At 51.6% G+C, this 70,116-nt stretch overlaps 1 protein-coding gene across 6 annotated transcripts; it reads left to right on the plus strand.

Annotated features, from left to right (window-relative positions):
• Nucleotides 1-6,727: 6,727 nt before the first annotated feature.
• On the plus strand, nt 6,728-44,282 carry PDGFRB (platelet derived growth factor receptor beta). 6 transcript variants are annotated; one of them, XM_055429519.2, is made up of 24 exons: nt 6,728-7,195; nt 9,736-9,815; nt 22,968-23,013; nt 24,114-24,437; nt 24,963-25,229; nt 25,943-26,070; nt 26,186-26,357; nt 26,954-27,146; nt 27,835-27,950; nt 28,985-29,108; nt 29,527-29,738; nt 32,082-32,176; nt 33,085-33,217; nt 33,746-33,850; nt 34,188-34,298; nt 35,304-35,463; nt 36,505-36,665; nt 37,192-37,310; nt 37,550-37,672; nt 38,435-38,546; nt 38,966-39,065; nt 39,620-39,725; nt 40,586-40,818; nt 42,249-44,282. In XM_055429519.2, the coding sequence occupies exons 2-24, from the start codon at nt 9,813-9,815 to the stop codon at nt 42,424-42,426; spliced, it is 3,321 nt and encodes a 1,106-aa protein (XP_055285494.2). In that variant the 5' UTR covers nt 6,728-7,195; nt 9,736-9,812; the 3' UTR covers nt 42,427-44,282. The 6 variants fall into 6 exon arrangements, with proteins under 6 accessions (XP_055285494.2, XP_055285495.2, XP_055285496.2 ...); XM_055429520.2 differs by lacking the exon at nt 9,736-9,815 and having other exon boundaries at nt 6,729-7,195; XM_055429521.2 differs by lacking the exons at nt 6,728-7,195; nt 9,736-9,815 and adding an exon at nt 14,195-14,282.
• Nucleotides 44,283-70,116: the final 25,834 nt, after the last annotated feature.

Genomic DNA, 70,116 nt, shown 5'->3' on the forward strand with positions numbered 1-70,116 from the left:
ATAATCAGTAAATAATAATATAAAGCATCATTATTTACTGAGTGCCAGGCATCATGCCAAGTTGTTTGCATGTATTAATCTCATTTCATCCTCACACAACCCAGTAAGGTAGGGTCATTGTTAATCCCCAACTTGATTTGCAGATGAAGCAGCTAGAGCTCAGAGAAGTGAAGTTACCTGCCTGAGCCCACACAGCAGGTCAGGAGCTTGTCTGGAAGTTTTTCTTTCCTCTCCAGCTGAGCTGCCTGGAAGGATAGTGAGCCTGTATGAGCCTCTCCTTCCCACCCAGGGTTTTGCCTAAACAAATACCTAGTTCTTCTTCCTCCTCTGGCTTCCTCATGCAAAAGAGCCTCAGCCACCCCCCACCCTCACCCCTATGTGGACCCCTCAATCAGAGACCTAAACTACCCGTCATGTTACATGTTAAGAGGACACTAACATTGTTTAAAACTTTCAAGCTGGGCATCTGAAATCACAGGTCTTCCCCCTACCTTGGCCTCTGACTCATCATGTGACCTTGAACCCTTGCCTCCCTGGGCCTCAGTATCCCCAAGGTGCCCACTGGGGGCTGGTTGCTTTGGACAGCCATCTAGCTGTGGCCCTGAGACCCTGCGTAGCAGGAGAGCCCCCACCCCCACGTCGCAGCCTCTTCCTCTGTGACAGCCCCTTATCTCTGGGAGTGGCTGTTTACTGGGCCCCTCTTCCCTCTGGAAGCCCTCCCTCTGGGCTGCTCTCACACACCCAACCAGGGCCTTCTGGGGTGGGGTGCAGAGACAATGGCCTCATAAAGATCTTAGTGATAACTTGGTTTTTAAATCAGGTTTATGGCCCTGAAAGAGAAGAGGTTCTGGGCTCAGCTTCCTGTTGGAAGTGATTTGCCTAAAGAGAAACTGGTGGGCAGCAGGGCCAGCAGGAGGCTTACCTAGATTGCTCCCCAGTCCCAGCCCAGCCTCAACCTCACTCCGTGACCTTGGGCAAGGAACCCTCCCTCTCGGAGCTGTTCCTGAGGTGGAAGTGGGGATGGCGACCTCTGCCCACCTCCAGGGGACAGGTGTGAGGCTCATGGGTGTGTGCTGGGCTCCTGGGAGCCCCTTCCCACTCCTGTCTCCCCTCTCATCATGGTCCTCTCCACCTCCTGCCCCCTCCAGAGGCTGGGGGGTGCCACCTGCTGGCTCTGTGAGGTACTACAAAAAGGCTCACTGGGGGCTTAGTCTCAATGAGACTCAGGATGTGCTGATTCCCCTCCTCCCCTCAGCGCAGAGACAAGAGGCGTAGGGGAGGGAGGCAGTCTCCAGCACCAACTACTTTGGGAGCAGAGGGGACACTCGAGCCAGAGGTCCAGGGGCAGAATGTGCTCATCCGAAGGAGCACTGTGTTGACCCGTTGTTCAGAGGAGATACAGAGGCCGGGAAAGGAAGGTCACCCTGTGAGTAAGAGGTCAAGCACGGACTAGGGCCGAGAAGTTCCAGCTCCCAGTTGGAACATCCTCCAGCCTCTGGGATGGACAGAGTCAGGGCGGGGACAGTCAGACCTTAGTCGACTACCATAACCTCCACACCAGCCCCCTGCCTCGCCTCACCTCTTGCCCCTGTTAGCCCATCCTCCTCAATGTACCGCCATAATTCTATCGATCTCCTATTTATAATCCTGCACTAGCCCCCGCTGACCCTCAGGACGAAGGCCATACTTTACTACCTCTCCAGCCTTGAACCCCACTGTGTCCCCTCTCTGTCCCTCAACCACTCTTCTTCCTGTTCATACACACCAGGCTCTTTCTGGCCTCCAAGCTTTTGCACATGCTGTTTCTTTTGTGGAGAACACTGTTCCTGCCCCTGCGTTATAAGTAGCCCTTTAACCTCAGATGTCAGTTGAAATATGTCTTCCCCAGAGAAGTCAGCCTACCTAAACAAGAACCCCTATATCCAGCTTGTTTTTCTGTTTCTTTCATCACTTTTTTTTTTTTTTTTTTGGTGTGGCATGTGAGATCCTTGACATTAGTTGCTTGACCAGGGATCAAACCTATGCCCCCTGCAGTGGAAGCACGGAGTCTTAACAACTGGACTGCCAGGGAAGTCCTCGTCATAATTTTTATATTATTAATTTGCTGTTTCCTTAGTGTTTGTTTATGAGCTCTATGAAGGTAGGGCTCAGAGTAGGTGTTCCACTAACTTGCATCACATGAGAGAAACAGCCTGAGAGTCAGAGGTCCCACTCCAGACCTGCTGTGTGCCCTTAGGAGGGTTCTGGCCTTCTCTGGGCCTCAGTAGATCCAGTGAGAGGGAGGTATGTGGCCTCTGTGGGCCCTGTTGGTCTGATGATCTGTGTGCCATCTGTGTACCAGAAGGACACACCCTTGTTCCCAGGGGCCCTAAGACCAAGGCCAGCTGGAGGCTGGGGAGAGGCTGAGATGGGCAAGGTCTTGAAGCCCTTATCTCCAGGGACCCTGTCAAGCCTTGGTGGTGACAGCCTGGCCCAGCAAGAGCAGTTCTAGGAATCTAGGGTGGGAATGCGGCCCGAAGTCCCCACTGGCCCCTCTGCCCCACCAGATAGCCACTGTGCTGAGTGTCCAGGAGGGGGAGGGGCAGTGTTCTCTGTGTGCCTCTTTTGGTTCCCTCGGTTTTAGGTACAAGGATCTACCTGCTCAGGGTGTTCAGGATGGAAAGATAATGCACTGGGAGTCAGGAGTCCTGCCTTCCCGGCCCCTCCTGTCTCTGCTGACCTCAGGCGAGTCCCCTCCACTCTCTGGGCTTTAGTTTCTGTGCCTGTCCGATGGAGGTACTTTTAGGGCTCTTCAGGCCCTGACATCCAAGATGACTGTGCCAGTGTGTGGGACATGCATGCTGCATCTTGACCCCAGGCCTGCGGAGCCTGGAGGAGGGGCAGTGCTGGGAGCGTGGGAGAGCCAGATGTGGTGGCTGCTGGCGCTGCCTGAGTGAGTGCTGAACTGGCCTACTGGGAATTCTCCCACTCAGGCGCCCTTTCTGGCCCCCCTCCCTCCCCCTACAGAAAGCTTTGGCTTCCGGCTCTAAGGAGTGTGGGTGGGGGCTGAGGAAGGGGGTCGGTTCAGCCTGATTCCCTTCTTTAGAGAAGAACATGGTCCTGAGGGTCTAGACCAGAACCTGGGTGCCTGTCCTGGACTTGCATCATAGTCACTGTCCATCCCTGGGCCTCAGACATCCTGAGTGTCAAATTGGCGGTTGCATAGGCTTCCCTCCAGCCCTGGTGGTGGCCTTCTGGGAAAGCAGCTCCCGGTGACACTGGAGAATCAGGCATCTTTTGTGGAGTTTTCTCAGTCTGCCCTAGTCCTTGAACAAAATGCCTTTGGTGTATCACTTACTCAGGCCTCTCAACAACCCCATTTTACAACTCAAAACACTGAGGCTCTTTGAGCTCAGTTCATGTAATTTGTCCACAGTCACACAGCTAGGAAGTGGCAGAGTTGGATTGGAACTACCCGTATCAGAGCCTTGGTTCTTAATCCTTGAGCATGACACTGTGGAGTGCGAAGGGGAAGTACTGAGCCCCAAGGACTGCAGCTCCTCTTTCCCTCTGCACCCTCATGCTCTGCCCACTCACCCTTACCCTAGCCTCTCCCAAGACAGGATGGTCAGAGGACGGACCATAGCGTCTGGACAGGTGGGAGACTGCTTGTGGCTCATCCTGTCCACAGTGGGGCTGGGGCCATGCTGACCACCCCAGTGTGACGGCACTGCTCTGCCCACTGCTCACCCCTTCAGAGTAAGCAGGGGAAACTGAGGCCCAGGAAGTGGAGCACTCAGCCAAGGGCTACACAGTGGTGGGCTGCAGCTGGAATGAGGGAAAAACACTATTTCAAGAACAATTCAGACAGTGTACTAAGCCCTTAAGGTGCATTATAAATGACAACAGTCTTTTGAGTCATTCCTTGAATTATCTCTATTTTTTTCAGAGGAGGAAACTGAGGCTCAGGAGTTTAAATGACTTGCCCAAGATCCTGTAGCTTCGAACTGCTAAAGCTGGGATTGGAACCAAGCTCTGTCTCCATCTCTGAAACCGGCCCTGTCAATCATGACCCTTCTTCCTCAACTGTTCAGCCCTTGGTGAGTGCCCTGTGGTGTTCCATGTGATTCTGCATCCCCCAACCCCATCTCAGCTATGAGGAGGCGTAACAGCCCTGGTGCCTGCCAAGGGTTAATGGTGGTAGGGGCTAAGCGATTCCAGATGGGCCAGCCGGACGGCCGGGCTGGCCGGAAACCGGCGGCCGCCAGCTTCCCAGGGGAGCCACCAGCAGCCGCCCCCTCCCCTCTGTGCTGCATCTCTGGCCCCCAGCTGTCCCCTTGCCCTAGGGCCTACCCACCTCCTCTCCCTAGCTAGAGTCCAGATCTAAGAAACTTGTAGACAGAGCATCCCAAGGGCCCTCCAGTGCAGTGAGCCCATGCTTGCTATGAACAGATGGGGAAACCGAGGCTCAGAGAGGACAGGTACCTATCCAAGGCCACACAAGAAGTGCATAGCTGGGTCTCGTGACTCCCAGATTATCTGGTTTGGGTATTGGGATTTGAAATCCCTCCTTGTTCTCCCCCACCGGCCCCACTCACCTGGTCCCCAGCAGCTGGACCAAGGCTTCAGAGGTGAATGGCCAAGGCAGACACTAGGAGGGGAGTTGTAAAGACTGATGAAATCTTTGGACAGCAAGGCCTGACCCTGTGGTCTTTGGAGTCCCCAGACTTCCCCTATGATTCCCTTGCCACTGAGCTGGACCAAGCCCCTTCCCTTGGGAGACTCTCATAGCCCCCACCCCATCATGTGGACCTAGTCTGAAAAACCCTTCTCCCTCTGTGTGGTCTAACTGAAATGTCCTCCTGGGTAGTCCCCACTGGGCAAGACCAAGAAAAGAGCACAAGATTGGTAACTGTGGTTGGCATGAAATCCAAGCCTCTTTCCCCTATGAACAGACACCTGGGGTGAGGTGCTGGAGGAAAAGGTTGTAGACAGAGTGCAGGATGGAAGGAGCTCTGGGCAGAGGCAGGTAGGGCTCCACCTGGACACCTCTGTTTCCCTCACTGGGACTCCATGTCCCCGTGGGGTGACACAGCCCAGCTCTCGTTAAAAGTGATGCCCTTGGTCAGGAATCTGTGATTCGAGACTCGTTCTGATCTGAGGAAATGAGAGTTGAAGAAATGAAGGGATGGGACTTCCCTGGAAGTCCAATGGTTAAGACTCTATGCTTCCACTGCAGAGCACATGGGTTCAATCCCTGCTCGGGAAATTTCTGCATGCTGTGGTGTTGGAGAAGACTCTTGAGAGTCCCTTGGACTGCAAGGAGATCCAACTAGTCCATTTTAAGGGAGATCAATCCTGGGTGTTCATTGGAAGGACTGATGCTAAAGCTGAAACTGCAATACTTTGGCCACCTCATGCGACGAGTTGACTCACTGGAAAAGACTCTGATGCTGGGAAAGGTTGGGGGCGGGAGGAGAAGGGGATGACAGAGAATGAGATGGCTGGATGGCATCACCGACTCTGTGGACATGAGTTTGAGTGAACTCCGGGATTTGGTGATGGACAGGAAGGCCTGGCGTGCTGTGATTCATGGGGTCGCGGAGACTTGGACATGACTGAGCGACTGAACTGAACTGAACTGAACTGATGGGATGCAGGCAGAAAAAAAAAAAAGAGAAAGAAAGGAGAGGGTGAGAGGTCCAGGGGCTCCCAGAGAAGCCTTGGTGGACCTTGGTGCAGAGGTTGGAAATGGAACACAACAGTACTGGAAGATAAATGAGAGTTGGGGAGGGGATAACAAGGAAGAGGGTAGGACAGGAGGGCCGGTCAACACTGCAGTGTGGGTCTTCCGCTGGGGTCAGAGCCCCTGAATCTGTTCTGGTATGTACAGACCTCATCCTGCCCTAGCTCTCCTGTAGCTGTGTGAGCTTGTGAAGCTCATCTGACTCCTCTGGGCTTCAGTTTCTTGTCTATACAATAATGAAATAATTCTTTCCTGGTTCTCTGGGGATTTTGAGGTGATAGAGAAAGATGTCTGGAAATCTGAAGTTTGCTGGGTGACCTTGGGCATGTCTCTTTCCCTTTCTGTGCCAATTCACCCCTGGACCTTGATTTCTTCTTATGAGGAGTGATTGATACCCTCAGAAGGGCTTTTTCTCTCTTCTGAGTCACCTTTTTTCAGCAGCCCTTTCTGATTCCCTCAAGCCACAGGGAGTGCCCCTCTCTTCGGGCACTGTATCTCCCACTAGCTGGGTACCCTGAAGTCGGAGACTGTAACTTACCACTGCAACCCCAACGCCTGGCACAGTGTCGGCACATAGTAGGTGCTCAGCAAGCTTGTTTAATGGATGAGTGTCGACTCAGTCACCGGAGGGGTTATCAGAGCTGCCTCCGCAGACGGGAAAACTGAGGCCCAGAGAGGGGACCCACCCCCAGGTGCCACAGTCAGGGGAGGCTACCACCCGAGACAGGCATCAGGCTAGTGGGCCAGGCCACTCTTTAATAAAAGTGACTCAGCGGCTGGCTGGCGTGGGCTGTGGAATTTCTAAACATCCCCTCACATCCTGAGTGAGCAGGCCACGGGAGGGAGCAAGCAGAGGGAAACGAGGAAGAAAAACAAGAAACTTGGGGGAAAAGAAAGAGGGAGGGGGAAACTAAAATTGAAAACAGACACACGCGTCCACCCTCCCCGCCCCCAGCCCCCCTTCTTCCAGCTGAGCCAATCAGAGGCTGCTCTACAGCCTTTCCCCCAAAGTAGGGGGGTGGGGGCAGGGAAGCCCACAGTGGTGTGAGCTCCTGGGGCCGCCAGCGGCCCCGCAGTCCCTGCCCGCCCTGTCTGGAGCCAGAGAGAAGGAGGGACTGGGAGGAGAGAGCCAGGGCCCCTCTGACCAGCGCCACCAGGCAGCAGCCTGCGCTTAGCGACCCGGGCAGCCAGACCCAGGGCGGCCCCTCCTGGCAGCCCTTCTCCTCCACAAGGATGCTTTGGGAGTGAGGCCACTCCTCACCCTGTAGTCCTTCACTCCCTCCATTCTCCTGAGGCTCTGGGAGCCTACAACGCTTCTCACTGTCCTCCCGCTCTGCCACTGCCCCACTTCAGGTCCAGCAGGGTCCTTCTGATGACAGGGGAGAGTAGGCAGTGAGGAGGCCTTCCTGTAGGGGGTGACAGCCCAGAACCCAGGACTTTGCCCACACTTCAGAAGGCATCAGCAGCAAGGTAAGTGCTGGGAAGAGGAGGGAACCCCAGCCTCTTGTTCTGTCCCCTTGTCCCAGAATGCGCCTTCTTGGGTAGGTCAAAAAATGGAAAATATTTTTAACAAAACCAGATGGGAGGAGGCTCCGAGATTGTGGGCGACATCTGGGCTGGAGGAGCCAGCTCTCTCCTGCTCAGGCTGCTTCTGGGGTGGGTGCCCCTTGCCCTCATCAAACAAATCCCAGGGGTTTCTGGCAGTGAGGGGGGAGGGGGGACTTCCAAAGCAAAGCACTGCCTGTAGGGGGCCGCGAGGAGAGTTGGAAGGAATATGAGAGGGGAATTGGGAGATGGATCTGGAGATGTATCCATGTATCCGGCCGGATACATAGAAAGGGAACCTAGCAGGGGACTGGGGACCTCAGACGCAGAGCCTCTGTCCCTGGGCCCAAGCCTTGTCCCTAAGAATCTGTCTGGCTCTAGGCCAGTCGGCCGCCAGGCAACCTCTCGGGATTTAAATGGATTTGCAAATTTTCCGGATTCCTAAGATGTCCTTCCAAACCCCCAGCGGCTGGGAAAGTCTGGGAAAGTGCGAAGGCGAGGAGGCAGAGGCAGGCCCGTCCTCACGTAGGCTGGGCTGGGGGTCTGGGATTCAGCCGTCAAATCTGGGGGCCCCTCTGCGAAGAAGGGGGGTTGGCTGTTGGGCCCTTTCCTCTGGTCACAGGCAGCTTCTCAGGCCTCTTTCTCTGCGCCATTCTAAAACATGCATCAGATCACTATCCCTTCCATGAGTCTCCCCAGTAGAAGGTACCTGTGGAAAGCCCAAACTCCTAACAGCTGCTGCCATTCATTGACACATTGCATGATGCTAGGACCATTTGGGGTGTTTTCTGTGCTTAATTTCATGTAGTGTTCACCATCAAATCCAAAGGAAGGGACTGATTTTATACCAAATTCATGGGTAAGGAAACAGAGGCTCAGGATAGCCACACAGCTGGTAGGTGGCAGAGCTCAGGACATAGTAAGCTTCTTGGGCTTTGTGTTCCAGCCAGTCAGATCCCAGGATTCCCAGAGAAATTTTCATGATCCTGCCTGTAGGCATGCCCTTCCTCACTACCTTCCCTTTTCCTTTAAGGACCCTCCCTAGTCTACCTCCTCCAGGCAACCTTCCTTGGTTCCTCCAGTCTTCCAAGAGCTTGCCATGCCCATCATCCTGGAGTCTTGTTGCTTGACCCTCTGTTTGTGTTCTGTTTACATATCAGAGATTGTTTGGGTCCCAGGCTTCCCCATCCTGTGTTCTGACCCTAGTTCCCCTGGGAAGACAGTGGGACTGAGCAAATGTGGTTGTGAAGGGAAGGAGGGACCTACTGAAGACCTTGTGTTCTCAAGGGTGAGCCCAGAACCCAGGCCTCTTTTCCTTTCTCCCTTATCACCCTCTGGATGCCTTTCCAGAACCTTACGTGGTCCTCCCGACATTTTTCTATGTCAAGGGGGGAGTGTTCCTACCTCTGTGGTCCCCAAGTACACAGAAGCCTCTAGTGAGGTCTTCTGAAGTCAGACCATCTTCCCTTGCCTCCAAACAGCAGGGCCTTGAATCCACAGCACTTGGGAACATGCAGACTATGCTGGTCACCATCCTGGAGTGCTAAGTCTGTGTTAGAACCTCTCAGACCTTATAATCCCCGTTGCAGGTCTTTATAATCAGTATTATAATTCCCCTTGTTTTGAAGACAATGAAAACAAAGCTCAGAGAAGCTAAGTGACTTTCCCAGTGTCACACAGTTGGTAGAGTTGGTATGTAGGCTGAGGTCTGCCTGAAACCAAAGACTTAACCTCCTTGCTCCCAGGGAGGCTCTGGTCAGAGGGGAGAGTCTCCATCTTCCCGCAGAGCCTGCTCCTGGGTCCAGCACCTTCTCCAGCAGGAAAGTTTAGCTCCCGGGTCCACCCGGCCCCGGCTTGGTCCTGAGTGAGGAGGGAGACCATCTGGTGAGCCCCCTCCCTTCAGTGGTGATCAGGCAGCCCTCCCTCCTCTGTGGGAAGAAGAGCTGAGACTTCTAATTGCCCACAGATGTGGGGCCGCGGAAAGCACCGTGGATTCAGAGTCAGGAGACTCAGTGCTTGTCCTGGCTCAACTCAAATCCTCTGTGTGGCCAGCCTCAGGCCCCCACGTCCTCCTTTTTGCTGCATCTGCATCTGGAAGGCAGTGGGCACGGTGGGTAAACAACACCAGTTTCCGGCATCCGATGATGCCCCTTTGGCTCTAGCTAACTGTGACCCTGGACCAATGCTCTGCCTCTCCAGGCAACAGGCCCCTCCTCTGGGAGCAGCAGGGTGGGACACAGGGTTGGCAAGGTAATCATATAGATAAGGCACTTAGCATGGTTCCTGGATCTCGTGTGGCTGGACCTGACGCCTAAGAGAGCAAAAAGAGTGCCTCTGCTCTCCCCGCCTCCTGTACCAGACGACATGGTTGTGAAATTGGTCTGCACATCGTGAAGGGCTATAGCCATGGAAGGGAAGGGACCTGGGTATCATGGCTGTGCTGAAGTCTCCCTTCCATCCTCCAGGCGCAGTCTGGCTCCGAGACCAGCTGCCTTCCGGGCTGGAGGGAATTCTGGGCCTTTTGCTCGGGCTGGGCTACTGAATGGTAAGGAGGGAGAAAGGAATGAGAGGGCCCCAGGCACTCCTGAAACACCCCCATGCCCTATTTCTGGCAGATGGTTCAGAACCAACAGACAGTGGACCCTTGGAAGGGGGAGATCTTCTTCCCTATTTTCCACATCTCCCCCCTGCCCATTGGATGTGTCTTCCCAGCATCAGAGCTTGAAACACCTCAACTGGGAAGCCATGTGTGAGAGAGGGCAGAACTGGGAGCAGCCTTCTCTGAGCACTTTCACTGTGCTTTTTACATCCATTACCATCAAGTTCATGGCTATATTCCTCAGCACTTAGAACAGGCCTGGCCTTCAGTGACTGCTTAATAAATATTTGCGGAACTAATTTAATCGTCGGAAACTACCTCAAGGAGTGGACATAAACTCTCCATTTTATAGATAAAGAAATGCCCAGAGAGGTTAAGAGGTTAAGTCAGTTGCTGTAAGTCCCACAGCTAGGGTATGATGGAGTCGGGACTTAAATCTGGTGTTTTTGACTCCAGAGCCCATGACTGAGAGACTGGGTGGGGCCTGGGCTTCAGCTGTGGGGGCCCCTCAGAGCTCGAGAGGTGGTCATCAGACCCTGGAACCCATCCTGTATGACTGTGGGTAAGTCAGTCCCTCTCTGGAACTCAGTTTTCGCATCAGTAAAATAAGGATTTTTGAACGAGATGATCTCTGAGTTCCTTCCAGCCGTAAAACAATTCCAGGATTCCAAGCCACGCCAGCCCCGATTGGCAGCCACACAAGCCCTGTTGTGTACTCAGGGATCATGCATATTTAACTTCACAATGAAAGGGTTTTTTCTTACCCCTTTTCTGCACGATACAGAAAGCGGTCAGGATCGATGACCACTAATGGAAAATGGTGCCCTATGATCAAGAGGAAGAACTTTCTGACAATCAGAGCAGCCTGGAAATGCACTCTGTTTCTTGGGGGGGGGGGCTCTGAGTGTGTGTTTCCCCAGCACCCACAGGCCCATTTTTCTTGGATACTGAGGAAGGAGGGCCAGGAGGACTGCCTGTGAAGGGGTGTGTGTGGATGCTGTGACCCTTTGCTGATTTTTGAACTTCATATGCTCTGATTTCAAAGCAAAGCTTTGGCCCGTGGTAGATGGACAAATGGTGGGGTCCAGAGGCAAGGGAATGGATGCAGAGACCCACCTCTAAAGGGAGGAGTGTGGAATTCACACGCTGTTGCTCCCAGTGTAGAAGCCAAACTTAAGCCCCTCCCAAGACTTCAGGCCCAGAACCCTCAGGCCAAAGAGCTTCCTGAACCCCCAGGCCGTGGCCCCAGAACCCCTCTTCCTAACCCCAGCCTAGTGCTGCTGCTGCTGCTGCTAAGTCACTTCAGTCGTGTCCGACTCTGTGTGACCCCATAGACGGAAGCCCACCAGGCTTCCCTGTCCCTGGGATTCTCCAGGCAAGAACACTGGAGTGGGTTGCCATTTCCTTCTCCAATGTGTGAAAGTGAAAAGTGAAAGTGAAGTTGTTCAATCGTGTCTGGCCCTTAGCGACCCCACAGACTGCAGCCTACCAGGCTCCTCCATCCATGGGATTTTCCAGGCAAGAGCAGGAAGTTGAAAATCAAAGTGTATCGTTTTAGCTGCATTAGCACCCTCTCTTCTCCTCACTTCAGATCAGAGCTCTTTAATGTCTCAAGTGCACAAAACCTTTCATCTGCCAGAGGTACCAGCTTCTCTGCCCTGTGATGGAAATGGTTGTCACTTAGGAGGTGGGGGCAGCAGGGCCAGGGGATCAGACAGTTCCTGAAGGTCAGAGATGAAAAGGACTATGGGGATCACGGTGTTCATCTTCCTTATTGTATGCAGGGGACACTGAGGTCCAGAGAAGAGGAGGGATGTGCCTCAGCCCTAGCACTGAGCCCAGGACCCAGCCTGCGGGCCTGGACTTTCCTCTGTGCCAGCGCATGTGTTGGATCTTCTCCACCCGTCTCTGTGGCCCAGGGCTCAGGCTCCAGCTCTCACTAGGTTGAGGTCACAGGGCAGAGTTTGGGATAGAATGGAGCAGCGCCACCACAGTGAGAGATGGGAGCCCCTCTGGGTAGGTTTGTGGACCATGGAGCCTTTGATTATATCACTTCTCCATCCTGGCCATAATTTCCTTTCATGTAAAACGAGGGGTAAGGGGACAGTTCAGTGACCCCATAGGTTACATCCAGCTACATCTTTGGCCCCTGAGAGCTCCTGTCAGGCTCTGTGTGGCTGTGTCACCTCTTATTGCTGTCCTGGTTACCTTCTGTCTTGGAAGTGGAGACATAAGGGCTGTGACACCCTCCTTTTCCTCCTCTCTTAGCTTCTCTACTCCTGAGGCTGAGCCTAAGTGGTGGATAGTGGGAGGAGGTTCCAGAATCAGCCCCAGAGGGCAGGGCTCAGATTTACAAACCTGTCACTGAAGCCCCGGCTTCTCCTAGCCCAGGGCTTTGGGCATGAAGGTAAAGGCTCAGGGGTGACTCAATGGACTGTGGGCTATTCCACTCTTACCTATATTTCTGTTCTTATCATAATAATCTTATCTTATTATGTTCTTATCAGGCTGGGGCCTTTCTGTTGAATGGATAGTAAAAGTGATAAGTATACGGAGAGATGGATAAACAGGTTGGTGGATGGATGGATGGACGAATAGATGGCCTCCCCTTTAGTCCAGCATTCAACATGTGCAGGCACAGAGGACTTCATGCTTAGAAGGGCCTTGCCTTGAAATACTTAATAGTATTTTTGAACAAGGGTCCCGACATTTGCATTTTGCCCTCAGCCCAGCAAATTATATAGTTGATCCTGCCAGGGAATTCAAGCTGGGTTTGAGATGGCTTCATCCCCAAAGCTGGTCTCGCTGCCTCTACTGTCCCCATCCTAATCCACACTCTCCCACAAAATGCCAGGCTACTCCTGTCACTTCCCCTTGTGGAGGCCCTCCCCGTAAGTGCTTAGAGTTGCCCCGTTGTCCCCCTAGGCAGCAGCCAGTCCCCGACCCTCACTGTCAATACCCTGACAAGTTGGCTCCCCAGTGCCTCCAGAGCAGAGCCCAAGTCCTTACTCAGCACCCCAGTCTTTTCCCAAGGTGACCTCTGCCCTCCTTCTCTGCCCATCACCAGTTTCTAGCCTCACAGTCCTCTCTTTGCCATCACCCAGTGCCTCACGATCTCCCACTTCCTTGACTGCTCATACAGAGCTTCTGTGGAATAGCCTTCCCTGGCGTCATCCCCCAGAGAGCCCAACTCACGGCCACTCCGCCCCCTCAAACTATCCTGTAATCATAACAGTTACCGCTGACTGAGCGGCTGTCATACGTCAGGAGCCTTTCATCATCATCTCTAACCCTCATAACAATGGAAAAGGGTGTCTCTTTTGCTGTTTTCCAGGAAAATGGGACTCAGGGAAGTTAAACTCAGAGAAGTCACGTGGTTATGAGGCAGTGGATTAAGTGGCTGGGATTGCTGCTCCTGGGCGGGCCGAGACCCTCCGGGTGCTTTCACTTCCCTGGGAGGCATCAGGCACCAGCCCCTGGCATCAGAGTCCCATATGTCTGTTCACCCCCCTCATCACCCCGAACCATCACCTCCCTAGATAGAAAGGGTCACCATTGCCTTCTATCCCAGTTTCCCAGCCCAGGGAGTCCTGAGTTATTACAGGGCAGCTGAGGACCAGAGAGTTGACCTTCCACAGACATTTGAGCTCTCAAGCTGAGTAAGCATCTATTGAGCACCTGTGTGCATGCTAAGTCACTTCAGTCGTGTCTGACTCTTTGTGACCCTGTGGACCATAGCCCGCCGGGCTCCTCTGTCCATGGGATTCTCCAGGCCAGAATGCCAGAGTGGGTTGCCATGCCCTCCTCCAGGGGATCTTCCCGACTCAGGGATCGAACCCGCATCTCTATGTCTCCTGCATCAACAGGCGGGTCCTTTATCACTAGCGCCACCTGGGGAATCCATATTGGGCACCTACTGTAAGCCTAATCCTATATGAGGAACTTGAAGATATCCCCCAGATTGTCAGGTGGGCTTTCTCATTTGTGAAAAGTCAAACGAAGGGACTAAGACAAAAAGGAGGTTGGCAAACGGTGGAGTGGGAGTCGTTAGCCTTGGGTTCTGGTCCTGGAGGGGGAGACCCCACCCCGCCCAAGCAGAGCCTGCTGACACCGCCAGTAACAACAGCAGCGACCCTTCTTGGCTTTCTCACCACCCCGTTTCCCACACGGACCCCTTTGCTGACAAGCCTCGCCTAGCCGTGTCTCAAGGCCAAGTGAGTGAATGAGTGAGTGACTTATTCTCCCGTGAGTGAATGAAGAAGAGTCACGTGGCCACTGACTTGGCCGAGGGCTGTGCGCCAGGCCCTGCTCTGTGCATTTTACTTGTATTAACTCATTGGAAGGCCTCGACAACTCAATGACGAGCCCGGACTTACAGAGCGCAGACCCGAGGTGCAGGGAGGCTGAGTAACAGTGAGTGGGAAACAGGGCGAGCTCCTGGAGGAAGGGGTGAGAGAACAGACGTGGGGAAAATAAGGGGACTGAAACGTGGGAGTTTCCCCCCTGCTGGCTCTGCCGCGCAGGAGGGCTATGAGGGGAATCTCAATGCTCTGTAATTGGCATCAATTAATGGCAGATTCTTGTTAGCTAGCTGCCTCACCCGATGCGCGGACTCTGGGCTGCTGGGGGAAGGCCGCGTGCTGGTGGGTCAGTCCACACGGCCGAGGCCCGCCTGCCCCCTGCCCACTTGGCTCTGAGAACCCATTCTGTGTGCGGCCCCCACCCCAGCCCGGGGCTGATCCCGGGCTGGCAGCAGCCAGGGGAACAGAAGGTTTGCTTGTCTGCGCCTGCCGCACCCCCCTCCCCAGTCTGAGCCCGGGACCCCTCTCGGGGGCTCCTTTGGCTGCCAGGGCCTGGCGCTCTCTGTTGCCATGGCACCGGCCGGAGATGAGGCTCTGGGGGGCGGTGGGGGGCGGGGTTGCAGGGAGGACAGCCGAAGGATGGTGGAGGCCTAGAACTCTGCAGCTGCAGGGGCCCCTGGGCCCTCTGAACAGCGGAACGGGGGTGCTGGGGCCCCAGCAGGGGTAGGCCTGGACCCTGAGTGCAGCATAGCATTGCACCTAGCCTGACTGCCGGGATGCTCCGTCTGAGGCCAGGGACAGGGCTTGTGGTAGACCAGAGCCCTGCTGTCCTCAGCAAAGACTCCTCTCCTCAGTCTAGATGCTGACCCCCAGGTTCTGCAGTGATGTCCCAGAAAGGTTCTGAGATCCTGCCTTGCTTAACTTCCAAATTCCTGGGTGAGCTGGGGTAGATCCCTGCTCAGGACTCTGACCTCTGAGGACCCTGGATACCTGGAAGCTTGGCCCTGTTAGGGTGAGCCCATGTGGAAGTGCTTCTCTGCGAACAGACCTGTTTCTGGGCAGAAGCTAGGCAGTCCAACATAGCGGTTAAGAATACGTGTTTGGAGTCAGTCAGACGGGCCTGAGTTTGAATCCCAGCTTATCACTGGCTTTTATTAATTTGCTGTGTGACCTTAAGCAAGTTGCCACACCTCTCTGAGACTTAGTTTCTTCCTCTGTGAATAGGAATAATGATTGTACCCTCCTCACAGGATGAAACCAAATTCCCAGGTGATGTCATTTAGCAGAGCGCTTGGCTCTGAATTAGTAAGGGCTTTTGTTTATTTTCACATTGTGGAGCATCAGAAAAATGAACGGGAAGAAAGGTGCCCTGCTTATGGGGACAGGGGGTCATTGACAGTGGTGAATGGAAGCAGAACTAATGGGTAGAGGAGATAAAGAGATTGAGGAAATGTAATAAAAGTTTTCAAACAGCCTGCCCCTGAGGAGCCTGAGCTGTCCCAGAATGGAATGGGCCATGGTGAGGTGGTGAGATCCCCGTCATGGGAGGTGTGCAGTTGGGAGGCTCGACACCCTCTTTGTTTGCAGAGAGGCTGGGGGAGAGGTGAAGTAGGAGCACTGCTGGCCCATCTCACACCTAAGAATACAGAGTTCTGTGAGAGACGATGTGACTGTCTGCCTCTTTGTTCTGCCAACTTCAGTTTCACCCGGCTAAAGAGTGGAGAGGTTGGAAAATAGAGGGTGAACAAACAAGCCTGTTGACTCCTTTATTGAACTCATACTGTGTGTCAGGCACAAGCTTGACGTCTTTGCCTCCTGCCTTAGAAAAGCCGTCACACGGGTGTTGAGCCTGTGTGCTCTGGGATCAGTCCACCCGGGATCAGGCACAGGCTCCACCGCGGGGGAGCTCTGTGACCTTGGGCAAAGGGTCTGCCCTCTCTGTGCCTTGTTCTCCTTGTCCATAAAATGCAGAAGCAACATCGATGTCATGGATTGTTCTGAGACCATTCACATTAAGGGCTTGGCCCAGGCATTGAGTGATAGGAACTACATCAGAATTAGCTATTCTTCATATTTTCAAGGGCTTCTAAGTCCTTGCTCCTTTTCAAAGGGGGCATTGAGGCCCAGCTGGGATCCAGAGGACTCTGGTTCAGGGATGCACTGGGCCTGGGCAGAGCCAGGCCACAACGGCCCAGGGGGTGGCCATGGGGACAAGCAGGGAGGCCAGTGAGGCGCCGGAGGAGGCAGGAAGCGTTTGCTTGGCGGGCGGGTGGACAGGGGTATGTGGCGGGCCTCCCTCCCTCTCTGACCTCCTTCTCAGGCCGGTTCCCAGCCTGTGTGGGGACCCAGACCCCCTCCCCTGGGCCCCCAGTGGCCGCGAGGCACACACTGAGCGCTTTCCCACGAACTGTTCCAAGTAACTAGGGCTGCTCCCCCTACCTCCAAGCGCCTGCTGCTTCTCTGTGGCGGGTGAGGGGTGTGTGGCGGGAGAGGGGGCTCGGACTGGGAGGGATCAGTCCATGTTTTATCAGCCTGGCTCCGATCCAGACAGATGTTTCTTTTTATTTTGAACTTCCAGAAAAGAGGTCATTTCTTTCCATTGTGTCTCTGGGGAGGCCTCCTGGGGAGAGAAGAACGGAGTGAGTGACAAGAGCGTGGGGGCCTCGCTTGGGCCCCCAGGGAGCTGGAAGGACAGCATCCTGCCCCCTCTTTGGTGATGAGCTGTCTGTCAGCAGGGCAGGGCGTGAAGGTTCTTACAGGCTGGGGTAAGAAGCCAGCCTTTATGGGGTAGATGGAGAGCCGTGGAGGCACCAGGGAAGGACATGGTTGGGTGGGGATTTAAGGAAAGTTCCTCTGGTCAGGGGATGAGAACAGGCAGGAAGGCTCAAACTAGAGGCGATATGCGAGCGTGTGGTACCATGGGGTAGCCAGAGGTCACCAAGCTTGTGCTGGAGGGGGTGGGGTAGGGCCATCAGAGTGATGTTCCATGGAACTGGCACTGTCCTTTCACCCCATGTGGACTTCCAGAACAGCTGGATCCCATTCCAGGCGCCAACTTAGCTGACTTCTGCTGCTTTGTTTGGAGGACCTCATAGATGCCTGGAAAACAGAAATGTCCTCTGGGTCTAGAAGCAGCATGGCAGAGAGCTGGGCCTGGGTGATTGTGTGGCATCACTGTGTGACTCAGGTCAGGTTGCTCACCCTCTCTGGTCTCCACGTGACCCTGAGGTTTGTGGGGAGGTTCAGTGTGTCGGGTGGAATACTGACCTTCAGCAGCAGAAGGGGCACTGGATTGAGGGGGGCAGCTGAAAGCGCCACAACCTCAGCCATGTTCTAGCTTTCTACCTGCTGCCCATAACTATCTCCCAACCCAGTGGACCCTGCTCTCCTTCCTGGCTCCCAGGATGGGGTTTCCTACCCATGCTTAAAGATCACACCTACAGCTCAGCCCACTTGGGGTGAGCCCACAGAGCCACACCCTCTGCCATCACTCTCATACTGCCCCCAGCTGCTGGCGGGAGGACTCAGGCTTTGGCTTCAGATCCCTCTTGCCCCCACACACTCCCAGGCCTGGAGCTGGCTGCCTTGTTTGAGCTGAGTCATAACATCCTGGCCAGGGCCCCTCCCTAACACCCCACCCCCATCCCAGCATTTCAACTCAGCACAGCTACTTCCAGAGTAGGGTCCTGAGAGTCACCCATGTCAGCCCCAGCAGTGTTCTCAGGACAGCCCTGCCCACCCCATGTACAGATGGGGAAACTGAGACTCAGAGAGGGGCAGGACTGTATAAGCAGGTGACAGAGCTGGGCTAGGACCCATATCCCTTCCTCTCAGCCGGGGTTCTGCCCCTGAAGTTTGTGTCTGGGGCTGTGAAGTGTCCGTGGTGTGCAGGAGGGAGGACCAGACCACCAGGCAGGAGACTCTAGTCTGCATCCCACTTCTGACAGCAACTTAGCGAGTCGCCTCCTCTGAGTCTGTTTCTAATCCCTGTCTGGTTAGAACAAGGCCGGGAAAGTGATATAAAGGTCTGTGTGTGGTGGGCGGGGTCAGTATCCTGTCGGGAGGGAGTGGATAGCAACTGTTGTTCAAACCCTGGGCCTTGAACCACCAGCCTCACATCAAAGCCAGGGCTGGAGGCAGGGGCTGCCCAGTCAGATGAACTACAACACCCCATTGGCCCCCTGAACCTGGCCTGCTAGGTCCAAACCCTGACACTGGTCCCTGGCCTTCCCCAAGCCTCAGTTTTCCCCGTCTGCACAGTGGTGCACAGGAAGAGGGTTGGATCAGATAGATGGTCCCTGAGGGCCTCAGAGCTCTGACATTCCAAGACTCTAACCCCGTGACCCCAAGGCCAGGCCTCCCCCTCCCTCTGGCATCTTGTTTATTCAGAGCATCCCTGGCCCGAGACTGCGGGCCTCGAGCACCCCTCCTCTGTGAAGCAGGGCTTCCTCCCTTCCCCATCTCACTGCTGTTTCTGCCCAGCCTGATCCTTGCCTCCAGACTGAGTGTCCCCCTGTCCCCTCAGGTACCCACATCCCCTCCAAATCCTAAAACCAGCTCAGGGCCACCTCCCACTCCTTCTCCTCTGCCTCATTCTCATCGCAGAAAAAGACACTGTGCCTCCAGCACAGACACATTCCTGCCCTCTAAGTACTTCAAGCCAGAAATAGGAGTGGGGCTCATTTAGGATTCCTCTTTCTCCAGCCCCTCCACATCCAGTCACCACGTCCTGTCACCCTGGGCTGGATAAATCTCAGTCCTGTCTGTCTCCATCAGTCCCCGCTGACGTGGGAACAGCCAAACCTAGTAAACACAGTAGTTGTGGCAGAGCCACATGCCTTCACTCAGTGTCTGCCCTGTGCTCTTAGGCAAGTAAATGAGCACTCCCTGCCTCAGTTTCCCCGTCTAAAACAGGGCGATCCTGTATCTATCTACCTGATAGTGTTGTCTGAGGAGCGAGTGAGTCAGTCTATGTCAAGTGCTGAGGATAGAGCCTGGTGCAGTAAGTGCCCAGCACACGTTGACTTTGTGGCTTGTCTGTGCCCACGTGTGCGTGTGTGTTCAGGTGAGTTTGGCGTCCTATGGGCACATGCTCTATGCATGTTGTTTGTGCACAGCTTTGCTTGTGCCAAGGACACGTGTGATTTAATCTGCAAGTGTGCGCCTTACATGGGCACGTGGGAGAGCACCGAGGTGGTGGTCCAGGCGCGGTGGAGCTGCATGCATGCCTGTGTGGGCGTGCACATGTCTGGTGCTGGCGTGCGGGCTGGGCACACACAGGGCCCGCTGCACACGGGTGTGTTTCAGAGCAGTGTGTGAGCGAGCGCGTAGGCAGGAGCCTGTGCTGTGTGTGCACGTGCTGTGTGTGCACGTGTTCTCCGTGTGTGCGCCTCCCCCACTGGCAGCCGTGCAGGCCCCCCTCCCCAGCCTGCCTGTGTCGTGGGAGCCTTGGGACCCCGAGGGAGGGAAGCTGCTGCTAGCGGATGTGGCCAAGATGGATTTGATTTATTTAGATTAAGGCGGTGGGAAAGGAGTGGAGGCTTGTATGAGCAAGGCTGAGGCTCTGAGGAGGAATCCTCAAGCACACTTGTGCCTCTGGACTTGAGGTCATACCCTGGACTGAGGGGGTACTTCTGACTCACTGTGAGGAGCTGGGCAGTTATCCCATCTGTGGATCTCTGTACCCCCAACCTAGCCAAAATAGGAAGAATCATGAGAGCATCCCATACAGCACTCGCCTCACAAAGGGGAGATCCTTGAGGGTCCCCTCCCTCTCTGTGCTCCAAGGGCCTTCTGAGGCAGGAGAGTGTGGTAAGAAGGGGATTCCTCCTCCCTGTGACACCCACTTTGTCCCAGGTGGCTCCTCCCTGGAATGCAGTCCTGCGCCTGAAGAAGAGAAGTGGCCACAGGCAAGCCCTCTTCCCTATATCAGCCACCTGGGCCTTTCTGGGGTTGGCTGGAGACATACAACCTCTGGAAAGCCCAGAAGTCTACAGGCATTGGGTAGACAACTGGAGGTGTCAAGGAGTCATCCAGGATGGCCCAGGAGTTTGGGTCCCAGTCCCCGGTCCGGTTCTTCCCAGTCCACCAGCTTGTTGCCCACACCACACTTCCCCTGTCACCTCCAGAGGGCCTTCCGTTCCGTCGCTCAGTCGTGTCCGACTCTTTGCGACCCCGTGGACTGTAGCCTACCAGGCTTCTCCGTCCATGGGATTCTCCAGGCAAGAATACTGGAGTGGGTTACCGTTTCCTTCTCCAGGGGATCTTCCCGACCCAGGGATCGAACCTGGGTCTCCCGCATTGGAGGCAGATGCTTTAACCTCTGAGCCACCAGGGAAGCCCCAGAGGGCCTTATTACCTGTTTATTTGTCTGGAAGTCACCTGAAAAACAGAAGCCCAGAGAGGGAAAGAATTTGTCAAAGTATACACAGCAAATCTGGGACCAAAAGGTTAGGGAATTGAATCCATGCTCATTTTTTGCTCTAGTCTCAGGAATGTCACCTTTCCTCTCATCAACAACCCCACGTCCCCAGGCCACCCCAGCAGGAATAATAGTGACTAGAACCTTCTCTCTGACAGTGTTAGAGCAAGGCTGGCTCTCTGAGATGATCCATCCAAACCTCTCCCTGTATGGAAGGGGAAGCTGACTCCAGAGAGGGCTGGAGACTCAGTCTCATGGTAGGTCTGAAGCCTACCATGTGAAATGTGAAATGCTCATGTCATGGAGGGAGAAGCCAGTTCAAGGTCCCTGGTTATCTGTACTCTTTCTAAGGTGTCTCCACTCTTCCTGAGCTCCTTTGCCCATCCTGTCCTCTCCCTGCAGCCTGATTCTGCCTTTATGGGCCATGACTCTGTCTGTAGGTCTCTGCTGCCTGTTCAAGAAGGCCCCTCCCAGCTCAGAGCCTCAGGGACTCTAATCCCCCTGAGCCCCAGGCCTAGCAGAGAGAAGCCAGGGTTGGGGGCTGCTCACCCAGAGGCCTAGTCCACAGCCTTCCAGAGCCAGGCCAGTCCTAGTTGTCATGACCTCCCATCTCCAGGCCAGCCGACCAAATTCCTCCTTTAGAATAATAAACAGTGTGGCCAGCCAGGGAGGTGGGGAGGGCCGGGCAAGGAGGCTGAAATGACCCCTTCCCCCAGGCTCCACTGCTAATGATTTTCTTTGGCTGAGATCTCTAGCAGGAAGGGGGGATCCAGAGAGGCACCCACTAAGAGGCAGATAGGCCTCTGTGGGGGCTGCTGGCTCCACCGTGGCGCTGCTTCGTCCTGCCGGAAGAGGTCTGGCAACCAGCTGGAGGGCTGCAGCGGGAGGGGTGGGCGGGGGGCACTGGGGATGCGGCCTCAGCATGGCTGGGCTTTGAGTCTAACGCATTTGGGAGAGGGGAGGGGGCCCTCAGGCAGGCTGGTCTGCAGGGACGGGGAGAAAGAAGAGGAGAGCGAATTTATTCAGGGAGCTCTTCGGGTGCTGAGCAGAGAGCTGAGACCAGTGATCCCCAGTCCAGGGCCCTTGCCTGTGTCCCATGATGAATGTGTAAACACAGCCCTGCAAGCGAGCCGCTTGCCATCGTCCTGTTTTTGAGAGCTGGAGACGGAGGCCACTGAAATGTGATGGTGCAGGAGGTAGCCCTGCTGGGGCTCAAACTCAGATCCTAGCCCTGGATTGCACGCTAAAAGGGATGAGAGGAGGGTGGAGTGGGAGCAATCTGACATGGGCTTAGGAGCCAGGCCAGGCTGGGCAGCCACTCAGGGAAGGCACCAGGCCTTCTTGTCTCCTTATTACCTGGTCTGTCCCACATTTCTTTCCCTAGGACCCCCCACCCACTTCTGGCCTCCTTCCTGTTGATACTGCGGTCAGAACTTTGCAAACCTGGGTAATGCTGGTTATTTTGGACCCTCGGATGGGGCTGCCAAGGGCAGGGAGAGGATGAAGACCCATGTAGTTCGATCTGTCTCCCTCGGTGTCCCTGCTCCTCTTTCTGCCTCCGTCGCTGGGTGATTCCTGTCTGTATCTCTGAGTCTTTGTCTTTCTACCCCTATCGTTGCAGCCACTTTTTCTCCCTCCAGAACAAGCTCTGCCGTGTAACCCTGGGCAAACTTCTTCCCCTCTTAGAGCCTCAGTCTCCCCATCTGGACACTGAAGCTGGGGGTGAGGGGACTTGGATTCGTTAGTTTGCAAGGATGCCTTGCTGTGTGCTGAGGCCTCCCCGTGCAGCTTGGGGCTGAGTTAAGGGGGCCAGGCATGGGGTGCCCCCCCATTCCACAGCCCCACTCCCCCGCTTCCCTTCCCATAGCCGCCTCCACTTCCTGTTGTGCTCAGGGAACTGTGGGAGTTCTCTGGGTTCTGGCTTGCCCCCTCCCTCTCCCTCAGGCCTTTCATCACACTTTCCTAAATATTTGTCCTGGCAGATAAGAGCCTGGTATTGGAACTGTCACCCGGAGGACAGGCTGTTAGAGCTGGTGGGCCCCTGAACACCATCCAGGCCAAGACCCCACCCCCACCGTATGTGCAGAGGAACTAAGACCCAAGGAGAAGCGGGGGTTCAGTCAAGGCCATCAGAGAAGTAGAGGCAGAGCCAAAGCAGCGTCCGGGCACCTCGAGACTTGGTCCACTTCAGGGGAAGGAGCCCCTTGGGCATGAGAGCCCTCTTGGTGTGGGGTATGGGTAGTCTTTGACTTTAGCCTAATGGATCCAGGGGCTGGGTGGCTCAAGCTGGGGCTTACTCTACAGGACCCAGGGCAAAGACGGGCTGTGGCACTGCCTCTGGCTACTCTGAGCCCTGACTCCTGTTTAACTTCACAGGATACCATGCGGCTTCCGAGTGCCATGCGAGCTGCTGTCCTCAAAGGTACGTAGGTTTGGGTGGGGATAGAGGGCCCTGGGGAACCTCTAGGTAGGACCCTGGAGCTGGCAGGGTGGTTTATGCTAGCACAAGGGCCTGGGAGCCCAAGGGCCCTACTCTGCTCTTGAGCTTCAGTTCCCTGCCTTTTTAGTGGGTCTCAGTGGAGGCCTCCTTCTACTGTCCACCCCTCAGCTCAGAAACTTCAGTGGACCTCTGCCTGTCCAGAGCCATCAGCTCAAATCCTTGGTTTGGCCCCCCATACCCCATGTCCCCTCACCAACTGTCCCCACCCTCTTCCCTAACAGTCACTCTGGTTTTCTATCTCTTATCAGCACTTACTCATATCAGTCTGGCCTGTCTGGTTCTGGTGAGGGACTCCCCTCCTATTCATGGACCCCTCATTGGCTGTGAGCTCCCAAGTTTGGGTGGGCTTTTTCAAGCAATCAATACTGACCAGGCAATCAGTGACCAGCCAAAGGTTCACCCGAGGATGACTGACCCACTGGCTGAGCACCCACCCATCTAAACGGGTGCTTATTTTCACCTCCAGGGTTTTCAGCTGCTGAGGCTGGGCGCAAGGCCTACAGCATCCTTCCCCAGGGCATCAGCAGGCAGAGGGAGATCCAATCACTCAACGTCCCCAGCACCCTTCAACCTCCAGGGGCCTCAGTCTCTTTCCTGACCTGATCTGTCCTACTCTGGACTGTGTTGGCCACCACCTCCCCAAGCAGGGCCATCGCTGGGCCTTGGGCACAACCTGGGCAGCTGGGGCAGCTGCAGGGAAGAGGCTCAGAAAGTGACCTGGGAAGTAATGCAGGAACTGGGGGCCTGGGAATTGCTTCCCAAGGATTTCCTGGTGTCTTTGAGAGAACACGCCTGCAGCCTGAATGCCGTACTGCAGAAGGACTGCAAGGCTGGGGCTCTCTCGGCACTGAAAGCGGGAGACCAGGCGTCCCTGGGGACTAGACCCTGGGCAAGCAGCTCTCAGAGCCGTGGCTTCCAGTCTCTGTTTTCTGTGGATTAGGGAGGTGTGTTCCTCAGGGTCAGCTGTGGAAAGAGGTGCTATTGCCCTTGTGCCCTGACGTCTGATGCCTCCTCTCCCAAAGGCCAGGTGCTATTGCTGCCCCTGCTGTTTCTGCTGGGACCACAGACCTTCTGGGGCCTGGTCATCATACCCTCGGGGCCAGAAATTGTCCTCAACCTCTCCAGCACCTTTGTTCTGACCTGCTCGGGCCCAGCTCCAGTGGTGTGGGAACGGATGTCCCAGAAACCCCCACAGGAAATGACCGAGACCCAAGACGGCACATTCTCCAGCGTGCTGACACTGGTCAATGTCACTGGACTAGACACAGGAGAATACTTCTGTGGCTACAAAGGCTCCCATGGGCTGGAGGCCAGTGAGCGAAAACGGCTTTACATCTTTGTGCCAGGTGAGGATCCCTGGCCTGTGCGCTACTCCTCTACCGCTCTTCTCAGCTGCAGGCATCTGGGGGAAGCTCAGAGAGCGCTTTACTGAGATGGTGAAACATAGCCATCTCAGAAATGCAGATGAATCGGGGAATCCAGCCTGGCTCAGTCCAGGAGTATGTCCACTCCCACCCTGGGTCTAGATATTTGTCTGCTGTCTGCCAGCCCACCCCATTCCTGGTTCCCAAGAATGCTGCATTTTCAGCTGGTTCCAATATGCACCCCCTTGGCTTCCACATCCCATCTTCCCCATTTTCCAAGCTCCAGGCACCAGCTGTCCTTCAGCTTGTGACTTATCTTCTTTCTCAGGCTGATGCTGTCCATATCAAATGCTAAAGCTAGAAGGGACCTCTGAGAGCATGCTTCTTCTGTAGAAGGTAGACTGAGGGGCAGAGAGGGAAGAGACTTGTTCAAGGTGACAGAGCAAATCAGGGAAGAGCCAGAAACCCAGCTCCTCTGACTCACATTCTTGGCCCTGCCTCTGGCAGATCCTTCTGTGGGCTTCCTCCCTGTCGACCCCGAGGAGCTATTCATCTTTCTCACGGAAATAACTGAGACCACAATTCCATGCCGAGTGACGGATCCGAGGCTGGTGGTGATGCTACACGAGAAGAAGGTGGATGTCCCCCTGCCCATAGCCTATGACCCTCAACGTGGCTTCTCTGGTACCTTTGAGGACAAGACCTACATCTGCAAAACCACCATCGGGGACAGGGAGGTGGATTCTGACGCCTACCATGTCTACAGCCTCCAGGGTGAGCCCCCTTTCTGGCCTGGTGAATAGCCGAGGCAAGTATGACCCTCCACAGAGGGACAGACCTTTTCAGATTATCAAGTGTGCAATTCCATTTTCACTGCATTCTCACTACAGCTATGGAAAGCAGATGTGTTGCCCTGTCTTACAGATGAGAAAACTGAGGCTCAGAAAGAGGATGAAGTATGCCGAAGGTCATGGGAAGCATTAGTGGTGGAGCTGGGCTGTATATACTGTGGTAGCCTAAGGCGTAGGCTTTCAACCAGTGGGATTTGAATCCCAGGTCTGCCACTTCCCATCTGAGTGACTTTGCACAAGGCAAATAATCTCTCAGAGTCTGCTTCTTCCTCTGTAAAATAGGGATAATACAGACCATTTATCTAGTGGGATTATTGTGAAGATTAAATAAAAGATGGAGATTTCCTGTTGTGGTCAGTAAGTTTCTTTTTTACTTAGGTGCCCAGAGAGTACTTTGATTTCAAAACATTCTAGAATGCCAGTTTCATGAGGACAGGAATTTTGTCTTTTGTATTTCCTGCTAAAGCCCTAGGGCCTAGAGTAGTACTTGGGATATAGTAGGTACTTAATAAATATTTGTTGAAAGAATGAATCTTCCACACACCAGTCATGCCCTCCCTCTCTGGACCCTAACCCCATCCCTAAGCTGATGATGGTGGTGACTTCCTCAGCCCTAAGTCAGTCTCTTTCCACCAGTGTCATCCATCAATGTCTCAGTGAATGCAGTGCAGACTGTGGTCCGCCAAGGGGAGAATATCACCATCATGTGCATTGTGACCGGGAACGAGGTGGTCAACTTCGAGTGGACATACCCACGCATGGAGGTAATGGCAGGCCACAGGTTAGAGGAAGGGTCAGGCAGGGATGGATATTTCAGCTTATAGCCTGACTTCCTGGACCTTTTCTGATGTGGAAGGCTTGCCCCAACTGTCCCTGCAGAGCGGGCGCCTGGTGGAGCCGGTGACTGACTTCCTCTTTGAAATGCCCCACATACGTTCTATACTGCACATCCCCAGTGCTGAGCTGGGAGACTCAGGGACCTACATCTGCAATGTGTCAGAAAGTGTGAGTGACCATCGTGATGAAAAGGCCATCAATGTCACCGTGGTTGGTGAGTGCCTTCAGCTTAGCCCCAGCTTTCATTCCGAGCTGGACCCAGACCTTGTCATAGCCCGGGGGTACCATGGGCTAATCCAGCCATGTTCTAATCCAGCTCAAGCCTCAGTGCCAACCAAAGCCCCATTTCCAGGATCAACCCAACCAAAGCACGGTATCAGCCCCAAAGGCAGTCCTAATCCCAACCTAGACTTCCCAGCTAGCCAGAACCCTAGCCTCAACCCGATTTCTAAATCCCGACTGCCATTCCAGGCCCAGGCTGCCCCATCCCCAAATTGAAGCAGGCTGTAACTCATCTCAGCTATAATCATGAGACAGAACACACCTAAAGAGCACTGCAACTCTAGTCCCAGTCTTGAACCCTGCCCCCAAACCAATATCAGACTCAAGTTTGGTTCCTGCTCCAGTCCATCCCAGTCCCAACCTGAACCCTCAAGCTCAGGTTCAGTTCCTAAAGCCTGAAGCCCCGCCTCCAGTACGCCGGGCTCCTTGGGTGTACAGCTGATGCCCTGCCCCAGGAGCCCCGCCCCCAGGAGGTGCTGCCCCATTGGCTCAGGACACAGCCCCACCCCCGACGGCTGCCCCTTGCAGAGAACGGCTATGTGCGGCTGCTGGGAGAGCTGGACCCTGTACAATTCGCTGAGCTCCACCGCAGCCGGACACTGCAGGTGGTGTTCGAGGCCTACCCGCCGCCCACTGTCATGTGGTTCAAGGACAACCGAACACTGGGTGACTCCAGCGCCGGCGAGATCGCGCTGTCCACGCGCAATGTGTCTGAGACTCGGTGAGCAGCCGCCCATCCACTCTATTATAGTTACTGTGCAGCCGCCAGGCAGCCCACAGCCTTAAGACCTATCGAGGCCCATCTTTCTGAGAGCCTACTTCGTGACAGGCACCCTGCCAGGCCACTGTGCCAGGCACTGGGGACACTGCCTAGAATAGAACCAGACAGTTCCATCATTCCTAGAGTTTCCTCTCTAGAGGGGAAAACAGATGCTGGTCATATGACCACCCAGATGTTTAGTTGTCCTTGTGATGGGTGGAGCCAGCAGGAAGCAGCCCTGGAGAAGACTGGATGACTAGGGAAGAGTCATCTTTCCTTCAGGCAGGCCACTGCCACCTATGCAAGAATATGGCTCTGAGGCTGGAGATTAGCAGGCCGACCTGAGGTGCTGTATGTTAGAATAAGGCAGTGTCAGGCCTTTCTGAAAGGGATACTATGTGGAGGAACAGAGATAGTGCTTCCCCTCCGCCATGCCCTCCACCCCAGTCCTCCTAACCCTCCCTCTTGGCTCACTGGAGCTGTCTATGGGTGGGGATCCAAAAGTCCTGGCACTGCTACTGACACCCATGTGACCTTGGCAATCCCCTTCTACTCCCTGGGCCTTGTTTTTCTTATCTTTACAAGAAAGGTGGGGGCTGTAAGAGTTCTTCCATCTCTGACAGCTGGTCCCCTGGCTTATCCTCCTCAGGTATGTGTCAGAGCTGACACTGGTGCGGGTAAAGGTGGCTGAGGCTGGCTACTACACCATGCGGGCCTTCCATGAGGATGCTGAAGCCCAGCTCTCCTTCCAGCTGCAGGTCAATGGTGAGGAGCCTTCCACCCGGCTTTCCTTCCCCTGACCCTCCCACCTCTATTCTCTCTCCATTCCTACACTGGCCATCCACCCAGACGAGGAGCAGAAGAGGGAGTCCAGGACTCAGAGGGCTGGATTCTAGACCAGGCTGCAACACTGACCACTGCTGTATGCACATCCCCTCTTTGGGCCTTGGTTTCCCCAGCTTTAAAAGAAAGTCATTGCACTAGACTGGTGTTTGCAAAACCTCGGGCATTCATGTCCCAGTGCCATGTTTTTCCTTCTCACGCACCACTTATACTATACTACTAATTAGATATTTATTGAGCAGCTACACTATGCCAGTCCGTTTAAGGTTCTTGAGGTCCTGCCATGGTAGAGCTTGCATCTTAGTGGGAGGAAGATAAACATTCAACAGTGGGGAAAAAAAACAGCAAACCAGGTACAAGGTTAGAAGGTAACAAGTGCTGTGAAAGAAAACAATAAAAGCTAGGAAAGGAGAATAGAGAGTCCTGCAGACTGGGGAGTGAGGAGAGCTACAGTTTCGGTTTTGAGCAGAAAAATGACACAATAATGACTTAATGTTTTGTGGGCTGACTTCCTAAAAATAAATTTATTTTGACTGAAAATTGAACCTCTCCATTGTAGATGGAAAATCAGCATCACATGTCATAAATATAAAGCAACCACTAAAATAAACTCTGAGAAAACAAAAAAAATGCTATTAAATCCTGGCTCCATGTTCTTGCTGGTCTAGCTAGGACTCTGATCCGAGGCTTGCCCTCTTTTTGTTAAAAGGGAAGATTAGAAAATCTTAGGTGTTAAAGACAGACTAGCACCCTACAGGCATTCCCTTTGAAATAGCCAGAAGGGGAATCCGTCGGTTTTCACACAGTGACTCCTGGTATTTAATATTCACCTGCAGTCTGCAGTCCCCCTCCCCCTCCCTCAAGGGAAACTCTGGACCAGGCCTTCCCTGAGGGCCTCGCTCACTGACTGTCTCTTCTGACCGCTCCACCTCTCTGGCTGCACCCTCTCTATGCAGTGCCTGTCCGTGTGCTGGAGCTGAGCGAGAGCCACCCTGCCAATGGGGAGCAGACAGTTCGTTGTCGTGGCCGGGGCATGCCCCAGCCGCACCTCACCTGGTCTACCTGCAGTGACCTCAAAAGGTGAGCAGACCCCCAAGCCTCAGTTTCCCAGGGTACCCACAGCTAACTAGATGGACTCAGTAAGTCATCTAGTCTAGAACCTTCCTTTGGGAACACTGTTCCAGGCTAGAGCCATAGTCTAGAAGACGTGGCTTCTTGGAGATGCTCTGTATAACCTAACTACCTCGACCCTGAGGGTCAAACGAAGGGAGTGGATTTTGCAATCCAGGGTTCCCAATTCTAGGGTAGGGGCGCCCCTGCTGGTCAGTTGAGAGATCACAGGAGGAACCCTCTGAGGAGCAGGCAGCTGGAAAAAGCAACCGGACAGGCCCGGCTTCCTTCCACCACCACACAGTGGCGCTGCCTGCTTATGGCCTCAGTTTTCCCGCCCGTGTAGGGTGGGAAGGGCCTGGAAGTCGACCTGGCCGGTTCTTGGCAGGTGTCCGCGGGAGCTGCCTCCCACGCCGCTGGGGAACAGTTCCGAGGAGGAGAGCCAGCTAGAGACGAATGTGACATACTGGGCGGAGGAGCAGGAGTTCGAGGTGGTGAGCACACTGCGCCTGCGCCACGTGGATCAGCCGCTGTCCGTGCGCTGCACGCTGCACAACCTGCTGGGCTACGACGTGCAGGAGGTCACCGTGGTGCCACATTGTGAGTCCTCCATCCTCTGTGGCCCCTTGACGACCCCTCACCTCCACCTCCACCCTGCTGTACTTGGATCTGTGTCCGTATGCCCATGGCCGGCCAGAGTTGGCGGGGCCAGGGCACTCAGGAGCGCTGCGAGTGTATGTTCCTATGCGCTTACACAACAGCACAACATTGGCGCACGTGTGTACATCCACGAGTGTATGTGTGTAAACCATGACTATGAACAACTCAGTCTCCTTTTGTACGTACATTGTATATATGTGCGCTTGAGCATGCCTGATCCTTGGACATTGGTGTAAACCCTCCAAGTGTAGATTTGTAAAGCAGATAGTGAAGAATGTCTGATCCTCACATACATGCACGAAGCTTGAGCATGTGTCTGTAAGTATGTACACAAGCATATTTGTGGGTGTAAACCCAGTAAGTATATGTTTGTAAACCACATACATGAGCATCCCAGTCCCTGGGCAGATATGTAAACCCACAAGTGTATGTCTGTAGGTGTGTATATGTGGTACACAATCCCCATATAAGTGTGCAAACAGTTCATGTACAACCCCTGTGCAGCATGCACACTGGCTTAGTGCATGTCTGTGAGCATGGAGACGCTGCACACCTTTCAGTAAAAGTGTGCAACCCAATCCCCCTACATGTGTGCTTTCTGTGCCATGCATGTCTGGTAGCAGGTACACACCCATGCATAATTCTCACCCGTGTGAACAGTCACTGCGGTGCGCAGGTGCTTTTGCTACCTGCCAGTCCCAGTGCATACATGGACCTGTATGCATAAACTTCATGTATGCACCTGCTTCCCCATGCAGTAAATAGTCACAGGGTCTCAGCTTCTCTCTGGAGAAAGCCCAGCCCTGCCTGTCCTCCTAGTGCCCATGGACCAGAAAGGACACAGACAAGGAACTAGGCAACCTCACTGTGAGGGTCAGCTTCTGGGGCGAAAGCCTAGAGGGAGGAGGAGCTCCATCCCCTTCTATGGGATTCAGAAAAGTATCCTGGTGAAATGAAGCTTTAGGCCAATACCTGAAAGATAACTAGGAGTTAGCCTAGTGAGGAATGGTGCTCCAGTCAGAGGGAACAGCCTGCTTAAAGCCCAGAGGCAAAGTGAATTCAGAGCAATTAAAGGAAATCAACGTGGTTGGAGAACAGAGTATGTATGTATCAACGTGGTTGGAGAACAGAGTATGTATGTATTTAGGGGTTGGGGGAGGAGGTAAAGGGGAGGGGACTATAAGAGAAGCCAGAAGCCAGTGTGAGCAGAGCTATGAAGGTTGTACAAGGTGTTTTGGACACACTTATAGTGGCACTTAGGTAGGTCTTTGGGCTTGTATAAGCAGATACTTCTTTACACAGACCTGCCTTCCCCTGCCCTGTGGTGGGATGAGTGGAGGTTTTAATGCCTTATCTCATTCACTTTCCCACACATACATTCATATTCCTGAGCAAGTGGGCACCTACCAACCAACTCTGAGCTAGGCAGAAGTAAAGCTTTTGTGTGCCATCTGAAGGGGAAGCCACGTACCGCCCCACAGGGAACTGTCATGGCTGGGTGAAGTCCCCTCTTTTTGCTCAGAGATAGCTCCCTAGAAGATGTAGTCTCCCTAGAGCTCTCTAGGGAGCAGAAAAGGGCCTGTGGGGGACAGGGGAGGAGAGAGGGAGTTCCCAAGGAACTTCATGGGTGGCCAGAGGGGCAGGACAGGGGTGATGAGGGTCTGGCTGAATGTGGAGGGAGTGGGAAGAAGCGGCTATGTTCAGCAAAGAGGCTGAGGTGTTGAGGGTAGAGGAGACTCAGGGTTTGCTGGGCCCAGAGTTGGCCCTGTATGGTTATTCCTGTCTCCTGGCCCCTTCCTCAGCCTGCTGTATGATTGCCATCACTTCGGGGGGAGGAAACAGGCTCCTTTCTGGAGTCTGTATGCCTCAGGCTGTGGAAGTTGTTATTGTATCCACTGGCCTCCTTCCTAGCTGTGGCAAGCCCCCATGAGGGCATAGATTCAGAGGAGAGGTAAACCACAGCCCTGCTCTCAGGAGCTTGTATTCAATCTGGACCTGTGGCAGACAGGCCAGATTGACCCTGGAAAGGGCTGAGGGGATATGGAGTCCAGTGGTGATCCAGGGGGAGTTACTGTAGGGCATGGAGTATTTAGGGTGAGGCTGGAGGTGTGGCCCAGAAGGGAAAGGCTGAAGGTCTGACATCATAGGCCAAAGGGGGGATGGGGCAGGTTCCATTCCGGGCAGGATGGGCAGAGAGGTTTTTGTGGTACCAAGGTAGATTGCAGGGAGGGGAGCTGCCAAATGCCCTGTTTGTTCATAAGCATCTCTCGTCTCTGTGTCCAGCCCTGCCCTTCAAGGTGGTGGTGATCTCTGCCATCCTGGCCTTGGTGGTGCTCACAATCATCTCCCTCATTATCCTCATCGTGCTCTGGCAGAAGGTAAGCCCTGCCTTTGCCTAATGGGTTCAGAGTGGCACACCATTTTTTTTGCATGGACCTCTGCCATCCTCTAGTGCTGCAGGATCTGGCCATGTCTGGGGCCCAGCATGGAGCTCAGGTGATAAAATGATGTAAAGTGATGCGAGGTGTCTGAGCTACCTCCAACTCCAGCAGCCTGGACCAACATGGGCCTGGTCCAGACCATTTGGAGTGCTCCGACTCTGCTGTGCACCCCACTCCCCACCCAGCATCCTTCTTGGGCATCATGCCTGTCCATCCCAGCTACAGGGCACAAGACCTTCAAGGTGGACTGCCTGGGTTGCAGCATTCTTCCAACTCCCACCCACACTCCTAGGATTTTACTGAAAGGCATTCTAATCCTGCTAATCTGTCATTTCAATGGTCTGTTCTGTGGTTTCACCATTCCATGATTGTACCATAGGATTGCTGCACTCGATTCTGTCATTCTAAGATTCCAATCCTGTGATCCCAGCATCCTATGATTTCAACATTCTAAGGTTATATCTTTCTGATATTCCCACTGTGACTGACCCGGCATGGGGAGGGGCCATCCACATCGAGTAGAATGTCCCTGCCTCGTGTCACTTTCCAGGGCTACGTGCTCCTCTATTCCCATCCGAGGAGCAGCTGAGGAAGCTGGTGAGGAGGTTCTAATGAGCCTGCCGCTCAGCTGTCAGCTGCTTCTCAGCCACCTCCTCCTTACATCTGTTCCCATGGAGCCCATAAAGGCCTTGGCTCTATTGATAACTTGCTGTATGACTCTAGATCTACTGTATGACTTCAGATAATCTTTTCTGGGCTTCAGTTTTTCTTGCCTCATCTGTTTCATAAGGAGCTGGACCTAGTGGTCCCCCTCTGATGATCCATCCCTGATCTTGGTCCTGCAGAAGCCACGCTACGAAATCCGATGGAAAGTGATTGAATCTGTAAGCTCTGACGGCCACGAGTACATCTATGTGGACCCTATGCAGCTGCCCTACGACTCCACCTGGGAGCTGCCAAGGGACCAGCTTGTGCTCGGTCAGTCCAAGGAGGCCTCAAGTGGCAGTGTGGGGACTTGAGGCGGGTGGGAGCACTGTCTGACATCTGGGCCCAGCCTTGCCATGATTGGCTTGAGACCTGGGGCTGATGTCTTGCCTTCTCTGGCCCTACCCTCTGTACAATGGGGGTAAGATGATTCCCTTGAGACCCTCTAGCCTTTATGTTCTATGATCCAGAGATGCTGTGAGATGAAACCCCTTTGTGGAGAGAGAGGAAGTATTAATGTGTGCCAGGCCTGTGCCTAGTCCAGCTGGAGAGGCTGAGAGGGTACAGAGAACCTGTGCTCCCCTCTGCGGGAGAGGTTTTCAAAGGACTAAAGAGAGGCCAGAAAGCAGGCAGGACTTGGGTGAGACCAGGAAGGACCGTAAAGCACTGTGATTTTAGGAGCCTTCATGGGAGAAACACTTTAAGTCCAGGGTGGCTTGAGGGATGTCTAACTTGACCTTAGAGAACGTACATGTTGAGATTCTTCGTGGGTCAGCAGCTGAGAGATCATCTCTTTCCCAGGCCGCACCCTGGGCTCCGGGGCCTTTGGGCAGGTGGTGGAGGCCACGGCTCACGGCCTGAGCCATTCTCAGGCTACCATGAAAGTGGCTGTCAAGATGCTGAAATGTGAGTCCTGGGAGCCCACCCCTCTCTCCCCTCACCCCTACCTCCCCTGCACATTCAGGCACTCCCAGCGCAGGCCTTGTGCGGACTCTCTGGGCACAGAAGTACAGGCATACCACTGCCAGCAGCACTCCCAATTCTACTTTGGGAAAGAGGCTTCCTCACCCTGCCCCCTCCTCCAGGAGCCCCCTGCGCACCCTCTTTCCTTTCTCCTGCCTGTGGGTCCTCACCACCCTTGACCACATGGGTGTAACAGCACAGACTGGGGCAGATGAGCCAGAACAGGCTCAACTGAGGCCTCTGTGCCTGGGCCAGGCCTGAGGTCCTCTCTCTCCCTCAGCCACAGCCCGCAGCAGTGAGAAGCAAGCCCTCATGTCGGAGCTGAAGATCATGAGTCACCTTGGGCCCCACCTGAATGTGGTCAACCTGCTGGGGGCCTGCACTAAAGGAGGTACAACCCACTCCCAGAGAATTCTGGGAAAGTGCCAGTGGTCAAGGCCTGGCCCCTCCCTGCCCCCTCCTCAGTCCAAGGACAACAGGACACTCCCACTGGAGGGCCCATGCCTACCCAGTCCAGTGCCCTCACGTCACAGAGCCAGAGGTGTGTCGGATTAGCAAGTCACAAAATCACATCACCTCCTTCAGGTCACCATTCCTAGCAGTTTCCAAATCAAGGAGTCCTCTGACATTTGAAACTTTTCACAATCGATTTTAAAAAGGGTAATAAGTAACAGCTCATGAGACATTGAAACGAGCCCTTCCTCTGGAGACCACCAACCAGCTTGCTCCCTGAGAGCTGCTTTCACTCGGAACGTAGAATAAGTAAGGTCTCTCCAGCTGAGTGTGTTTATTTGAAACTCTGATTACAAGTTAGGCCACACACACACACAAAAAAAAGTTATCACTATTTGCAGCTGCTTATTGTGAGATTTGGGATTTTCCTCAGTATTGTGCAACCAAAACAAAATACAGAAGTACACTATGTGCGTAGACCAATTTATGTCTGCAGTGGTCACACATGTCAAAATGTTTGATTCCACCAGTATCTTCAAACTGCCAAGCCAATGCATTGTGTTTGAATTTAAACAGTAACCTGGTAATAATCAGTTGCCTTTGTTTGCTTTATATCCTGCGCTCAAAATTCAGCTTCATCAACAACAGCTAACCCTGTGCTTGCAGTTTGCCAAGCACTGAGCTGAGCTAACCAAAGGCATTACCTCATGAATACTCATCAGATGCTTTGGAGTGGGTATTACTAGCCCCATTTGCTAGGTGAGGATAGTAAGGCTCAGGGAGACTGCCTTGCTCACAGCCAGGAAAATCCAGGTTTGTCTGGGGCCTGAGCCTGTTTGCTGTCCCACACGCAGCCTGTCGTCAGCCTCATGGCTCTGACCGGAAGCCTGACCCCACCCGCACCCCCTGCCCTGGGACTGTCCCTGAGCCTGTCCTTCTGCAGGGCCCATCTACATCATCACCGAGTACTGCCGCTATGGCGACCTGGTGGACTACCTGCACCGCAACAAGCACACCTTCCTGCAGCGCTGCTCGGACAAGCGCCGCCCGCCCAGCGCCGAGCTCTACAGCAACGCCCTGCCCGTCGGGCTCCCTCTGCCCAGGTACCGCAGGGAGGCTGGGGCCTGAGTCGGTGGGGAGCCCTGAGGGGCACCTGCTCACCCCTCCTTGTCCAGGACAGGAAGCTGAGGCCAGGGTGGGCAGAGCCGCTGCTAGAGCCAGGTTTCACCTGTTTCACCAGCCAGCCTGCAGCCTGGCCCCCTCGGCCACCCCAGAGCTGGGCATGACAATAACAGTGGTGATGATGGTAGCTGCCACCTGCTGATGGTAGGAGGTGTGCCAGGCCCTGCACTGAGCACTCTGCAGATGTGACCCCTTCGACCTCTCACCAAACACACATCATTGTCTCTCCATCAACGGGGAGCCCCTGGGGCCCTCCCGTTCCAGGTTGACCCTCGCTGTAGCACTCTCCACTCTACTCCTCCCTTGCTGCAGCCTTCCCCCTCCTCCACAGAGCAGTCTCTCCACTGCCTCCAGGGTAACTATCCTCTTTCTTCCTCTTGTCCAAAAATAACATTTCTTTTCTCTTTCACTGATTGCAAAAGCAATACTTGTCAATTTCAGAGGCAAGAGTCAGTTAAGAATAGCATTAAAAGACATTAAAATTCATCCATGTTCTCTTCAACATTTTGATTGGTTTCCTTCCAGTCTTTTTTCTCCCCCTAGAGACACATGTGTACTTCATTCCACAGCTCTCTGGAGAGCTGATGCTGCAGGCAGAGGCATTAAGGTGATTCACTGCCCACTTGCAGGGCCTCATGGCTGGACAGTGTCCTTCCTGTGACCCTTGTCTTTGGGTACTGGAGTCGCTCTGGGCATGAGTTCTCTGAGGACACAAGCTAGGTCTTAACGTCATCTTGGCAGCCCCAGTGCCCAGCTCAGGATGGGTCTGAGGTTGGCTGGAAGGGCTTACTACATGGTCGTTCGTATTGTGATGGATTGTGAGTGGAGGGTGCTTGAGTGAGGGAGAGAAGAGATGCATAAGGGACAGGGCCTTTCTGGCCCCAGTGGTGAGCAGAGGGGCAGGAGGGGGATGCGCGGGGAGAGCCTGTGCTACTGCCTCTGTGATGCTCCTCTGCCCCCAGCCACGTGTCACTGCCTGGCGAGAGCGATGGTGGCTACATGGACATGAGCAAGGACGAATCGGTGGACTATGTGCCCATGCTGGACATGAAAGGAGATGTCAAATACGCAGACATTGAGTCCTCCAACTACATGGCTCCTTACGATAACTACGTCCCCTCTGGTGGGTGCACACAGGGTCCTCACACCTGTGTTGTCATGCATTCTTTGCAAACCCTTTCCTCCACCCAGTCTGGCAACAACCCTGCCAGGAAGGTGGCCTTGTGCCCATTTCATAGATGTAGAAACTGAGGCCTGCCACTTGCCCAAAGCTGCTGTGTGGTGGAACCCCAATATCAACCCCTGTTTCTGGGTCAAGAAATGTGCACACAGCCTTCAGGGAGGAGAGGAGCTTGGGTTGGAGGGGATACTTGACCTGCTGGGGCCTCAGGAAAGAGTGGTCTGCTCAGAGCAGGCCCCAGGCTGACTAGTGCCCTGAGGAACAGGCAGGCCAGGCTGAGCAAAAGTGGCCCAGGGCTAAAGCCAAATTTTTTTCTGGAAGTCGGAGAATTTAAGAGATATTTGGAAATTGTTTTCCTTTGGGGGAAGCCTTAGAGGATCAGGAGTCTCCTTTCTGGGCCATCCAGCCTCTTCGAGCCAGGGTTCTGTGGCCCTGGGGAGACTCAAGATGTCCTTCTGCTCTTCTCTAGCTCCTGAGAGGACTTGCCGGGTGACTTTGATCAACGAGTCCCCAGTGCTTAGCTACACGGATCTTGTGGGCTTCAGCTACCAGGTGGCCAATGGCATGGAGTTCCTGGCCTCCAAGAATGTATGTGTAGTCACAGTGACCAGAGGGGGGCCCTAGGGAGGGGGGGTCCCCTGACCAGCCAGGGTCCTCCAAGTACGTGACCCATACAGCATCCCCCTGGTGGCTGAGGATGGCCAATGCCTCACACCTGGTGGCCCCTCACACCTGACCAGCCATGTATTTTTCATAAAGCCCTTGAGCTGGAGAGCCTTTCCCCACAACTGCCCCACAGTCTCAGCTCCCATCCCCTCTGTCCCCAGTGCGTCCACCGAGACCTGGCAGCCAGGAATGTGCTCATCTGTGAGGGCAAGCTGGTCAAGATCTGCGACTTTGGCCTGGCTCGTGACATCATGCGGGACTCGAACTACATCTCCAAGGGCAGCGTGAGTGCCTTCACCGTCATCATGGTTCACATGGCTTTGGCTCATGGGAAGTCAGGACAGGGTCCCCGTGGGCTCTGCCTGCCTGGCCCTGTGTGTAGGGACAGGAAGGGGAGCCACAGCTGTGCATGGGGAGGGGTGGGGGTGAGATGCCCAGGCCTGTGGGGTGGGCCAAGGGCTCAGATTTGCTGGGCATGGCAGGGGCCAAGGGGCCAGCTGTAAAGGTTCTGGGGGAATGGATAGGGAGCAGGCCACATGTGCTTCTCAGCAGTGATGGCAGGCAGAGGAAGAAGCCCAGATGAGTGCGTGGCAGGTGGTACTTGGATAAAAGGTGACCATGCTGCCTCACACTCACGTCCCCACTTTCCACACAGGGACAGAACTGGAGGGATACTAGGCTCCAGAGACGTAAGGCAGCGAGGATGAGAGCTGGGTGACACCTGTGCATATCCCTGCCTCCCCCAACAGGGGCCTCTACTGGGGTCAGGAAAGGGATCCTGCTCCCCAAAGAGTCTCAGACCCTGGGGCTCTTCCTCACAGATAGGGGTTGCTGTGTCCCCAGCTTGTGAGAAGAGAAACTCAGCCTCCTGATCCTCTGACTAACCAGCATTGGGATGGGTGTGGGAACCGTGTGTCAGCAGTGAAGGGCCCTGGGGGACCAGGAAGTGAGAAACAGCTGAGGTGGGGCCGGGCCTCCTCCTGCCTCCCAAGTGCAGAGTGGGGCTCAGCCCCTCCTTGCACTCAGCAGCCTCTGCCCTCGCACAGACCTTCCTGCCTCTGAAGTGGATGGCCCCTGAGAGCATCTTCAACAGCCTCTACACTACCTTGAGCGATGTGTGGTCCTTTGGTATCCTGCTCTGGGAGATCTTCACCCTGGGTATGCTTCCTTCGTGCTCCAGCGCTCACCCACACACAGCACAGAGTCCCCCCTGAGTGCCCACTCCTCCATCCTAGGGGGGCGGTGGGACAGGGCTCAGAAGCTCTGCTCTTTTCTTGATACTGTGTGACCTCGGCAAGTGTATTGCCGTCTGGATCCCCTTACCTCTGCATCTCAGTATAGATGGACTTGGACAGTGACGTCAAGAAGCGTGACTCTGGTATTCCCTGGTTCTGATTCCGGGGAGGGATTCAGTCTGTGTCCAGAGCCTGTGAGGGAGCCCCCATTCCCCAGTGCCAAAGCCACGATACGTTCACCGATGCCTGGGCTGGTGTGCCTCTCCCTGTCCTGGAAGAGGGGATTCCTGCCACTTTCCCAGCACCCCCAAGCCTGTGTCTCTTGTCTGTGCTCCCTAACAGGTGGCACCCCGTACCCAGAGCTGCCCATGAACGAACAGTTCTACAACGCCATCAAGAGGGGCTACCGCATGGCCCAGCCTGCCCACGCCTCTGATGAGATGTGAGTGGAGCATCTGGGAAGATATTTTGGGGTGCAGACAATACATACCCAACTTTACCAGCTTAAGACAAAAATAGATTAGTTCAGAGATGTAGAAAAATTAGGTTTAGCCGGATCCAGTTGTTCACAGACATCATCCACAGTCTCTTGTTCTACCCTGGGGTTCTGTTCTCCTTCCTGTTGGCCTTACTTTCAGGCTGGCACCATCCAAATGGCTTCGGCCTGACTGCTTTCACCACAGTTGCAGCAAAAGGCCCAGAGGTGGCTGTCAAGGGCTCTGCTGGGGTCACAGGCCCATCCAGAACCAGCCACTGAGCTGAGGGGATGAACCCCTACTGGCCAGACCCAGTCATGTGCTCACCAAGGTGCGGTCAACCCCATGGAAGCGCTGAACTGAAGGTGAAGGAAGGGCTTCTCAAGGGAACATGCCGGAGCAGTAAAGGGGAGACTCGTCCTCTCCTCCCCTCCCACTTCTGTCTGTTTAGTCCTCACTTTGTCCTGGGAGGCAGCCGGCCCTGAGCCGGAGGCCCTGACCCCTCTGCCCCTTTCCCCAGCTACGAGATCATGCAGAAGTGCTGGGAAGAGAAGTTCGAGATCCGGCCACCCTTCTCCCAGCTGGTGCTGCTTCTCGAGAGACTGCTGGGTGAGGGCTACAAAAAGGTACGCTGAGGCAGGGTGGGGCTGGGGACTGGAGAGCACCAGTCCAGAAACAGACACAGGGTACAAGGCTCACTGTGACACGCTGGTGTTTGGGGACAATCCTTTCCCCTCTCTGGGCCTGTTTCCCTGTTGGTGCTAATAAGGGATATGAGTGTAGTTTATTTTCGCAGCACAGAATTTCTTAAAGTGAAATCCTACTTGGAAGCTGATTAATTTAAACTGGAGGCAGGGAGCCTATAGCCTCGTCATCCTGCATCCTTCCACTTGCCTTTGCAACCAGACCAAATCCTGGGCCTCCGTCCCAAGTCTGAACAACCCCGGGCGCAATGACTACTAAGGGCCTGACTGCTTAGACCCTGTGGCAGGCTCGTACAAGGCAGATGTTGCCAGCGGGGCCTTAAAACCCTCCCCTGCCCCACTGCAGAGCTAGTGCAAGGGGGATGTATGTATCCTTTGTCCAGACACGCCCTTTCCCTCAGTCCCTACCTCAGCCACTCCCAACCACATCTGCTTACGGCCCCAGGACCAATAGTGAGGGAAACAGGCCCCAGCGAAGGAGGCCATGGCAAGCAGAGAGCCCACGCCTGTCTCCCCTGAAGCAGGGGAAGAGTTAGGGTCACGGGTACTGGTCTGAGTACTAACCCTTCCCCAGGTGACCCTCAGCTCACCTTGTCTGGTGAGAGGCCAGGGAGGAGGGTAACTTAGTGGCTTTGGGCAATTCTCCTCCCTCTCTGAGCGCCAGGGACCTTATTTACATAATGCTGGAGGGGCTGGCTCAGAATCTACCTGTTAGATGATCCCTAAAGTCATTTCTGGCCTGACCCTCCCTCTGTCTCGGATTCTTCCTGCCCCCTGAGCAGAAGTACCAGCAGGTGGATGAGGAGTTTCTGAGGAGCGACCACCCAGCCATCCTTCGGTCCCAAGCCCGCCTGCCTGGCTCCAATGGCCTCCGGTCTCCTCTGGACACCAGCTCCGTCCTCTATACTGCTGTGCAGCCCAATGAGGGGGACAATGACTACATCATCCCCCTGCCTGACCCCAAACCCGAGGTTGCTGATGAGGGCCCACTGGAGGGCTCCCCCAGCCTTGCCAGGTAGCTATTCCTACCTGCAGCCCAAAGCAGTAGTGCACATAGTGTGTGTGTGCACACGTGCGTGTGTGTCTTTGTATGTGTGTGCATCAGTCTGTACCTTCATGCCATCAGACTTGGCTTAGAAGTGAGTTACCTCAGCTGCGTACTTATTCCTGCCAATGAATAGAAAAAAGAATGGAACTCATTTGTCCTTTGATGACCTCAGGTGGAAATGGCAGGCTGGTAAGAGAAAGAATGGCCTGGGACGTATTTGCAAAGTATCTGTTTCCTTTAAAGGAACCCCCACAGCCATCTGCTCTGTCCCCTCTCTCAGCTGTAACTTAGCCCTAAGAAGGGAAAAGGAAAATCTAATTCGCATCCCTAGCACCACATGTATGGCTCTGTGGTCATCCCCAACCCTGTGATCTGGCCTTCAGCACCATGCCCTGAGGACTCCAGGGAGCATGGAACCGGGAGGCAGAGGTGTCTACAGAAGTTCAGGCCAAAATTCAGACTGGGGAGAAAATTCATGCTTTTCTTTTGCCTTGGGATGTGAAGTTACAGCATGAGGGGAGGGTTTTGGAGGAAAGCCAGCTATTGCCTGGACTAGATGTTCCGCATGTGGCCTGACCTACACCCAAAACAAGATCCACCCTGTGGTGAAATGGCTGCAAACTGGGTTCCAGCTCTATCTCTGCCACTCGCTGCAGTGAGACCCAGCCAGGTGCCTTCTCTGTGAGCCCCTCTCTCTGCATGCACTGGGAGCACACGCAGGACCTAGAAGGCCCGCCCCACCCTGTTTGAGAAGCTCCAAGGCTTTAAGCAACCCGTGTACAGAGGAGTTCAGCTGAGTTCAGACAGCTTGGGGTGTGAATACTGGGGCTGCTCTGAGCCTTCAGACCAGCTGCTTCTCCTCTCTGAACCTCAGTTGCCTCGTCTGCAAAATGAAAACAGTAGGAGTACTTCAATTTGGAGGTTGTTGTGGGGATTGAATGAGGTCATTATGCATTCAGGCATGTGGGAGATGGAGACTGATGAGTGAGCAGTGGACTTTGGAGTCAACTAGATCTGCTCTATTGGAGAAGGAGATGGCAGCCCACTCCAGTGTTCTTGCCTGGAGAATCCCAGGGATGGGGGAGCCTGGTGGGCTTCCGTCTATGGGGTCACACAGAGTCGGACACGACTGAAGTGACTTAGCAGTAGCAGTAGCAGATCTGCTCTAAGTCCCCACTCCTATACTTAGCCACTGTGTGATGCAGGGCAATGACATAACCTCTCTGAGCTGCACTTTTCTCACGACACCTGCCTCATGTAATCTCTACAAGGATTTTAGTGAGCTAAAGTGTGTAAGGCACATGCAGCCAGCTCAGGCAGATAGAAAGCTCTGTTAATGCTGTTCTTTCACTGAGGTTCCCTCCAGTCTCTCACTCACTCTCCCTCCCCGCCTCTAGCTCCACCTTGAATGAAGTCAACACCTCCTCTACCATCTCCTGTGACAGCCCCCTGGAACCCCAAGAGGAGCCAGAGCCAGAGCCGCAGCCCGCTTCCCAGGTGGAACCAGAGCCCGAGTGGCCGCCGGATTCCAGCTGCCCCGGGCCTCGGGCCGAGGCGGAGGACAGCTTCCTGTAGGGGCTGGCCCCCACCCTGCCCTGCCCTACCCGAAGCTTCCCTCTACCTCCCAGCACCCTGAACCGCCTGGCCAGGCCCGGCTTCCCGTCAGCCAGGCTGCTCCTGTCGGCTGTCCCTTTCCAGAAGGCTTCTGCCCCTGGCACATCATACCCAACCCCTGGGGCTAGCATAGGAGGCAAGAGAACTGGAGGAGCCGTGACCAGTCCTCTGCCTCTGGAGCACCCATGTGACTCTGAGCCAGGGCTCTCCCAGGGGACTCAGTTTCCCCATCTGTAGGATGGGAACGATGGGCTTGACAACCCACAGTCTGGGATTCTCACCCTGCCTGACAGATATGGAGGATGGAACCCTCAAGTTTCGTGAAGTGGTGGATTAACTCTCTTCTTTTCAGCCAGCTGCCCCTCAAGGAGCTGCAGCTCTCTCCAAGAGCACTTTTTTCTCCAAGAGCTGGGGAAGGGACCCTGGCATCTCCGGCTCCTGGCTGAGCTAGGGCCTGGCCTTGGACAATGTTGCCTCATCCAGAAGCCACCTGCCCTCAGTGCCAGTCTTTGCTTTCCCAGGCCCAAGCTGGTCTGGGGCCTTCTGTTAATTAATGCTGGGGGCTGAGCCAAGTACAGGGTACCCTGGCCTGTAGCCCCCGGCCCAGGCACTTAGGGTGCACCTCCCCATAACATGCCATGTCCATGTCTTCCTGGCCCCATGGGTCCAGGGATCTTCTTTCTCATCACTGCCAGTCTTACTCCACTCACCAGAGTCTCCAGGGCCAGATGAGCCTCACATCTCTGATGCGTGTGTTGACATGCTTGCAACAGGTGCCTGCATGTGTGGACCAGTATGGCATTGGATCTGCTAAGAGACCTTGGAGGATTCCTTCACCCTCTCTGGGGCTGTTTTCCCTGTTGAAAATTGAGCAATTGGACTCACTGACTTCTGGTACCCTCCCAGCACTAACATTCTAGAGTATTCCAGGGGTTGTACACTTGCCCAGATGAAGCAAAGATAAACACTCCAAACCTCTATCCTGGGATCAGCTGGGGCTTGGGGAGGCTCCGATCACACATCACACACTTCCGGGCATTCAGGAACTGGGCCTCTTCCCCAGGCCCTGGGCAGGTCCCCAAAGGCCAGCTACCCAGGCCTTGGCTCTGAGGGATAGCCAGTGTCCTAGAAAGCCCCCAGAAACTGCCCAGAAGGGATGGGGGGAGACCATGGGATCCCTTTCACCACCCACATGACCTCTGGCTGGAGCTATCCTGGGCAAAGGAAGCAGGCAGCAAATCGGACCACCTGGTGCAGCCCACCACTCCAGCACCTATTGTCCAGGGCTGTCCGCAGACCTGACAGACAGTGAGAGGACAAGACACCTTGCAGGGGGTTCCTGAGGAGGGGGTGCAAGAGGTGGGTACTTTGGGGGTTGCCTCCCCACCTTTCAACTGCCCCAATCTGAGGAAGGAACCGTGGGAGATGGCTTTGTCTGCCCAGGGGTGCTCACCTCATGCCTGTCAGCCCAGTGGGCAATGGTGGGGCCTGGGGAGTGAGGGCTGCCAGGACCACTGGCAGGGGAAGGGCTGGATGGGGTGGGGGTGGGTGGGTGAGGGAAGGTCAGTGACTCTGGGAACCAGCCCGCTGTGTTGGTTGGCACCTCCCTGCCCTGGGACCCCCAAAGCCTGGTCAAGGAGAGGGTATGGGTTCTCACTACGGTACCAAAGATGTAATCACCTAGGTTTACAAGTATTTTTAGGACTCATATTAACACACATTTATATGACAGAAGTGCTATTTTGTACGCCATCAAATTTTCCTGTGTACTTTTTTTTAAGAGAAAGATTTTAATATTAAACCTGGTGCTTCTCACTCACAGACTTCGTGGTGTCCCACAGGTGTGGGTCCCTGGGCCCGAGAGGTGGCAGGAGTGATGTGGGGCAGCCAGGCTCACCCAGCTGTAGGATCCCCACGTGACCCCTAAGTTCAAGTCCACTTCATTTGTGAGACAGGGTTTTTCACACTCCCCCCCGCCCCTCCCTGGTAGTTGGGGGACCTGGACCTCAGGCTTTGGTTTTCCAAGTTGTGGAAGAAGAAGGCTCTTCTGGCTCCATAGTGCTTGGTTCTGGGTGGGGGCCCTCAGCCCCACTGCCACCCCCAGCCTGCCCTGCCATGTGCTTTGGCTTTGGCCATTAAGCCGGCCACCCTCCCTGCAAACTGTGGCCCAGGTCCAAGCTGGTGTGGCTCATAAGAGGCATTCGGTACAGCCCAGATCCCAGGCCCTGGTGACTGGTGGTCAGGTCTCAGGTACGGGCAGGGAGACAGACAGTGCACCCGAGGAAGCAGAGAGGAGGAAGGAGAGAGAAGCAGCAGCAAGGAAGATGTGGGTGAGTGTGGCCACAGCACGGCCAGGGGAGGGAAGCAGGGGCTAGCTGTGGCTCTGAGGGCAGAGTCTGCCAGGCTGGGAGAGGGGCGCAGACTCACCCCTCATGGCTGTGGCAGCTTAGTGGTATGTGGGGCTGTCATGAGCCAGGCGTCTTGGTGTCCACGGGCCAGCTCAGTACCGGCTGTAGGCTTTACTGGACAGCCCAGGTCTGGGAGACCCAGCAGCAGAATGGGGCCAGGGCAACAGTGCTTCTGGGGCAGAGGGCAGAGTACACAGGTCCTGGCCCTCCTGCCTGGGTCCTTTGGGATGGGTCAGCTGAGGGGGCACCAGGGTTCTAGACCTGTCACATCTCGCTGTGTGACCTCGGCCATTACTTGCTCTCTCTGAGCTGGGGGTGGGGCATCTCAGTTTGCTTCTGGGGACTAGCACCTCCTTTCGGAACCACAGGCCTCCCTGGACTGCCTCCAGAAGTCTGGAGCCGTGGCTGCCAGTGGGGAGAGGAACAGAGACGTGGGGCAGCTCTGACTCACGGGCCCAGCCGCCAACTCAGGGGCAGCTGAACCACCCCCAGGGAAACTCCCCTGCCCCACCTCCGCTGCTGCAGGGCCTGGCCACACAGAGCCCACCCTCCTGGGGGTCCTGGCCTCGGATCCCATGGCCCCATGTCCCCTGGCTGTGGTAGGAGATGAATAAGCCACACCCGGATCTGCCCTGTAAAGAGAATAAACAGCCACATTCCAGATGGGGATTATCCTTGTCTTTGGGAAAGCCTTCATCTGTAGGTCAGGGGACCTCGGTTCCTTCACCTCAGGCCTGCTTCTTATGGGGTCTTGGGTGGATTAGACCAGAAGTAGATGGAGCTAAGAGAGAGGGGGGAGGACATCGTGCTGGTGCGGCTACTGAAGAGTTCCTCTGTGCCAGGGCTGTCCTGTTGCTGTACACATCTCCCATTTGCCTTCACATCCACCCTGTAAACTTAGCGCTGCTCCTGTCCCTGTCATACAAAGGGAATACCAGTTCAGGAGAGGTTGAGGTGACTTGCCTAAGGTGGTCAGGTTGGTACAGCAGGGAGGTGATGGGCACCTGGGCCTGGCCAAACCCTGGGTCAGCTCTCAGAGGGGCGAAGGGAAGCCTGGGTCCCAACCACTGTCTCCTGACTCCATACCTCTGGGGCTGTGGGTCCCCAGGAGAAAGCGCTGGGAGGTAGCTAAGAGAAGGAACTAAGAGACTCTGAGGGCTAGGTGGATGTAATAAACAAGCATCTGGTGGGCTGGGAGCCCACACATCCCTGTGCAGAGGGGATGTGGGGGCTGGAGGATGGGGAAACTGTAGCTCCTGTGGCTCTCCCATCCCCACCACTCAGACGGGCCCATGGGAACCGGTGAGCTGGAATTTTCCTCCCAGACGATGAGCCACTTGACTATACAATTCTTCCGCCACCCTATTCACAGCCAGGGTCTTTGTTCCTGGAAAAAGAGAGAAAGACTGAAAGCTTTTGCTTCCAGGGCCCTGACCCTCAGCTGACGAGGGGCCCCACAGCCCCCATTAATGTTCCTTCTTTGACTTAGAGCCTTGTCTCCACAAGGTCTGTTCTATTTCAGTTTCTCATTCAGCTTCATAAACATTTAAAATCACTTTTATAGAAGCAATTGTATAATATATGCCTGCACTAGAAAGTATCCATTAGCAGATGCATAACACAGAAAGAGACCCATGAGACCTGGCTGTGTCTCGGTCCCTCATCATTTAGAGTGGGTTCCTCTCTGTAAGCCAATGTGATGTTCACAATAAAGCTAGGCAACAAGCCAAGGGAAGACCCAGATGAAACAGCTAAGACTCAGAGCCATGAAGTGCTGGTCCAAAGTCACATTGGGAGGCTCATTGGGAGGCTCAGGGTGAGGGTCTTGGAATTCCCTGAGTAGGCTCCTCCTTAGAGGGAGCTTCTGGGGCTTCTAGGCTGTGATCAGTTCCCACAGCTCAGAATACCATTAGACATGACTGCTTCAGAGCCTGATGAAGGGGCCTTGGCCTGGGGCAGGGGGCTGGGCCTTCTCAGGATCCAGCAGGGACTCGGGGACATCACAGAAACCAGACTATCTCCCTGTGGTCCCCTCCAACTGGCTCAGCCTCTGCCCTTCTCTCTGGGCACATTATGGCCTGTGTGTCTGCTCTTTCCAATGGCTTCTTTCCACCTGACAGGGTTGCGGCAGTTCCAGTCTCTTTCTGGTTTAGGGTTTTGTGGGTTACCACTGCAAGGAACTAGAAAGTCACAAACACGGGGAAGTAACAAAGCTTCTGGAAAATCACAGAATTCTCAAGAGTGGTTGTTCCCCTTCTGCAGGGACAAGATGGCAACTTCCATGTCTGAAAATTTTTCTTCTCCATTATTGATCTTCTTGAAGCATACTATGATCTTGTCTCTATTTGCTCAGACACCTTCGATGGCTCCCCATAGCCCAAAAAAGTCCAGACATTCTCATGTGGTCGTGAAGGTCCCTCCTGACCTGGCTTCAGCGTCTCTTGCCTCTTCCATGTCTGTGCTCCAAGGCCTGTCTATCCCTGTGTGGGCCACAAGCTGTCCAACCTTCCAACAGTGCACAAGAGCTCCCTTCTCTCCACATCCTCACCAACACTTGCTATTGCTTGTCTTTCTGATAGTAGCCATTCTAACTGCTGCGAGGTGATTTCTCATTGTGGTTTTGATTTGATTTCCCTGATGATTAGTGATGTTGTGCATCTTTTCATAGGCCTGTTGATAGTTTGCAAAAATGTCCATTCCTCTGTCCGTGTTTTAATTGGATTATTTTGCTGTTGAGTTGAGTGAGTTCCTTGTATTTGAGTATTAACTCCTTAACCGATACACATAATTTGCAAAGATTTTCTCCCACTTCATAGGTTGCCTATTCATCGTGTTGGCTGTTTCTTGCACTGTGCAGAAGCAGGGCTGCACCTCTCTGGGTGCTGCCCTCACCACCTAGGACAACCAGCTCTCTATGACTGAAAGGAAAAGTCTCGTGCTAACTTCCAGCCCAGCTCAAAGCTGCCTCCTCCAAGAAGCCTTCCCAACACCCAGCTAGAAGTGGTTTCTTTGCCCAGTCCTTTGCTTGTGCCTCTGATGGGCCCTCATCAGTCCACTAATGTCCTATGTGCTGTCTCATCTCCAGGCCTTTATCATGCTGTCTCTCCTTCCTGGACAGTTCCCACTCCTTTCTGCATCTCTCCCCAGCTCCTTCTCAGTTTAGACAGACTCTTTCTTGTCCCTTCTGCAGTGCTCCCAGATGTCTTGCAACTCCACTGCTGTCCTGGTTCATCTTCATCACCCGGCCGTGAGCTCCAAAGGGGAGGAACTATGCCTGCCACGCTCGGCACTGTTCCTAGCCAAGGAGAGAGTCAGTGCTTGATAAATATTTGTTGTATGCACTCCACCTGCCATTATTGTCTCACTGAATCTGAGTTAGTAACCCTTCCCCTGTTTTACAGACCAAAAAAAAAAATTTACAGGCCAGGACCTGGCTGTCGTCACACAGCTATGAGTGGGGAATGTGATTCCCAGTCTGTCTGGCTCCAAAAACCATGTCAGTCCCCCTCCATAGGCTCTGGGGCTGAGTTCCTCAGTTCAAATCCGGCTCTGCCACGTGTCAGCTGTGTGACCCTGAGCAGAACACTTAACATCTCTGAGCCTGTTTTTCCTCATCTATAACATGGAATAATTAAAGCTATCCCCTTAGATGATTATGAGGATTAGATGAAATGACCTGTGCAGAGAGTTTAGTCTGGAGATTCTCACGAAGTGTCTAATGAACAGGGGACTCAAGACAGACCTTCTTTGCATAATTGCTTTACTGCAATTGTTAACGGCACCCCTTTTGGTCTCAAAGGTTCACATTTGGATGACAAATCAGAGCAACAAAGATTGATGTCAGTGTTATCACCTGCATTATAGTACCACCACTTGGGACAGTGAGGGACCTGCAGGTAGGAAACAGCCCTGAGCCTCTCCTTCTTGGGCCCGGAACAGGGCATGGCTGGTTTCTCAGAGTGGAGGACTCCTTTCACTCTCTTTTCTTTTGTTTACGGGCTTCCCTGATAGCTTCCTCAGCTGGTAAAGAATCTGCTTGCAATTTGGGAGACCTGGGTTCGATCCCTAGGTTGGGAAGATCCCTTGGAGAAGGGAAAGGCTACCCACTCCAGTATTCTGGCCTGGAGAATTCCGTGGACTGTTATAGTCCATGGGGTTGCAAAGAGTCGGACGTGACTTAGTGACTTTCACTTCACTGCCTGCAATGCAGGAGACCCCAGTTCAATCCCTGGGTTGGGAAGATCCGCTGGAGAAGGGAAAGGCTACCCACTCCAGTACTCTGGCCTGGAGAATCCCATGGACTGCATGGTCCCAGAACAAGTGACTGCTGGTTTCTGAGAGTGGAGGACTCCTTTCGCTCTCTGTTCCTTTGTTTATGTGTTTGTTCACTTATCTGCGCATCCAGCGCTGACTGAGCTGCCACTCCCCGCCAGGCATGGGCCAAGAACAGAGGGTGTGGAGAAACCGGGAGAGGTGCAGGGCCGCCGGGAGCTGTGCTGGGGGTGGACGGGGTCAGTCAGCAGGATGTTAGTCAATAACGTCCCCCACTGAGAAGTGCTGTGACCTCAGGGGGCCAGGGTAAGGCGGACAAAGGGAGGAGGGGTGAGTACAGACCAGACAGAAGAAGGACCACACCGAGCAGTAAGAGAGCAGGGTGAGTGCAGGAGCTGGGAACTGGGGCCTCAATTCTGCGGGGAGAGCGGGTGGAGAGAGCAGAGGAGCTAAGGCCGGGTGTGGGCAGGTAGCAAAGGCCACTGTAAGCCCCGCTGGGGCATGGACCTGACCTGCACCTCTGGGCTGGAATAGTAGATGGGAACAAATACCCTTGGTAGCCTAAGGCAGACACTAGAACTCTTTCCATCCTCAGTCCTGATGGGAGTCAAGTGTCCTGATGATGGTCCCTGTGTCCTGGCTTGGGCCCCTCCTCTCCCTGGTGGGGAAACTGCCTGCATGGACTGGGGCTGGGTTTGAGCGGTCAGGAGTGTTGGGGCTGAGGTCTCCCTGCCATGGAGTCTAGAGGTGCCAGGACTCCAGAGCCAGGCAGATAGATGAGGAGAGACCCTCAGCATGCGCAGGAGTGTGACAGGCCCACACGGCTGCTTCAGGATTTCCTAACATTTGGGCTGACATGCAAATCCTTTGTAAAGTTCCTTGGCCACAGGAAGCAGTGATGTCAGTCTGGAATCCCTGTTCATCACCCTCCTAGCAGCATCACTGCAGCTTCCCCTGCCAGGGGTCACCCCTACATCACCCCCACTGTGCCCTACAGTGAGCCCAGGGCACTTGCACCCACATTCATGGGTGGTCAGCACCCTCACAGTTGAGAAAGACCCAGGGTCACATTGTGCTTTGTGGTGGTCATTAGCAAAGTCTCTGCAGCTAGCTTGGTCACCTGCTGGCTCTGAAACCTAGGGCAAGTGCCAACCTTTCTGAGCTTTGCCCTCCTCATCTGCAAAATAGGGATAATTAATAGAACCAGCCTCCTGGTTGAGAGGATTAAATGAGATAAACATGCCAAGAGCCCGGCGTGGTACCTGGCATGTAAACAACACGTGAAAAATGTTAGGCCTCCAAATGCCATATTTCTAGGAGGGCAGAGTGCCTTCCTACTCGTAAGCTTTGGAACACAGCTGTCATTCACAGATTCATACATCCCTCAAACAACTAAACTCAGTGGATCAGAATGTTCAGGTATACCACAGGCTCAGGAGGCAGAGATACCTTAACCAGCTGTGTGATCTCAAGAAGTGACTTAACTACTCTGAGTCTTGGGGTAAAAGCCACACCTACCTGTAAGTGTGGCCTGCAAGTGAGGAAAGAACTGAGATGGGGTGAGCCCAGAAGGCTTGGGATGCATAGGAAGGGCAGGGAGTCCCCTTCGAGATAGTCCAAGCTGTCAGATTTTCCGGGTGGACAGAAGTAATAGGACAAGCAGCTGAGCAGCTTCCTCTGATCCTGGGACAGGGACGCGCTCTGCTGAGGTCACCCCTCAGATCCACTGTTGACCTCCACCACCCAGCCGGGCTGGACATATCTCTCCTCCACCTCTACACCCCCACCAGGGACGGGTCTCTGCCAGCCCCAGTCAGGGACCCTGAGAATTGCATGGAACCTGAGCACCCTACCCCAAGACCACAGACAAACTTCTACACCTTAGAGATTCTCAGGTTTCCACAATGCCATTCGTGAGCTTTCAAGGGTGGTGGCCTCAGGTATTAGTAAGCATCAGAATTCCCTAGAGTCTGTTTCCTGTGCAGGTTACTCCCACTTCTAATTCTGCAGGCTTGGGATGGCCCTGGAATCTGCTTTTTAACAGGTCCCCTTGTGATTCTCAGACTAGGGTTCCTGGACTATAGTTGGAGGTACTCTGTCTTCTGGCTCCCAGGAAGAACTGTGACCTTTAGGATAAAGCCTAAGCTCCTGGCCATGTGGTCAGTGACTCTTTGCATTTGGAAGTCACCCCTTCCCACCTCTACCTCTGCACCCTTCCTCTGGCCTGCCATGGGGAACTCTGATTTTTTGTCCCCTCTGTCCTCATGCCAGTCAGTTTCCTGAATTTCCTTTCTGCTTGAATGACACCTCCAAGGACCACCTCCAAAGCCACTGCTCATGAAGCCCTCAGAGACTCTCCATCCTGTCCCCTCATGACATCTGACTGTGCCCCTGTCACCACACAAAGGGGCTCCCTCCAACTGGGGCAAAACGTGAAAAAGTTAATGTCACATTGGTGACCCTGCGTATTGTTGAAGATCTGACGAGGGTGAGGCTGACCAGATGTGCTGGGAGACCAGGTCCCAGGAGGACCTCTAAGGGACCAAAGTGCTTGACTTGGAGACATGGTGCGTTCAGGGGCCCAGGGGAGGTGCCACGTTCCTGGAGGCCTGTCAGGTGACAGGGAACAGAGGTACCTGGGGATCCTGAGTGCAGAACCAGGAGCAACAGGGGGTGCCCCAAGGAGACAGTTCTGTTCCCTGATAGGAAGCACATGCCGCAGCTTTCTATCGACTAGAGGCGCGCAGGTGACTTGCCAGGAATGCTATGAGTGTATGGGGACTGGTATGAGTGGATTAACTTGATAGCAGGGAGCAGAAGTCTGGGCCTGAGACTCTGAGAATCCCAATTCCCACTCCAACTCTTTCCTAAAGTCCCTGTGTCCTGAGATAAGTCACTTAGCCTCTCTGAACCTTCTTTTTCTTATCTGGAGGAGATACTACTCAACACACTGAGTCCCTGTGGCCCAGGTGTGTATGAGAAAATGGAAATGAAAGTGCCCTGTAGACAATTAGTGGCTCAGCCTTCCTCAGCAAGGTACTTTGTATCAGAAACCAGAAATGAAAACACCAACAAATTTGACAACATACAAAGCTTCTGTGTAAATAGCAAAATAGAAAACTGAAGGAGATGTGGTGGACTGGTAGAGAATATTTTCAACATATCTAATAGTAGGGTTAACAGACATATTACAGAATATAAATAGTGTCAACAAATCAATAAATGATAAGACACAGGAAATGGATCAAGGATATGTGCAGAAGAAATCCCCAAAACCAAAATACATGTCAAAAAAGTTCATTTCACAATCAATCATGGAAATGCATATTAAAATCTCAATGAAATAACACTGTATTTTTCCTATCAGGTTGGGAACATTTTTAAAGATCAGTAATAGCCAACGTCAGCAAGAATGTAGAGAAGCTGGGTTTCCCCACACACTTTTGGTGGGAATGCACATTTATACAGCCTTTTTTGAAGGACAGTTGAACAGTAGCTGCACATTTAACTGTACCTACTTTCAGACCCTGGGTCGGGGAGATCCCCTGGAGAAGGAAACAGTAACCCACTCCAGTATTCTTGCCTGGAGAATCCCATGGAAGGAGAAGCCTGGTAGGCTATAGTCCACGGGGTCACATAGAGTCGGACACGACTGAGCGACGGAATGGAACGGACTTTCAGACCCAGCATCAATCCTTCCTCTAGGAATGGATTCCGCTAAAGTGATGTCACACATGCACAGTGATTCACATGCTCAGATGATCACTGTGATGGAGAAAAATAAAGTGTCCATTCAGTAGAGGAATGGTAAAAAATTATGGGATATTCACATCATGAATACAGGAAAGCAATTTAAAAACCAAGGAGGTAGGTGTCTATGTACCCTGCATATAAGTTAAATAAGCAGGGTGACAATATACAGCCTTGACGTACTCCTTTCCCAATTTGGAACCAATCTGTTGTTCCATGTCTGTTTCTAACTGTTGTTTCTTGACCTGCATACAGACTTTTCAGGAGGCAGGTCAGGTGGTCTGGTATTCCCATCTCTTGAAGAATTTTCCACAGTTTGTTGTGATCCACACAGTCAAAGGCTTTGGCATAGTCAATAAAGCAGAAATAGATGTTTTTCTAGAATTTTCTTGCTTTTTTGATGATCCAGCGAATGTTGGCAATTTGATCCCTGGTTCCTCTGCCTTTTCTAAAACCAGCTTGAACATCTGGAAGTTCATGGTTCACGTATTGCTGAAGTCTGGCTTGGAGAATTTTGAGCATTACTAGCGTGTGAGATGAGTGCAATTGTACAGTAGTTTGAGCATTCTTTGGCATTCCCTTTCTTTGGGATTGGAAAGAAAGCTGACCTTTTCCAGTCCTGTGGCCACTGCTGAGTTTTCCAAATTTGCTGACATATTGAGTGCAGCACTTTCACAGCAACACCTTTTAGGATTTGAAATAGCTCAGTGGTGATGGAATTCCATCACCTCCACTAGCTTTGTTTGAAGTGATGCTTCCTAAGGCCCATTTGACTTTACATTCCAGGATGTCTGGCGCTAGGTGAGTGATCACACCATTGTGATTCTGTGGGTCATGAAGATCTTTCTTGTACAGTTCTTCTGTGTATTCTTGCTGCCTCTTCTTAATATCTTCTGCTTCTGTTAGGTCCATATAATTTCTGTTCTTTATTGAGCCCATCTTTGCATGAAATGTTCCCTTGGTATCTCTAATTTTCTTCAAGAGATCTCTAGTTTTTCCCATTCTATTGTTTTCCTCTGTTTCTTTGCATTGATCACTGAGGAAGGCTTTCTTATCTCTCCTTGCTATTCTTTGGAACTCTGCACTCAAATGGGTATATCTTTCCTTTTCTCCTTTGCCTTTAGCTTCTCTTCCATTCTCAGCTATTTTTAAGGCCTCCTCAGACAGCCATTTTGCTTTTTTATATTTCTTTTTCTTGAGGATGGTCTTGGTCCCTGTCTCCTGTATAGTGTCACGAACCTCTATCCATAGTTCATCAGGCGCTCTCTCTATGAGATCTAGTCCCTTAAATCTATTTCTCACTTCCACTGTATAATCATAAGGGATTTGATTTAGGTCATACCTGAATGGTCTAGTGGTTTTCCCTACTTTCTTAAATTTAAGTCTAAATTTGGCAATAAGGAGTTCACGACCTGAGCCACAGTCAGCTCCTGGTCTTGTTTATGCTAACTGTATAGAGCATCTCCATCTTTGGATGCAAAGAATATAATCAATCTGATTTTGGTGTTGACCATCTGGTGATGTCCATGTGTAGAGTCTTCTCTTGTGATGTTGGAAGAGGGTGTTTGCTATGACCAGTGCGTTCTCTTGGCAGAACTCTATTAGCCTTTGCCCTGTTTCATTGTGTACTCCAAGGCCAAATTTGCCTGTTACTCCAGGTGTTTCTTGACTTCCTACTTTTGCATTCCAGTCCCCTGTAATGAAAAGGACACCTTTTTTGGGTGTTAGTTCTAGAAGGTCTTGTAGGTCTTTATAGAACTGTTCAATTTCAGCTTCTTCAGCATTACTGGTTGGGGCATAAACTCGGATTACTGTGATACTGAATGGGTTGCCTTGGAAACAACAGAGATCATGCTGTCGTTTTTGAGATTGCATCCAAGTACTGCATTTCGGACTCTTCTGTTGACTATGATGGCTACTCCATTTCTTCTAAGGGATTCTTGCCCACAGTAGTAGATATAATGGTTATCTAAGTTAAATTCACCCATTCCAGTCTATTTTAGTTTGCTGATTCCTAAAATGACATTCACTCTTGCCATCTCCTGTTTGACCACTTCCAATTTACCTTGATTCATGGACCTAACATTCCAAGTTCCTACTGGACCTTGCTTCCATCACCAGTCACATCCATAAATGAGTGTTGTTTTTGCTTTGTCTCCATCTCTTCATTCTTTCTGGAGTTATTTCTCCACTGATCTCCGGTAGCATATTGGGCACCTACAGACCTGGGGAGTTCATCTTTCAGTGTCCTATCTTTTTGCCTTTTCATACTGTTCATGGGGTTCTCAAGGCAAGAAAACTGAAGTGGTTTGCCATTCCCTTCTCCAGTGGACCTCATTTTGTCAGAACTCTCCACCATGACCAGTCTGTCTTGGGTGGCCCTACATGGCATGACTCATAGTTTCATTGAGTTAGACAAGGCTGTGGTCCATGTGATTAGATTGATTACTTTTGTGTGATTGTAGTTTCTGCCTGCCCTCTGATGCCCTCTCCCAGCACCTACTGTCTTATTGTGGTTTCTCTGATCTTGGACATGGGGTATCTCCTCTCAGCCACTCCTGCGTCATGCAGCCACCACTCGCTGATCCATTCTTGTAATGCTTTAAGTGTCTGTAGGATTGGTGGTGATGTCCACTCTTTGATTCTTGACATTTGTAATTTGTGTCTTTTTTTTCTTGGATATTTTATCCATGTTTTTTTCAATGAAATAGCTTTTGGCTTTACTGAATTTTCTCTAACATTTTCTGGATTTCATTCATTTCTGTTGTTATCTTTCCTTCCTTATAGTTACTATGAATTTAAGTGTTCTTTCTCTAGTTTCTTATGTAGAAACTCCGATCACTGATTATTTTTTCATTCCATTAAAACAATTTTCCAATTTCCCATGTGATTTCTTCTTTGACTCAAGGGTTGCTTGTAAGTGTGTTGTTCAATTTCCACATATTTCATTTTTCCTGTTATCTTCCTGGTTAATGATTTCAAGTTTAAATTATTAAACTTGCACAAGAATTGTGCAAGTTATTGTGCAATATTTGTATGATTTAGATATTTAAACTTTGTATGCTTTTTAAATGTTTAATGGTTTTTCATATAGATAAGGTTGGTACATCTTGGTGTTCCATGTGTCTGTAAGAATGTGTATTCTGCTGTTAAGTGGAGAATTCTATTATCAGTTAGGTCAGGTTGGTGTATAGTTTGGGTCAGGTTTTCTGTATTCTTACTGACTTCCTACTAATACTTGTACGGTCTGTTAGTGAGAGAGAAATGTCACCACAGATTTTCTGTCTCTTCCAGTTCTATCAGTTTTGTTTCATGTATTTTGAATGTCTATCCTAAGGTGCATATACATTTAGAATTATTATCTGCTTGAATAATTGACTCTTCATTTGTGATATTCTTCAGTATTCCTAGAAATATACCTTGCTCTGATGTCTATTTGTCTGCTGTTAATACAGCTCTCCAGCTTGTTTTTTTGACTACTGCTTACATGGAATATCTCTTTGCATTCTTTTACTTTTATCCTACCCTTGTCTTTCTATTTAAAGTGGTTTTCTTTTTTAAAATATTATTGATGTATAGTTGATTTACAGTGTTGTCTTAGTTTCAGGTGTTCAGCAAAGTGATTCAGATATTTCATTATAGTTTGTTGCTGCTACTGCTGCTAAGTCACTTCAGTCGTGTCCGACTCTGTGTGACCCCATAGACGGAAGCCCACCAGGCTCCCCCGTCCCTGGGATTCTCCAGGCAAGAACACTGGAGTGGGTTGCCATTTCCTTCTCCAATATAGTTTGTTATAAGATATTAAGTGTAGTTCTCTGTGCTATACAGTAGGTCCTTTTTATTTGAATATTTTGTATATAGTAGTGAGTGAGTGAGGAGAAGGAAATGGCAACCCACTCCAGTGTTCTTGCCTGGAGAATCCCAGGGATGGGGGAGCCTGGTGGGCTTCCGTCTATGGGGTCACACAGAGTCGGACACGACTGAAGTGACTCAGCAGCAGCAGTGAGTGAGTGAAGTTGCTCAGTCATGTCCGACTCTTTGCGACCCCATGAACTGGGGCCTACCAGGATCCTCCATCCATGGGATTTTTCAGGCAAGAGTACTGGAGTGGGTTGCCATTTCCTTCTCCAGGGGAACTTCTGGACCCAGGGATTGAACCCAGGTCTCCTGCATTGGAGGCAGATGCTTTACCATCTAAGCCACCAGGGAAGTCATATATAGTAGTGGGTTTATGTTAATCCAAAATTCCTAGTTTATCCCCCCCTTTCCCCTTTGGTAACCATAAATTTGCTTTCTATGTCTATGAATCTGTTTACTTTTATAATTAAGTTCATTTATATAACTTTTGTAGATTTTGTATGTAAGTGATATCATGTGATATTTGTCTTTCTCTTTCTGACTTCACATAGAATGATAATCCCTAGGGCCATCCATGTTGCTGCCAATGACATTATTTCGTTCTTTTTTATGGCTGAGTTACATATATACATATAGATAGATAGGTAGATAGATAAGTGTGTATTCTTAATGAAACCAGCCCTGATCACCTTGTTGGAACAGGTGGGTAAAGGAGAGACAAGGGAGCAGAAAACAGGAAAATTCACCCCAGAAGAACATCCCTGTGTCTGGCCTATAGGAAGTTTATACAGCTGGGCACATTTTGATTCTTCCTCGCTGAGAATTTAACCCTCTTTTGCATGAGCCAAACAAGCAGGGCATTAGCATCAAATGGCTTTTAAGTGTGTCTGTGTCCATGAAGGAAAGTTTGCCCTGAGGAACAAAGATTGTGGTGATGCTAAGGCCATGTGCCATGTGAGCTCTTAGACTGAATGTTTTCTACTTGGAAATTTCCCAGATGCCAAGATGAGCTTGTTTTTGATGTCTGCCGGGGAGGTAAAATGTTGTGGTCATCTACCAGGAAGATTAAGCTCCTACATGCTCAGAAAGGGAGGGAGGGCTTGGGTATTTCAAACTGTATGCTCCTGAATTCCCCTCTCAAAGTCAGTCCTGATTGAGTCTTAGACAACCCCCTCCTCACTTTGGTTTCTTCAAGGGGATACAGCCACCTCCTTCACCTGCCTCCTCATGGGGGAGGTTTTCCAGGTAATGGGACAGTCTGGACTCTCCTAGGCTCTCCTGCAATGGGAAGCCTGCCCTCAGCACTCGGGGAAACTCTTAGGAGCCTCTGACCACACTAGCTACAGTCTCAGAACTGCCAGAAAGGATTCCTGGGCAGCTGGGCAGCACCCATGACCTGTAGGTAAGTGGACCCAGGTATTGCCTATAAAGAAGCAAGTATGCTCAGAGCCGGAGAAGGCAATGGCAAGCCACCCCAGTACTCTTGCCTAGAAAATCCCATGGATGGAGGAGCCTGGTAGGCTGCAGTCCATGGGGTCGCTAAGGGTCGGACACGACTGAGCGACTTCACTTTCACTTTTCACTTTCACACATTGGAGAAGGAAATGGCAACCCACTCCAGTGTTCTTGCCTGGAGAATCCCAGGGATGGGGGAGCCTGGTGGGCTTCCGTCTATGGGGTCGCACAGAGTCGTACACGACTGAAGTGACTTAGCATGCTCAGAGCCTCAACTGGCAAGTCCTGGGGGTTTCCCTTCCCCTACCATGAACACGGGTGCAGCCAACTTTGCAGTCTCACAGCATCACAATGGGCCTAATCTGTAAACGCTGGGGAGAAGCAGAGGCGTTTGGTGAATATAGTTGTTACAGGCTCTTCTGGGGTTTTGCTGGCCAAGAAGTAAATTATCTTGAGCACCACAGTGGAGGAAACCCAGTCAGCCAACTGCCGAGCCCAGCATCTCTAAGGGCTTGGTTTTCTTCAGTGGATAAACACCTGGCTGTTCTATGTCAGCTCAAGAGTAGGTATGTACAGGACTCTGCTTGGAGCTGAGGTGCTGACGCAGAGGGAGGTGCGGTTCCATGGGGGGGCGGGGTTCAAAGGAGGGAGATAAGCCCACCTTGCAGCCCTGGCTGGCAGTCGGAGAGCACCAGAGGCTGGCGCAGCACCAAGCGTCAGTCACGGAGTCCCCAGTGGCTGTGCCAAGTGACTGGCAGAGCAGGGGAGTAGGCAGAAGGGAGGAAACTTTGCAAGTGTGACCCAACTGAATACTCTGGATTGGGAAAAAGAAATGGAGGAAGCAAGATGAAGGGCAGAGGGAAGGCTCCTGTGTACAAAGGGGATGACTCTTCGCCCTCTACCCCTTACCTTTGCTTTGGTTGTATGATTTTCTTCTTTTGTTAAAGCAGTGCCTGCTTCAGGGCTGGCTAGGGGCTCGGCCCATCCACTTCCTGGGGTGCGTGCCTCTCCCTGGCGTCCCTTCCCCCTCCCGCGTGCCCGCTGTTCAGTGGTGTATATTTCTTCTCCCAGACGCGGGGCACATGCCCCGAGGGACAGGATCCTCTCCTTAGTCTTAGCTCCTGGAGCTCTTCCTAAGGAGCTGGGGGAGGAGGAGGCACAGGAAATGGGAACTGAGCTGAAGCAGAGGCTGAAACTGGGCTGGGTGAGGGTGCTCCTGGCTCCCCAGCCTTCTGTGGTGACCTTCCTGGGGTCCTAGCTGCTGCTCCCAGGCAAAAGTATGGTCTCCCCTACCCTGCTTGCGGGCCCCATGGTGGGATGCTATGTCTGTGTGTTCTACACAAATGTACTGTCCTTTCCCTTTGTAAACTACATTTGATGTGGATTAAACCAGTATAAGGGCTTCCCCAAGTACTGCATTTCGGACTCTTTTGTTGACCATGATGGCTACTCCATTTCTTCTAAGGGATTCCTGCCCACAGTAGTGGAGAAGGCAATGGCACCCCACTCCAGTACTCTTGCCTGGAAAATCCCATGGGCGGAGGAGCCTGGTGGGCTGCAGTCCATGGGGTCGCTAAGAGTTGGACACGACTGAGCGACTTCACTTTCACTTTCATGCATTGGAGAAGGAAATGGCAACCCACTCCAGTGTTCTTGCCTGGAGAATCCCAGGGACGGGGGAGCCTGGTGGGCTGGCGTCTATGGGGTCACACAGAGTCGGACACTACTGAAGTGACTTAGCAGCAGCAGCAGCAGCCCACAGTAGTAGATATAATGGTCATCTGAGTTAAATTCACCCATTCCAGTCCATTTTAATTCACTGATTCCTAGAATGTCTATGTTCACTCTTGCCATCTCCTGTTTGACCACTTCCAATTTGCCTTGATTCATGGACCTAACATTCCAGGTTCCTATGCAATATTGCTCTTTACAGCACCGGACCTTGCTTCTATCACTGGTCACATCCACAACTGGGTATTGGTTTTGCTTTTGCTCCATCCCTTTATTCCTTCTATAGTTATTTCTCCACTGAGCTCCAGTAGCATACTGGGCACCTACCGACCTGGGGAATTCCTCACTCAGTATCCTATCATTTTGCCCTTTGATACTGTTCATGGGGTTCTCAAGGCAAGTATACTGAAGTGGTTTGCCATTCCCTTCTCCAGTGGACCACATTCAGCTGTGGCCCATGTGATCAGATCGACCAGTTTCCTGTGATTATATTTCAGTGTGTCTGCCCTCTGATGCCCCCTCGCAATACCTACCGTCTTATTTGGGTTTCTCTTACCTTGGGCGTGGGATATCGCTTCACAGCTGCTCCAAGAAAGCGCAGCCGCTGCACCTTACCTTGGATGAGGGGTATCTCCTCAAGGCCGCCCCCCTGACCTTGAACGTGGAGTAGCTCCTCTCGGCCCTCCTGCGCCCTCGCAGCCACCGCCTATTGGACGTGGGGTAGCTCCTCTCGGCCGCCGGCCCTGGCCTCAGGCGTGGGGTAGCTCCTCACGGCCGCGCCTCTTTGCCTGGTCAGTTGCGTCGGGGCCGGCGTCTCTCGCATGATTTCTGTTCGTTTCCAAGGCAAACCATTCAATATTACAGTAATCCAGGCCTATGCCCCAACCAGTAATGCTGAAGAAGCCGAAGTTGAACGGTTCTATGAAGACCTACAAGACCTTTTAGAACTAACACCCAAAAAAGATGTCCTTTTCATTATAGGGGACTGGAATGCAAAAGTAGGAAGTCAAGAAACACCTGGAGTGACAGGCAAATTTGGCCTTGGAGCACGGAATGAAGCAGGGCAAAGGCTAATAGAGTTTTGTCAAGAGAACGCACTGGTCATAACAAACACCCTCTTCTAACAACACAAGAGAAGACTCTACACATGGACATCACCAGATGGTCAAAACCGAAATCAGATTGATTATATTCTTTGCAGCCAAAGATAGAGAAGCTGTATACAGTTAGCAAAAACAAGACCAGGAGCTGACTGTGGCTCAGATCATGAACTCCTTATTGCCAAATTCAGACTGAAATTGAAGAAAGTAGGGAAAACCACTAGACCATTCAGATATGACCTAAATCAAATCCCTTATGATTATACAGTGGAAGTGAGAAATAGATTTTAAGGGACTAGATCTGATAGATAGAGTGCCTGATGAACTCTGGACGGAGGTTCGTGACATTGTACAGGAGACAGGGACCAAGACCATCCCCATGGAAAAGAAATGCAAAAAAGCAAAATGGCTGTCTGGAGAGGCCTTACAAATAGCTGTGAAAAGAAGAGAAGTGAAAAGCAAAGGAGAAAAGGAAAGATATAAGCATCTGAATGCAGAGTTCCAAAGAATAGCAAGGAGAGATAAGAAAGCCTTCCTCAGCGATCAATGCAAAGAAATAGAGGAAAACAACAGAAGAGGAAAGACTAGAGATCTCTTCAAGAAAATTAGAGATTCCGAGGGAACATTTCATGCAAAGATGGGCTCGATAAAGGACAGAAATTGTATGGACCTAACAGAAGCAGAAGATATTAAGAAGAGGTGGCAAGAATACACAGAAGAACTGTACAAAAAAGATCTTCACGACCAAGATAGTCACGATAACGTGATCACTGACCTAGAGCCAGACATCTTGGAATGTGAAGTCAAGTGGACCTTAGAAAGCATCACTACGAACAAAGCTAGTGGAGGTGATGGAATTCCAGTTGAGCTATTTCAAATCTTGAAAGATGATGCTATAAAAGTGCTGCACTCAATATGCCAGCAGATTTGGAAAACTCAGCAGTGGCCACAGGACTGGAAGAGGTCAGTCTTCATTCCAATCCCAAAGAAAGGCAATGCCAAAGAATGCTCAAACTACCGCACAATTGCACTCATCTCACACGCTAGTAAAGTCATGCTCAAATTTCTCCAAGCCAGGCTTCAGCAATATGTGAACCGTGAACTTCCAGATGTTCAAGCAGGTTTTAGAAAAGGCAGAGGCACCAGAGATCAAATTGCCAACATCTGCTGGATCATGGAGAAAGCAAGAGAGTTCCAGAAAAACATCTATTTCTGCTTCATTGACTATGCCAAAGCCTTTGACTGTGTGGATCACAATAAACTGTGGAACATTCTGAAAGAGATGGGAATACCAGACCACCTGACCTGCCTCTTGAGAAACCTGTATGCAGGTCAGGAAGCAACAGTCAGAACTGTACATGGAACAACAGACTGGTTCCAAATAGGAAAAGGAGTGCGTCAAGGCTGTATATTGTCACCCTGCTTATTTAACTTATATGCAGAGTACATCATGAGGAACGCTGGGCTGGAAGAAGCACAAGCTGGAATCAAGATTGCTGGGAGAAATATCAATAACCTCAGATATGCAGATGACACTACCCTTATGGCAGAAAGTGAAGAGGAACTCAAAAGCCTCTTGATGAAAGTGAAAGAGGAGAGTGAAAAGGTTGGCTTGAAGCTCAGCATTCAGAAAACAAAGATCATGGCATCTGGTCCCATCACTTCATGGGAAATAGATGGAAAAACAGTGGAAACAGTGTCAGATTTTATTTTTTGGGCTCCAAAATCACTGCAGATGCTGATTTCAGCCATGAAATTAAAAGACGCTTACTCCTTGGAAGGAAAGTTATGACCAACCTAGATAGCATATTAAAAAGCAGAGACATTACTTTGCCAACAAAGGTCCGTCTAGTCAAGGCTATGGTTTTTCCCGTGGTCATGTATGGATGTGAGAGTTGGACTGTGAAGAAAGCTGATCGCCGAAGAATGGATGCTTTTGAACTGTGGTGTTGGAGAAGACTCTTGAGAGTCCCTTGGACTGCAAGGAGATCCAACCAGTCCATTCTAAAGGAGATCAATCCTGGGTGTTCATTGGAAGGACTGATGTTAAAGCTGAAACTGCAATACTTTGGCCACCTCATGCGACGAGTTGGCTCACTGGAAAAAACTCTGATGCTGGGAAAGGTTGGGGGCGGGAGGAGAAGGGGACGACAGAGAATGAGATGGCTGGATGGCATCACCGACTCTGTGGACATGAGTTTGAGTGAACTCCGGGAGTTGGTGATGGACAGGGAAGCCTGGTGTGCTGTGATTCATGAGGTCGCGGAGAGTCGGACACGACTGAGCGACTGAACTGAACTGAACTAAGGGCTTCCCCAGTGGCTTCCTGCAATACAGGACCTGTAGGAGACTTGGGTTTGATCCCTGGGTCGGGAAGATACCCTGGATGAGGGCATGACAACCCACTCCAGTATTCTTGCCGCAGAGGAGCCTGGAGGGCTACAGTCCATGGGGTCAAAAGAGTCAGACATGATTGAAGCAACTTAGCACACACCCAGTTTGTCCCAGGGCCTACTGTGCCTCAGGCAAGGCAACATCCATTAAGACAAATTCCTGCAGGTCTAGAAGATCAAGATCCACCCAGGGTGTTTTGAGCCCTCCCCACTTTTCTACCTCTGATCTATATAACTGAAGGAAAAAACTCACACTTAAAGGGCAGCTCTCTCTGTATGCCTGTATATTCCCTTTTGGGGAAGAGATCTACTAAGAGAATTAAATGATTTTCTAATTTTCAGGAGAAAGCAGGCATTAAAAAACTTCCAGGTCCATGCTATATCCTGTACACTGCTGTTAGAATCAGGAGACAAGCCTCAAGCAGAAGTCCCTGAACAAATTCTACAAAAGGTTAAGAGTGGATGTATGGGCTGACAGGAGGCCAGGAAGGGCCAAGAGGGCTGAACCAGGAGAAGTTAAACTCTCCAGACGCCAAAGCTCCAAATGTAAAGCAATTCCTTTTGAATTGTCCTGGGAAGGAAGATACAGAGCCTCTGATAACCTTTCTTAAACGCTTGTTAATATGACCCTGTGAATCCCCATAGAACACTCCAATTCTATGGATACAAAAACCTGGAGCCAGAAATTACTGTTTAGTACAGGATTTGAAACTGTAGAGGATGCGTATATGGTTCTGTCAAATCTTTACACTTACAACTTTGTCTGGAAACTTTTGCTGGCTCATATCTCTCCTTGTTGAACTATAGGAGATCTATCTACAGAGATAGCTGTATTCTAAATGCTTAACACTTGTATATATTTTGCAAATGATTTCTGCCATGTTATGTTTGCATTCTCTTGATGGTATTCTTTGCACCAAAATGTTTAATTTTTGATGAAGTATAATTCCTTTTTTGGCTGCTTGTGGTTTTGATTGCTTAGCTATGAAATCACTTAGTCATATGCTTTCTTCTAAGAGTTTTATAGTTTTGCCTCTTATAGTTAGGCCTTCAGTCCATTTTGAGTTAACTTTTGTATATGGTATGACATAAGGGTCTAACTTCATTCTTTTATATGTGGATATCCAGTTCTCTTAACACCATTTGTTGAAAAGACTTTTTCCCCATTGAATGGTCTTGACATCCTTGTTGATAATCAACTGGCTGTAGATGTGAAGGGTTTTTTTTTTCTGAATTATAAAGTTTATTCTATTGATCTCTGAATCTGTTCTTATGACAGTACCACACTGTTTTCATTTCATTAGCTTTGTAGTAAGTTGTAAAATTTAAAATTGTGACTACAATTTCATTTTTATTTATTTTTTTCAAGATTGATTTGGCTATTCAGCATCCCTTGAGATTCCATATGAATTTGAGAATCATCTTGTCCACTTCTGTAATAAAGGACACCGGGGTTTTGATACTGAATTTACTGATCACTTGGAGGTATTGTCATCTTAACAGTATTAAATCTTCCACTATGTGAACCCAGATGTCTTTAAATTCATTTAGTGTTCTTAATTTCTTTCAGCAGTGTTACGTGGTTTTCAGTGTTTATGTCTTGCATCTCTGGTTAAATTGGTTCCCAAATATGTTACTCATTTTGATGCTATTGAAAAACAGTTATTCTTAAATTTTTCTTTTCAGGTTGTTCACTGCTTGTGTGTAGAAATATACTTGAGTTTTGTATGTTGATCTTGTATCCTGTGACTTTGCTGAACATATTTATTAGCTCTGCGGGATAGTAGATCCTTTAGGGTTTTTCTATATATAGGATTATGTCATCTGTGAATAGAGAAAGTTTTACTTCTTCCTTTTAATTTGGGCACCTTTTATTTCTTTTTCATGATCGCTTGACTAGCACCCCTAATACAATGTTGAATAGAAGAGGTATGAGCGGGTGTCCTTGCCTTATTCCTGATGTAAGGGTGTGGTGGGGGAGGGAGTTTTCAGTCTTTTATCATTGAATTAGCTGTGGTTTTTTGTTTTTTTTTTAGTATATGCCCTAATTATGTGGAGGATGTTCACTTTAATTCCTAGACTTTTGGATGTTTTATTTTATTTTTTATTTATTTATTTATTTTTCTTTTTTATTAATTTTTATTTATTTATTTATCTTTTTTTCTTTTCTTTTTTTGTTATTTTTTTTCTTTTTTTTAATTTTTATATATATTTTTTATTTTCTTTATTTGTGGATGTTTTATTATGAAAGCATGCTAAATTTGTTAAGGGCTTTTTTTCTGCATCAGTTGAGTTAATCATGTGAGATTCTGTTGTTGTTCTGTTGATGTGGTGTGATCAACTGATTTTCACGTGTTAAACCATCTTTGAATTTCTGAGATAAAGCCCACTTGGTCATAGTGTGGCTCTTTATTTTAATGTGCTATCATCATTTTAATGTGCTGTCAGATTTGGTTTGCTGGTGTTTTGTTGAGTATGTTTGCATCTCTTTTTCTAAGGTATATTGGTCTGTAGTTTCTTGTGATGTCCTTGTCTAATGTTGGTATCAAGATAATGCTGGCCTCCTAGAATGAGTTGAGAAGTGTTCTCTCATCTTCTATTTTTTTTTTAATGTGTTCAAGAAGGATCCAGGTTAATTCCTTAAATGTTTGATAGAACTCACCAGTGAAACCATCTGGTCCATTACTTGTCCTTGTTGGTAGGTATTTGATGATTGATTCAATCTCTTTGCTAGTATGGGCCTGGTCAGAATTTCTAGTTATTAATCAGTTTCCGTTGGTATCCATGATTGTGAAAGGCACAAAGCACTTTGCTAAAACATTAAGATTGGGTGAGTGAGTGATAGTCACTTAGTCATGTCCAGCTCTTTGCAACCCCATAGACTGTAGCCTGCCAGGCTTCTTTGTCCATGGAATTCTCCAGGGAAGAATACTGGACTGACATTTCCTTCTCCAGGGGATCTTTCTTTTTTTTTTTCAGGGGATCTTTCTGACCCAGGCATTGAACACAGGTCTCCAGCATTGCAGCCAGGTGTTAAATTTGAATATCTAGGTGGACGGAAAGAACATCTGGATAGACAGAAATAACAGGGCAAACAGCTTCCTCTGATCTCTGGGACAGGGACACATTCAGCTGAGGTGGCCTAGGCCACCCCTCAGGGCCACTGTGACCTCCAACTCTCTGACCAGCCACATCCCTTCTCTACTTCAACACCCTCCACCAGGGTGTTGAGGTCCAAGTCAGGGACTTCGTTTGAATTACATGGAGCTGAGCCCCCTGTCCTGAGACCAGACACAAACTTCTCCTACATCTTAGAGATTCTCAGGTTTCCTCAAGACCATCTGTAAGCCTTGGAGGGCAGTGGCCTCATACATAAGTAAGCATCAGAATCTCCTAGAAGGCCTATTTCCTGTGCAGGTTCGTACTTTGGGTCTGGAATGGCCCTGGTTTGCATTTCAACAAGTCGCCTTGTGACTCAGAGGCTGGGACTCCTGGACTGTATGTAGTTGGAGGGACCCTGTCTGTTGGCTCCCAGGAAGAACTGTGGCCTGTAGGATAAAGCCTAAGCTCCTGGCCACCTGCTCAGGGACTCTTTGCTCTTGGACGTCATCCCTTCCCACCTCTACCTCTGTACCTCTCCTCTGGCCTGCCATGAGGAACTCTGACTTTTTGTCCCCTCTGTCCTCACGCCAGTCAGTCTTCTGGATTTCCTTTCTGCCTGAATGACCCCTCCAAGGACCACCTCCAAAGCCACTGCTCATGAAGCCCTCAGAGACTCTCCGTCCTGTCCCTCCATGACATCTGACTGTGCCCCTGTCATCACATCACGTCCCTCCAACTGGGTGGGACGTGAAAATATAAATGTCACATTGGTGACCCTGCATATTGTTGAAGATCTGACGAGGGTGAGGCTGACCAGATGTGCTGGGAGACCAGGTCCCAGGAGGACTGCTAAGGGACCAAAGAGCTTGACCTGGAGACAGGGTGCCTCTGGTGGCCCAGGGGCGGTCCCACATCCCTGGAGGCCTGTCAGAGCACAGGGAACAGAGGTATCTGGGGGTCATGACAGATGCTCAGGACTGATGGGTGCCCTGAGGGAAGCACATGCTATAACTTTCTAACAATAGACATGCAGGTGACCTACCAGGAACGCTGTGAGTGTGTGGGGAGTGGTATTAGCCCATTGACCCCAGCTGTCAGGAGTGGTAGCCTGGCCCTCCGGCTCTTAAGTTTTCCCCAAAGTCGCTATGTGACCTGAGATAAGTCACTTACCCTCTCTGACCCTTCTTTTTCTTATCTCTGGTGGATATACTAAGTACCACACTGAGTTCCTGTGGCCCAGGGCTGCATGAGAAAATAGAAATGAAAGTGCCCTGTAGACAATTAGTGGTTCAACCTTCCTCAGCAAGATATAAAACCCAGAAACCAGAAATGAAAACACCAACAGACTTGACAACATAAAAAGTAAAACGTTCGTATAAATAGAGATAGCAAAAAAGAAAGCTGAAAGAGACATGGTAGAGAATATTCAACATACTTGATAATAGGGTTAATAGACGTAATGCAGAATATAAATAGTGTCAACAAATCAATGAGACAAGTAACAAATGGGAAAATTGGCCAAGAATATCTATGGAAGAAATCCAAACAACCAATAAACATGTCAAAATTTTTTTTTCTCGTTTCTCCATCAACCTAGAAACGCACATTAAAATCTCAATGAAATAACATTTTTCTATCAGACTGGGAACATTTTTAAAGATCAGTAATAGCCAACATCAGCAAGAAAGTAGTGAAGCTGGGTTTCCCCATGCACTGTTGGCGGGAATGCACATTTACACAGCCTTTTTTGGAGGACAGTTCAACACCACCTCCACATTGTACTGTACTTTACCCTAGGACCCAGCAATCCCACCTCTAGGAATGAATCCTGCTCAGATGATTTCACACATGCATGGTGATCCAGGCACTCTGATGTTCACTGCAGCATTGTTTGGAGAAAAATCAGTTAACTAAAATGTCCTTCCAGTAGAGGAATGGTGAAAAAAAGGAATATTCACATCATGAATATGATAAGGAAATTAAAAAAACAAGGAGGTTGGTCTCTAGGTACTGACATGGAAAGACTTCTGAGATATATGGTTAAGTGATAAAACCCAAGCCCCTAGCCTAATAAATAGCATATGAAACTACTTTTTTAAAACCACAAACTCTGGTTGAATGGATGGATGGATGGATGGATACATGGATGAGCATGCAGATACACAGACCAACATCAGGAAGGGTGTACCGTGTGCACGATTCAAACCAGTGGCTATTGCTGGGAAAGAGGCTTGGTTGGGAGAAGGGTGTGGAGGGACTTCCATTCTGGGGAGAATAGATCCCTCTTTATGTGAGACTGTGTTACAGTGAGTGCTATGGGAGCAAAGAGGCCTATAGCACAGCGGTGGGAAGCGATTCCTGGCTCTGCTGCCCTCTGCCTGCTCCTGTAACTGCTGGTGGTTGACTAGCAGGTCTGCTAATTGTCTTTACTGTTCATTTTCTAAATGTCCCCCCTTTTTTTTTCCTTCCCTGCTTCTGCCTGGCAAAACCCAACCCTCCCCAGCCTTGGCACATATCCCAGCTCAATACATTATTAGTTAGCTTTTCTTGTATCACATTCAAGCAAATAAACCCCCACATCGCACAATAAAAATTAAGAAAAGAAAAAAAAAGCATGTCTTTCTCTCTCATCTACACCTTGTGCAGCTGATCTGGTGGCCTTAGTAGATCAGTAGGGATCACTCATGTATCTACAGGACAGCTGGGACTTCTGCTCCAGGCTGGGCTTAGCAGAGATACCTTAGGTGGTGCAGCCCTGCTTTACATGATTTCCTTCTGCCTCTTAGGAGCAACAGGCCTGCTCAGTAATATTAGAAGCATCTTCTTGTCTTTCCGAGATTTGTCCATTTTATCTAGCTTGTTGAAGTTATGTGCCTAGAGTGTTTCATGAGGTGAAGGTGAAGTCGCTCAGTTGTGTCCGACTCTTCGCAACCCCGTGGACTGTAGCCCACCAGGCTCCTCTGTCCATGGGATTTTCCAGGCAAGAGTACTGGAGTGGGTTGCCATTTCATAGCATTCCCTTATTATTCTTTTAGTGTCTAGTGACACTGTGGCATTGTAGCCCCTGGCGTTGTGTAGGCCCTCCCCTCAGCTCCTGAGAAGCCACCTAGGGCAAATTTGTGTAGACAGTCAGCTGTTGGGTTCCTATTCCCTGCTCTGGCTCTCCAGGCTCCTCAGTGCTCATTTTAATTTTGAGAGAAGAAACAGCTCCTACATCAGATGTCTTTGCCGTGAGTAACTTTGCGAAAATGCACCTGTGCCTACGTTGCCTAATAACCCCACATTGTTGGTTAGAGTTCCACCCCAAGAGAGACAATATAGAAGGTTAAAGCCACTGACTTATACAAAGGATCCATCAGTTTCAAGTTCCAGACCCTGGGTTGGATCCCTGCCTTTGCATTGGTCCCCATCTAACTGTTTTCTTTGTTGCTGCTGCTGCTGCTAAGTCGCTTCAGTCGTGCCCGACTCTGTGCGACCCCATAGACGGCAGCCCACCAGGCTCCACCGTCCCTGGGATTCTCTAGGCAAGAACACTGGAGTGGGTTGCCATTTCCTTCTCCAATGTGTGAAAGTGAAAAGTGA

This window comes from Moschus berezovskii, chromosome 8, assembly GCF_049115385.1.
Source record: "Moschus berezovskii isolate FMDL1 chromosome 8, NW_MosBer_1.0, whole genome shotgun sequence".
Taxonomy (NCBI): domain Eukaryota; kingdom Metazoa; phylum Chordata; class Mammalia; order Artiodactyla; family Moschidae; genus Moschus; species Moschus berezovskii.

What these genes read in the sequence shown, in the direction of transcription:
- PDGFRB (XM_055429519.2), top strand. An exon ending in CATCAATGTCACCGTGGTTG is followed by an intron (nt 26,358 to 26,953) that starts GTGAGTGCCTTC and finishes TGCCCCTTGCAG; the next exon opens with AGAACGGCTATGTGCGGCTG. An exon ending in GCCCACGCCTCTGATGAGAT is followed by an intron (nt 39,066 to 39,619) that starts GTGAGTGGAGCA and finishes CCCTTTCCCCAG; the next exon opens with CTACGAGATCATGCAGAAGT.